This window comes from Eulemur rufifrons, chromosome 20 (genome assembly GCF_041146395.1).
Source record: "Eulemur rufifrons isolate Redbay chromosome 20, OSU_ERuf_1, whole genome shotgun sequence".
NCBI lineage: Eukaryota > Metazoa > Chordata > Mammalia > Primates > Lemuridae > Eulemur > Eulemur rufifrons.
In genome coordinates, this window is record NC_091002.1 from 24,662,312 (window position 1) to 24,727,443 (window position 65,132).

A 65,132-nucleotide genomic window follows, 5' to 3' on the forward strand; every position below is an offset into this window, starting at 1 on the left:
TTTCTCTGCATAATCTTTATGTAGCTGAGACCCATCTGTTTTAGCATTTATTTGAGATCTTATAGAAGTTCTGCAAACAGTATCTACTGCCACTATCTACTGTGACTCTGCCCACGAAGCTCTCAGCACAGAGCATCACGCACAGGAGGCGCTGGGTAAATGATCACCCAGCTAGCGCCAACCTCTGGCCCCAGGCAGGCGGTAGAAGGCCCAGTCCTCCGGGAGGGGGTGGCACTGCCTCTCAGCAGGCTGGCCCAGCGGGACCGGCAACAGGAACCAGAGCCTGCCGGGGAGGGAATGCCTAGCGGGCAGGGGCGGGGAGGTGGGGACGCTGGCAGAGGTCCAGTTGGCATTGAGAAGGGCGGATTGATCGGAAATACGCCTGTCTCCAGCCAGAGCACCCTGAACACGCTGCCCTGCTGCAGATCCACCCCTCTGGCCACCTGCCAGGCCTCCGTGCCAGCCCCAGGGCGCCCCCAGCACCTGGCCCCAGGGCCTGCTCTCTGGTGGTTCCCACCGTGGAACAGGCTTCGAGGGGTCATCTCACACTCCTGCCACTCCCCACCCCTCCCAGCAATCAGTGGACCTGAAGCCACACACATCCAGCCTGGCATCGTTTTGGTAGTTTTTAGGAGAACCATTCTTGTTATTTAAAAAGCCAAATCATACTAAGGTTTGGTAAAAGCGAGCCGTAGACACCCCACTTCCTCCCCGCTAACTTTAGAATCAGGTTGTCAAGTTGCATTTTTAGAAGGTGGTTGGGCTTGCACTGGTTTTACGTCTGAAGAATAAATCTCTTGGCCACGTCAGCTCTTCTCTCCGGAAACATGGCATTGTCTCTCTGTTTCTTCTGGTTTTCCCTCAACATCCTTCAGGAAAGTGTCATCACTTTCTTCGTGTGAATTCGGCACTTTTCCTGCCAGATTGGATCCTGGGTGTCCTGCCAGTTTTAGGACTGCGATCAATGGGATCTTTACCCTCAGGGATGTCCTCCGTGGTTGGGGCTGCTGTGGACGCTTATGAGGCCCTCGCCCTGCCCCGTGCCCATCCCCGAGGGCTCAAGTTAACTCTCCCAGGTTCCAGGGGGACAGTCGTATGGTTCGCAAACACGACGTCACCCCCAGTGTGTTCACACCCATCACCTCGTCTCCCCCTCTCTGTGGGGACGGGGCATCCGCATAGATGTGGGGAAACCAGCGCATTGAGAGATGCAGCAATTTCCCAAGGCCACGCAGCGACCCAGGGCGGAGCTGGACGCCCACCCAGACCTGCCAGGCCCCACACGCTTGCTCTCCCCTCCCGCCCTTCCACCGTCCTTCCAGAGCCCAGCAGAGCCGCGAGTGGAGAGCAGAGCGCTGGTTCTGGATGGCGGAGACAGTGGCACAATGGACAGGGCGGGGCAGGGCCCGGCAGGTGCTCAATAGCTGGGAGTCTCCTTAGCGTATGAAGAGCACCCACTGCTCAAGGCTCAGTCCCCTACTCACCACTGGTTCCCCCCTCACCTGCCCCACACCCCTGCCCCTCACCCCACACGCCGCCTGTCCTCCAGGTGCACGGTGCCAGGGCTGAGCACTGCAGCCCACAGTGCCCTCAAACAGCCCCTCTGCACAGACAAGGACACTGGCGCCCTGCGGGACACAGTCTCACCCAAGTGTCACCACAGAACCCTGATTCAGCCCAGCAGGGGCAGGGCCTGCTCCGGCCAACGGAGGGCTTGTTTCTGGGGCAGACCCTGCAGAGAACAAAGGTGGCCCCTCGGTCCCCCTCCTGCCCACTCCCACTCCAGGTGCGTAATGCACAAGGCCGGCCGCCGCCCTTCAGCCCACCCACTGCACTGGAGCAGAGCAGTGGGCCGCCAGCCAGGGTGGGAATCAGCTCTCTAAGGTGACCGAGACAGGACCGGAGGCACAGAGCGCCAGACCATCCCCCAAGGTCGCCAGAGTGGCGCCTCTGATAAGTCCAGCTCAAGCCCCAGGCTCGGAGCTAATCCCGCTAATCCCTGGACACCAGGCCCAGCACAGCTAAGGTCGGGGTGGGGGAGGCCTCTGCTTCTCTGAGACCCCTGGACAGACAGGGGCGAGTGCCCCAGCCACGAGACGGGGCCCTGGGCCCTGCCCCCACCCTGTGCACCTTTACTGTGTGGCCTTGAGGGAGGCGCCTGCTGAGCCCCAGTTTCCCCATCTATACCAGATGCTAGTCCCCACCTTCTCCATGCCAGAGGCAGACTGAGAGCCCAAGATCCCGGTGTGGAAGGCACTGTCGACTGTGCGATGAATGTGAACTGCTGCACGCCAGGGCGATGGACGTGCCACATTCCTTATTTCTCCAGAGCAAATCCAGCCCCAAGTCTTCATGCAGCCAGGCCAGCGGGAAGTCCCACAGTGGCCATTTTACAGGTCTCTGGCCCTCTCCCAGGGCTCTGGGGATGACTCGGCCTGGAGAGGAGGGGCTGAGCTGCTGGTCACCGTCTGCCATGGTCACAGCCAGGGAGCCGAGGCCAGAGGACCCCGTCCATCCCTCTCTTGACCATGGGGCCCAAGGGCTATGGGAAGCTCTAGGTGGGCTGGAAAGCTGTCCCAGACTCTGGGCACCCCACAGGACACCCCACATGCCACCCTTCTAGGAATGCCATGGCTACGCCAGTGAGTTGGGAATGACAAGAGGGGTGCAGGGTGAAAATTTCATGCAGAGACTTGGGGGCAGGGGAAGGTAAGGAGATTTACCTGTAAGTAGTTAAACAGTGTTTCCATATTAGAGGATTCGCAGCCGGGAGGAGGGAAGCCGAGGCAAACCGCAGCAGGTGGGCACAGCCTCAGAAGACCTCCTGGGGAAAGCACGCTTTGAGCTAAAGGCCATTACCATCTCCTTGACAGTCATCCAACACCTGCTATGTGCCCAGCACCGTGCCATGCATGGAAACCGGGAACAAGGCAGACCTGGTCCTGCCCCCAGGGAGCTGACGTGCTGTCCCCAGGGAGGGGACAAGTGATGAGTAGTACACAGGGAACAATGTGTAGAGGATGAAGCCAGGCAGATGTGACAGAGCACAGGGTGGCAAGGCATTTGAGGACATATCTGAGCAGAGCACGAGGGAGAGGCCATTCCATCTGGGGGAGACCTTCTCCGGCAGAGAACAGCAAACACAAAGGTCCTGGCTGGGCTCAGAGACCCCCTCCTCCAGGCAGCCATCTGAGATTGCTCTCCAGCATCTGCCCCTCTCCCGTGAGGTCCGCCTGCCTTACCTCCAGGTGCCCGACGCTTGGCACAGCGGAGGATGTGCTCAAGGCAGACAGATGGCCTTGCGATAAACTTCCGAGAAGATGCACTCACACTGCGAAGGAGCGATCTGTGTCCCCAGCAGAAAAGGCCAGGGTCTTCCTTACTCTGCCGTCCCCAGTGCCTGATACACAACAGATGCTCAACACGCGTTGGGCAAGTGTGAAACTTGGAAGTGGTGCCAGAAAACATGGTCCACGATGGCTTCTCTCTGAGGACAAAGCTGTCCCCACACTCCCCTGGGTGCCCTCATGCCCCTGTCCTGGTGGAGGGACACCCACCCTCAGCCCAGCCAGCCCGGGAACGGTTCTGCTCCCCCGGCGGTGAATGGCTGCTTGCTCCCTTGTCTGAGGGCCCGCGGTGCGTGGTCAGGGGCAAACAGGAGACGGGTCTCCCTGCTCCTCTCAAGGGCAGCGTGGCGGAGGCTCTGGACCCTGGAGAAGGTCCAGCCCTGGGTGGGGCTGTGTGCTGAGTGTGTGTGAGTGTGCGAGGGAGCGAACAAGTGAGTGTGGGCGTGTTGTGGGTATGTGCATGAGCTCGCAGAGGAACAGAAAAGTCTAGGAGAAAATGCACCAAAATGGTCTCTGGGTGATAGGATCCCAGTGGTTTTTATTGGCCTTTGTGCTTTTCTATTATTTTCCTAATTTTCTATTCTCAGCCTGTGCTACTTTCAGAATCAGAAAAGAGCTAAATCTCAGTAGGTTTTAAGGCCACTGGTGCAAAAGGCAGAGCCATGGCCCGGGAAGCAGGGGACAGGAGCTGGGAGGGGCGTGTGGGCACTGGGGAAGCATCGGCTGGGGCTGGTGACAGGCCCTCCAGTGCAGGGTCCTCACGTGCCAGCTCCGTGTGACGCTGGCCTTCATTTCCCCACCTGGGTTCTAAGCTCCTTCTGACCGCGGTGCTCTGGAACTCTCTGCCCGACACCCTAGGCGGGAGGCGCTGAGCATGGGCAGCAGGACAGACAGGGCCAGCGGAGCTCAGCCCTGTCCGCGTTCCGGGGCCTGTGAGGGCTGCGTCTTGGGCACCTCCTGCCTGGGGGGTCGCCTGCAGGCTCTGCCACCTGAGGCCAATCTCCACGGCTGGGTGTGGCCAGGGACAGGAGGTGGGACTCAGATCGTACAATTATTTCTTAAGTGCCTACAACATGCCAGAACTAAAACGTGTAGGGAAACGCAGTAAGAGGTTATTGTAACGGGGCTAGGTCCATCGAGGGAAGGGCTCAGTCTCAGGGCCAGGTGGAGGTTTGGGACAGGTTGACCTGTCCTTGCCACCAGTGTCCAGCCAGATGGCCACTAAGTCACGACCTTGGTCTCTAAAGGAAACCCTGATCACCCTCCAACTCAGGGCTGTCCAAAGGCCTTTAAGAAAACCTCCCAATTCCTGGTGACTGCCGCGGCCCACACTCTCCCACAGCCTCTGGGCAGAGGGGGGTGGCCCTGAGCCTGGCCTTGGCCCACTGCCACCTTCACCGAGTACCCCACACGCCTCCCACTTCCTGAGTTCTCCTCCTGAGGATGCTGCCCAGAGCAGGCCACAGCAGAAGGATCAGAGGGCTCTGGCTCAGAAAAACCTGGGTTCAAATGCCAGCTCCACCAGTTTCCAGCTGTGAACCCTTATCCCTCCCTGAGCGCCAGACTGCCACGCTGTGAAGTGGAGCAAATGCCTAGGAAGGCCATCGGCCTGTTCCAAGGAGCTCGTGGGCAAGAGTGGGCTTTGGAAATACACCCGGGGCTGGCAGGAAGCATGTGTCTAGCCCCTCTGAGCATGGCCACAGCCGCCCACGCCCTGCCCATCCTGGTGTCCTTTCCAATCCGAGTTGTGACCTCGCCCCAGTCCCAGGACTCACTTCCAAATCTGTGTGGTCGAGTCCCACCTCCTCTCCCTGGCCACACCCAACCATGGAGATTGGCCTCAGGTGCCAGCTCTAGAGACTGGAAACATCTCCGGTGTGGCCACACTGTCCTAGCTCCCCCCACCTAGAGGGCTACTACAGGTTGACCTGTGTCCTCCAAAAGGATATGCTGAAGTCCTAACCCTTGGTACCTCAGAAAGTGACCTGATTTGGAAATAGGGCCGTTGCCGATGATGTCACTAGTGAAGATGAGGTCATGCTGGAGTAGGACGGGCCCTTACTCTGATATGCCTAGTGTCCGTACCGAAGACATCAGGAAGACTCATGCAGAAGATGGCAAGTGACGACAGAGGCAGAGCCTGGGGACGCGTCCACAAGCCAAGGAACAGCAAGCAGGGATTGCGGGCAAACGCCAGCAGCTGGAGGAGGCAAGGACAGATCCTCCCTTACGGGTTTCAAGGTGGCCCTGCTGACACCCTGATTTTGGATGTGGCCTGGGAACTGTGAGGTAATAGATTTCTGTGTTTAAGGCCACCCAGGGTGTGGCACTTTGTTACCAGCATTTAGGGGCCATCTAGGAGCCTGGGACGCAAGGGCAGAAGTCCCAGCTGGGAAGGGGCTTTGTGTGGGCAGGTCAGGGGAGGCCTGCTGGGGGTCTGCTTGGCCCCCTCTCCCCTGTGCCCCCACCCTGACCACACTGTTCCTGGTTCCCAGCGCCTCTTCCTGGGGGCAGACGGAGGACCTGGGACCCGGGACACAAGCTGAGCCTCTCGGCCCAGCCCATCCTGGGCCCCAGATGGGCACCTGTTTCAGCTCCACTGTGAGGAATTACCAGAAGGCACTTACTGGATGTTTGCTGTGAAAGTGAAAAGCAACGAGGGCCGCCAGGCGGGATTTCCTGGGAAGCTAATGAGGCTTAAGCTTGGCGGCCCCTGATAAGGCCTGAGTCTGGGTTTTGTACCTGTTGCCACAGATTTGTTTTCTTAAGGGAATGTTGTATAAGCTTTAAGCCCCACAAACCCATGAGGTGCCGTGAGAGCCCCCAGACCCTGGGGCTGCTCAGAAGGAGGCCCAAGGACATTTTCGTGCATGGACGGGGGTGGTATCTGTGCACCAGAGTTAGTTTCCCAGCGCTTTGACCTCAGCGCCCTCTTCCCAGGCCGCCTTGCACAGACCCTCGGCACTAACCGCATGTAGGAGGCTCACATGTAGCGGCTGTTGTGAGGGGTAAGGGGACCCGGGACCTCCTGCCCCGTCTGCCTCCCCTTCCAGTGGCTCCTGGGGACTCAGGCAGACCCAGCTTGAAAACCCAAGGGCCAGAGTCCTCCCCAGCCTTCTCCAGCCCGTGCGGCAGCTGATCCCTGGAGCCCCCTGCCCCGACTGGCTCCACAGACAGGCCTCAGCTCTGCCGGCTTGGTGCGAGGTGACCTGGGCTGTCTGGGGGTGACGTGGGTGCCACCTCCCTGTAAGCGTGGCCCCAGGCTATGCCCCTGCCATGGACACTGAATCCGAAAGGGCATGAGGGGTTCAGGGTGGCGGGGCCAGGCTGGGGGGGCCTCAAGCTTCGCCACCTCTGCCCCCCAGGAAAGGTATCTTCGTCTATGAAGAACATCATGACCTGTGTTCTCTTTTAAGGTTCGTGATAAATTAGCCAGATGAATCGGACTGGAGAGAGCTGTGGTCTGCGGGGCCTCAGTTTACACAGGTCGTCGTTCCTCTCTGGGCCTGGTCTCCCCATCTGTAGAATGGGGGCAGTGACCACCTGCGCTGCTTGGCGGGGGCACAGTGAGGATGGCATGAGCATCTGCAAGGCCAACCAGGGACCAAAGAGGAAGCAAGGGCGAGAATCTTGCTGCACATCCCTTGATGTCCATGTCCTCATCTTGGAACATGTGACAGTCACCTCCCATGGCAAAAGGGACTTTGCAGATGTGATTAAGTTAAGGACCTCGAGATGGAGAGACTATCCTGGATTACCCGGCTGGGCCCAGTGTCATCACAGGGTCCTTAAAAGAGACAGACAGGTGGGACTTGCGTGTGTGTGAATTTGGGTGAGAAAATAAAGAAAAAAGAGAAAGAGACAGGAGGTCTGAGTGTGACTGCAGGAGCAGATGGCAGCCTGACGCCGGGCCAGAGAACGCCGCCGGCAGCTGGAAAAGGCAGGGGACGGACCCTCCCGTGGAGTCTGCGGCAGGGACGCGGCTCTGCCGACACCTTTACCTCCGTCCAGTGAACTGACTGCAGACTTCAGAGTCCAGAACTGTGAAGCAGCTCCTGTTGTTTTCAGCCACTACGTTCCTGGTAACGTGTTACAGCAGCGACAGGAAACTCACGCATGTCGCCTCCCCGCCCCGGCCCTCCCCTCCCGTGTGCCCCTGAGCACCCAGCTCCAGGCCACGCTGGCCTCCCGGAAACACCCAGTCCTGCAGCGGACTCAGGGTACCAGCCTTCCAGACACACACCTTTCAAGACACCTAGAATGTTCCAGTTTCCTTCTAGGACACTTTTCTTTCCAAATCCTACCTGTCCCTACTCTTGCCTTCGAGGAATCAACATGTGGTGCTAAAGAGCTAGGACCCTGAGCCCTGGCTGCCACCGAGTCACTATGTGACCTTCACAGGCCTGCACCTCAGTTTCCTCATCTATAAAATGGGGACACATGGTGGTTCTGTGAGGATATTAACACGTTGTGCAGCACAGGGCCCGTGCCTACTGATTATACTACTGAGCCGGGGGAGGGGAATCGTGCCTTGAGACTTCTAAGACTCGGGTTCAATTTTTATCTCCACCACTAACTTGCTTTGTGACCCTATGAAACCCCTTTCTGGGCCTCAGTTTCCCATTAAAAAATAAACACATCATGACAGGGTTAGACCAGCTGAGCCCTGGGGGGCCTTCAAGCACTCACACCCTGCGACTCCCTAATGTGGGTGGGCCTGGAGGCGGAGCGAGGTGGAACATCGGTGTAACTGCCCCAAATGGGTGTGACGGAACAATGGCCCTAGGGGAGCCGTGTGAGTCACAGCTCAGCCATTTCCTCCCCGCCTGCCAGGGCAGGGGCCATTGTTCCGAACCAGGCTCTGAGGGTTCTGCCAGGGAAGGGACCGCCCGGTTCACAGACCGCACCCTGCCGGCAGCTCATCTTATCACAGGGCCGGCCAGGCTGGGGCTCTGAGAGTCAGGCAGGGCTCCGGCAGCCCCCGGTCGCCCCACGCCAGCCCACGGACACCCTGGGGAGGGTTCTGTGCCCGAGGAGCTGTAGGAGTCCTCACAATCCACCCCTCTGGACTGCTGTGAGGCCCAGGGGCAGCAAGAAACCAAGAGGCCCCGAGAGAACCAAGCTCCAGACGGGACAGAGCAGCTTGTCAACGCAGGGTGCCTGGGGGTATCTGGTGGTGAGGAAGGACAGACAGACACCAGGAGCAGGAGACATCAGACGTGCTGAACAAACCCCCTGCCCCAGAAGTGTGACCCACCCACCACATCAGCACGGGGCTTGCAAAGCCCCCACCCCAGGCTTCAGCCAGCTGCACCCACGTGTCCTAGGAGAGGGGCCCTGCTCCCTGCCTCTGGCCAGGGTCTGCCCAGGGGATGTGACCGGCCCCAGACCTAAGGCAGCAAGGGACACTCAGCCCAATCTCATTGCCTGTAGGACTCCCACATCTGAGAAAATTTATTCTCCTCTCCAGGACTCTGGTGCGAAGCCAGAGAGAAGACAGGCAGGGACAGGTGGACTTCACCAGAGACGCAGACGGGGGTAGCGGGGGGAGGGCCACACCCTCTGGGCTTAGCAGGGCATAAGCCAGGGACATGCAGGACCCCAGGGGCCTGCGTGCCCCGCTGGAGGAGTAGAGAGAAGGCCAGGGCACCTCAGAACCTGATGTGGAGGCCCTTCTCCACGGAGGACATGAAGGTGGTCTTCGGAGGCCTTGGGAGCTGCTTGGGGGAGGCGGCAATGGGCATGGAGCTCACCGACCTCTGCAGGGTGGGCTTGGACACTGGGGATGGGACCAAGTGTGTGGACTGGGCTGTGGAGGCCAACCAGGGGTGCAGCAAGAAGCTGGAGGACTGGGGCCTCGGGAAGGCGGGCAAGGTGGAGTCTGGCAACCTGGAGGCTGAGGCTGTCGGGGACAGAAAGGAAGAGCGGGAGGAGGTGGTGGGGAAAGTGTTGGCTGTGGGCTCCATCACGGCCAGCTCCCGGCCAGGCTCCAGGTCCTTCTGGATGTCAGGGGGTGCCAGGAGGACATGCGGGCCCCTGCTGGTCGGGAAGCTGGGCTGCTGGATGGGCGTCAGTTCAGCGAAGTGCAGGCTGTGGTAGACCTGCGGCGAGATCTGCGGGAACAGAGCAGGGGGCGCGGGCACCTGCTGGAGCCGAGGGCACCCAGGACCAAGGGCAGGCTCACAGGAAGGAAGGGCCCAGAGGTCTGCCCGTGCAAAAGGAGAAGTCGCCAGAGTACTGTGGCTGTCACCAGTGACCACGGCCCATGGGTCCCCACCCACTCGACACCAGGCCCAGCACCCAGCCCTCCCTCCACACCATCATTTGGTGCTCGCAGCAACACTGTGAGGTCGGCACCCAGACTGCTCCCTTCTTCAAGCGAGGCCCCGGGCTGGACCCTGTGTGAGGCCCAGGTGCTAAGAGCTCCCCGGAGTGATCCCTCTCATACCAAGCTCTCCCCTGCCCAGGACAGCTCTCCCCCTGCAGGGACGTGGCCTTTGTCATCATCTCATTTGTTCCTAATCCCACCAGGGAGAGGAGGGGCGCCCACAATGCCCCTGTGGCAGACAGGAGGGAGAGGCTAGCACCTGCCCAGGCCAGACGCAGGATAGAGCTCAAATCTGGTCTCTCCAAGTCCCTTGCTCCCTCTATTTCTCCCCAAGCAGAGCCACTCCTTCCATCTACTTACTTTGTCCCTCACTGTGGCACCATGACACCTGTGTCTGCCCTTGGGCATCCACAAAGGTGGGGACACAGGCAGGAAATATACTAACAAGCAGATGAGCAGCCACAGGCCGTGGTTAACACCTTGAAGGCCGTAGCCAGGTGCTCGGACCAAGGAGAACCTCGTCCCACAGGCCCAATGAGGCTTGTCCTCAAGGACTAAGCTGTGCCAACAGCCTCTGCCAGGAGCCTGGCAAACAAACCAGCCCGACCAGCCTCACCCCAGAACCATCTGTGGCCCAGAGTCCTTTCAAAGGGCGAATGTCCCCATCACCCCCACTAAAGGGCCATGTGGGGCACAGGGTGGCTGCTGATGGGGTGGGATGCCTGGCCTCTGCCCCGGCCTCTCGGGGAGCAGCCTGTCCTGCCTCACCTGCTGCTTCATCCAGCCATACTGCACGTGGGTGGACAGGAACCCGGTGTTCCGCCACCGCTCCCTGGGCTTGTACGCTGTTCCCAAGACTTTGCTCACCTGCAGGAGTCATGCCCAGAGTGAAGCCGGGGGTTGGGGGGCAGGGGAGCCTCTCTGCCCGTCCCCACACTCCCCCAGCCTTACCTGTGACTCCCACTTGCTCCAGCTGTCCTCGATGTCTTCCGGGAAGTGCTCTCCAGCCCATGGGGCCAGTGGGGCCAGCTTCTGCAGCTTGGCCCAAGGCTCCGCCTCCGTATCTGCCTTCTCCTTCAGGAGGGCCAGCAGTGCCACCTGCTTCTGCCGTTGGTACACCAGGGCCTCAGCGAGATCCGGCTCCTCCCTAGTGTGAGGGGATTCCTTCACATGACGTCCCCCCACCCACCACCCTGCAAGGGCCTGATCCCCTCCAATCTCATCCCTCCCTGAGGCCAGACTCCCCAGGGCCCCTCACTGAGTGAGTGTGTAATTAATGGTAGCAAAGCCCAGATGTGGTTGGCCCAGCAAGCCCTGCCACTCTTCCACCACCTGTGCTTTCCTCCTTGGGGACCTGACACTCTGTTCTGGCCTTACTTTGACCCCTTGTGGAATATTTAAATATCCCCCACCCCCCTCCCTCAGAGAAATCCTACCTTTGCCTTGTTTGATATCCCCCCACAGGAATGTCAAGAACCACAAAGATTCTGTGAGTGCCTGGCAAACTCCTATTTACATGTCAAAACCCAATCTAAAAAATCTCCTCTCCTATGAAGCCTTCCTTACTTGACCCATTCAGTCAGGTAGATTGTCCTCTGAGCCATCCCTATTCTCCTAATACTCCCAACACTTATCACATAAAACTGTAGTCAGAAGTTTGCATGTCCATCTCCCCGAGTGAACTGTGAGTTCTGTGAGGCAGGACCTGTCTGGACTGTCTTGGATCTCTAGAACCTAGCACAAGGTCTAGCAGTCAGCAGGATCTCAATACATTTTTTCTTGAATGAACCAAAATTATTTGAAACTTGGTCAGGAATAAGGATGGAGTGGGTAGAGGAGAAACCTAGATGGGAAGGAACAAGTAGAGAGCCACCTGCTCTTCCGTGTGGATCAGGGAAGTAACACAAATGTCTGCTCAGGACCAGAGCCTTGGCCATGGGTCCCAGGCAATCCCCTGGACGTGTAGAAATGACCTCTGCAGGGAAGCTGGCCCTGGTGAATCTGAGCCTGGCTCGCAGGCAGGGCCCCATCTAAGCGCTTGGGTTTTTGTATTTTCCCCCTTTCACTGCTCAGTCTTTCAGCTGAGCTGGGCTGGAACCTGTGAAGTCAAGCTGTCTGCAGGTCCCAGGCCTCTGGCCTTCCGGGGGCCCTCCCCGACCATGGCCAGCTCTCCCCAACCCAGACAGAGGACTCCTAGAGCCTGGGGAGGCTTGTGGCATCTCCCTCCTCCAGCCAGAGAAGATCAAGTGTGCTGTGCTAACTCACTGCAGCTCCAGGTGGGAGGCTTTCCACGTGGTGCCTGTGGAGTTGGCCTTCTCTGTGCTTGCCTTTTGTTCTTGAAGACCACCAGGGGAATCATGGAGTATTTTCCACATACTCAGGCCAAACGTTCCTGTGATTGGACCAGACCCTGCTCAGAACAAGGACCGGCATAACCTTCTCCTCTGAACTCTCTGCCCCTTACCCTCCGCCCTCCAGTGTCAGCCAGCAACCCCCTACCTCCAGCCCACACACTCGCCCGAATACTGAGTGCCCACCGTCTCCCAGGCATTCCGCCGGGCACGCAACAAATATCTGCATGAAGCGGACACTAGCCCTAGGACACGCCTGGAGCTCAGGCCTAAGGCACCCTGCCCACCCGTGGGATGAGACGGAAGAGTACTGGGGCAGGGACCGAGTGATCCTCAGGTGGGCTTCAGGTAGCTCAGGTATAAAATAGCAACAGCATAAAATGACCAGACACTCATCAAAGGTGCATTTGGGGCGGGGGTGGAAAGGAATGGGGCTGGAGTAAAAAGCAGGTAGTGAACATAGCAAAGCTTGAGTCCTGCTTCTGAGTAGGGAATAGTGAGTCATAGGCTATTCTCCTGCTACAGAGTTTTAAAATTTAAGAAAAATAAAACAGGTAACAAACTCATTTTTAAAAAAAAAAATCATTGGACAGCTGTGGAAGCAAAGCGGACTGGATGGACTAATTACAGAAGAGGAAGAGCCTTTCCAAGAAGAACTGAGATTGGGAGCTGCTTTCTTGGCTGGGGGGTGTTCTGGAGTCTGGGCACAGGCTGAGTAAGAATCAGGCTTGGCTTAGACGGAAGAGAAACAAGCAGAGCTTCTGACAGCCACTGTGGCCGGCGTGATGCGTTAAGCCTAGTGGAACCCTAAACGCACAGCCACTCTTCCTATGGGGACATCTGCTGAGCACTGGGGAGGCTTGGGTTAGAGGGGCTGGGCTAGAAAAGCAGAACGAGCTCACGGGGAGGCAGAGTCCCACTGAGGACATCTTCTGCAGCAAACACAACAAACTTCACTCTGACACGACAGAGGCAAACTTAGTCTCCCTGACGCTGCAGCCCAGCCCCAACCCAGCTCAACGCCTGCTTGGACTGAGGTGATCAGCCCTAAACAGAGGAAAGAGCAAATGCTCTGGGAGGAAATAATACTAACTTCGGTCTCTACAGTTCTTTTATACAAAGTCCAGAAAAAGTTTTTTGTTGTTGTTGTTGTCTTACATATAAGACCTGTGAAAAGGCAGGCAAATATAACCGATGATCAAAAGAAAAAATAGGCATTAGAAGCAGACCCTTCAGATGATTCGGACATTGGAGTCTGCAGATTAAAAAAAACTTTAAAACTATTATAAATAATGTTAAATAAAATTAAGGAAAATATGAAGAAAATGGGGGGTGGAATGAGGATTTCAACAGAGAATTGCAATCTATAGGAAAGAATCAAATGGGCATTCTAATACTAAACAATACAGTACGTGAAATCAAGAACAAGGTAGAACTAAAATGTTAGACAATACAGATAATGAAGGCAGGAGGAGGGAGTTCAAAATACGACAAGTAGGAGAGGGGAGTTAAAAGAAGTTAAAGCTTGCTTATTCAGGTCCTTGTCTTGTTCAAGAGAAGGTAGAGGCATTAACTTTAGTCTTTCTTAGAAAATTAGATCAGAAAAATTCAAAATTACCCACTAAAAGCACAGGCAACAAACGCAAAAATAGACATTAAGCTTAAAAATTTCTGTGCATCAAAAAACCAACTGACAGTGTCCTGCCCAGGGGGCTTCAACTCCTCAGGTTTCGTCTTGCTCCTTCCCACACAGACATTTCCCAACTTCAGCCCGGCCTGCAGGAGCCACAGGGGTCCAGTGGGTCCCAGGTGGTCTGCGTGACTCCAGAGCCCGGTCATTCTGGGCGTACTGCCTCTGGGAGAGAGAGAGGTGGACAGGACCAGAATGCTGCTAGCTTTCCTCCATCCAGACTTTTTCTCCCCTTCCCTTCCCCGACTGGTGGCTGCCAAGAGAGACAATTGAGCTGCCACACTGAGGCTTCCACAGAGAGCAGGGCTCAGACCTTTGCTTTTGGAGTCCAGCAGTGGGCCGAGGGGTGCTCGAATTGTGAGCTCCCTGCCCGCCAGCCCTCCCTAGTGCTGCTTGCCCGGTGACCCCATCAGAACGGGGCACACCTCGAGGCGGACGGACGTGAAACCCTTGGTACTTGGGTACCCCGTGGGCAATTCGGGACCAGCACACTTCTCTCTGGCATGGTCAGGGATGATCTCCAGGGCCCCCGGGATGGGCACGCAGGCCAGGTCGGGTACCCCCAGGTCTTGTGTTGGCCGGGGGCATGGAGGGGATATTTGTGAATTAATCTCAGGAGGCGCGGGTGCCCACAGGGGCAGATCAGGGAGAGAGCGCAGTGTGGGTCCTAGCTGCAGCATGCTCATGGGGCACCCCCGCTCCCACAGGAGGACCACAGTCCCAGCTCAGGCAGGGATCCTGGGCAGGGAACCTCCCGGCCTGCATCACAGTCGTGGGGGAGCCCAGCTGCCTTGAGGTCCTGTCTGCCAGCAGACACCAGGGGAAACCACAGGATAGGGGAGGGTGGAGAGGAGCAAGGCCTGCTGCAGACTGCGGGTCTCAGACAGCCCTGCCTCCACATGCAGACTTTTTGGCTGAGTGGGGCCACTGCAGCCCCTCCCTGGTGGGCTTTGCCCAGAGGCGGGGAGCTTCCTTTCATTGTGGGGAAGCTCAATGAAATACAAGAGAAAATAGCAACCCAACACAAAGAAACCACAAAAACAATGCAGGAAATGAATGAAAATTTCACTAAAGAAATGGAATTATCAAAGAAAAATCAAACAGAACTTCTGGAAAACAAAAATTCCTTCAAGGAAATACAAAACACAGTGGAAAGCCTTAAGAATCGGTTGGATCAGGTAGAAGAAAGAATCTCAGAGCTAGAAGACAACACCTTTGAAATAAACAAGTCACTCGAGGAGACAGAGCAGAGAAACAAGAGGAAAAAACAAAGCCTATAAGAAATATGGGATGAAGTAAAGAGGCCTAACATAAAAATCCAAGGCATCCCTGAGGGAGAAGAAGGAAATACACACGGGTCAGAAAACCTATTTGAGGGAATAATGGGGGAAAATTTCCCCGGCCTTGCTAGAAATCTAGCCATGCAGGTACAAGAAGCTCAAAGGACTCCTGGGGGAAGTCCTTTGAGGGGGAAATAAAGACTTTCTCAGACACAATGGAATGAAACTAAAAATCAGTAGCAAAAAGAAAACTGGAAAATTCACAAATACATGGAAATTAAACAATGCACCCTTAAACAACCAATGAGTCAAAGAAATCAAAAGAGAAATTGGAAAATATCTTGAGACAAATGAAAATGAAAACATAGCAATCAAAACTTATGGGATACAGCAAAAAGCAATACCAAGAAATAAGTTTATTGTAGTAAATGCTGACATTTAAAAAGAAGAAGGCCGGGCGAGGTGGCTCACGCCTGTAATCCTAGCACTCTGGGAGGCCGAGGCGGGTGGATCGCTCAAGGTCAGGAGTTCGAGACCAGCCTGAGCAGGAGCGAGACCCCGTCTCTACTAAAAATAGAAAGAAATTATATGGACAACTAAAATATATATAGAAAAAATTAGCCGGGCATGGTGGCGTGTGCCTGTAGTCCCAGCTACTCGGGAGGCTGAGGCAGTAGGATCGCTTGAGCCCAGGAGTTTGAGGTTGCTGTGAGCTAGGCTGACGCCATGGCACTCACTCTAGCCCGGGCAACAAAGTGAGACTCTGTTTCAAAAAATAAATAAATAAATAAATAAATAAAATAAAAAGAAGAAAAATCTCAAATAAATAATCTAACTTTACGCCTCAAGAAACCAGAAGAACAAACTAAGCTCAAAGTTAATAGAAGGAAGGAAATAATAAAAGTTAAAGTATAAATAAACAAAATAGTGGCCAGGCGTGGTGGCTCAACCTGTAATCCTAGCACTCTAGGAGGCCGAGGCGGGAGGATCGCTGGGGGCACACGGGGGACCCCTAGAGTATTGGTTTTGGTTTTTTTAATTGACACATTGGGACTGCACACATTTATAGGGTACAATTTGATGTTTTGATACATATATATCATATAATGATCAAATCAAGGTATTTAGCGTACCCAATTACTCCTGCATTTATCATTTCTTTATGGTGAGAACATTCAAAAGCCTTTCTTCCAGCAATTTTGTTATATACCATACCTTCCTGTTAACCATCTTCACCGTTCTGTGCTATGAAACATCAGAACTCACTCCTCCTATCTATTAATAATTGTAACTTTGTACCAGTTGACCAAAATCTTCCCATCTGCTTCTCCTCCCTCCCCTCTCCAGTCTCTGGTAACCACTGTTCTACTCTCTACTTCTGTGATATCCACAATATCAACTCTTTTTTTTTTTTTTTTAGCTCCCATATACGACTGAGATCATGTATTTGTCTTTCTGTGCCTGGCTTATTTCACTTAACATGACGTCCTCCAGGTCCATTTATGTTGTCTCAGATGACACAATTTCATTCTTTTTTATAGCTGGGTAGTACTGCACTGTGTATAGAGACCACATTTTCTTTATCCATTCATACGTTGTTGGACAACTGGGTTGGTTCCATATCTTGGCTACTATAAATTGTGCTGCAATAAACATGAGAGTGCAGATATCTCTTTCCACATGTTGATTTCATTTCCTTTGGAAATATACCCAGCGGTGGGATTCCTGGATTGTGTGGTAGTTCTATTTTTAATTTTTTGAGGAACCTCCATACTGTTTTCCATGGTGGCTACACTAATTGCTCCTTGATATGGATGGATGGTGACTACATGGGTATAGTTTTACCTTCTGAAAATTCATCCATCTGAACTCTTTGGGTTTGTACATTTTTCTTTATGTATAACATAACAATTAAGTTTATTTTTTTAAAAAGAGGAATATACCTTATCAGATATATGATCTACAAAAATATACAAAGGCAAACAATGTTGGGTGGATGGGTGAATGGTTGAGCAGCTGATGGAGGAACAGACAGCTGGGCAGACTCACGTCCTGTAATACTATTTGAGCAAAGGCAGCTGCTGTGGCCTGACACCCCCTCCCCACAGCATGGAAGGTTCATGCCAGCTTACATTCTAACAGGGCCAGGGACAAGAAGGCCACAGGGCATAGCTGCGCTTCAGCAGGACACATACCAATGGCATCACCGGAGAGTTTCCAAGCCTTGACGTTCCGGTCCTGGCCAGCACTGATAACCAGCTGGAAACTGTCCACATACAGGATGTCCGTCACACTATCCACATGGCCCTTCCAGGCAATCAGGAGCTTGGGGGGAACCAGGGAAATGGTCTGGCCATCCACGACCTATAGAGGACAGTACAGGAGAACTACTTATACCATGACCACCATACAGGCTCATCAGAGGGCACACAGGACTGGAGGTGGCAGAGCCTGGTTGGAGGGGCCCTGGGACACAGGCTAGAGCTCTAGTTCTGGACAGATCCGACACTGACTTGTTCATGACCTTAGGGAAGCATCATTCTACTCTCTACTTCTCTGGGTTGACGTTTTAGATTCCATGCGTAAGTAAGATCATGCAGTATTTGTCTCTCTGTGCCTGGCTTATTTCACTTAGCAATATGTCTCCTAGGTTCATCCATGTTGTCCTAAATAACAGGAGTTTCTTCTTTTTTAAGGCCAAATAGTTTTCCACTGTGCATATATACCACATTTTCTTTACCCATTCATCCACTGATGGCCACTTAGGTTGATTCTGTATCTTAGCTATTGTGAGTAATGCTGCAATCAACACGGGAGTGTAGAAATCCCTTTGACGTATTGATTTTAGTTCCTTTGGATATATACCCAGAAGTGGGACTGCTGGATCATATGGTAGTTTTTTTTAAGTTTTCTGAGGAACGTTTATACTGTTTTTCATGGTGGTTGTACTAATTAACATTCTCACAACATGCACAAGGGTTTTCTTTTCTCCACATCCTTGCCAACACTTATCTGTCATCTTTGTGATAATATCTATTCTAATAGATGTGAGGTGATATCTCTTTGTGTTTTAAATTTGTATTTCCTAATGATTAATGATGCTAATAATTTTTTTTTATGAACCTGTTGGTCATTTGTATGTCTTCTTTTGGGAAACATCTATTCAGGTCCTTTGCCCAATTTTTGTTGGTTAATTTATATTCTTGCTATTAAGCTGTATTCCTTATATATTTTAGCTATTAATCCCTTATCAGATGTATCATTTGCAAATATTTTCTTTTCTTTTTTTTTTTTTTTGAGACAGAGTCTCACTCTGTTGCCTGGGCTAGAGTGCCGTGGCATCAGCCTAGCTCACAGCAACCTCAAACTCCTGGGCTCCAGTGATCCTCCTGCCTCAGCCTCCCAAGTAACTGGGACTATAGGCACATGCCACCATGCCCAGCTAATTTTTTGTTTCTATTTTTAGTTGGCTGGCTAACTTTTTCTATTTTTACTACAGACGGGATCTCACTCTTGCTGAGGCTGGTCTAAAACTCCTGCCCTCAAGCAATCCTCCCACCTCAGCCTCCCAGAGTGCTAGGATCACAGGGGTGAGCCACCGCGCCCATCTGCAAATACTTTCTCCTACTCTGTGAGTCGTCTCTCACCTTGGTAATTATTTCCTTTGCTGTGCAAAAGCTTTTTAGTTTGATGTGGTCCCATTTGTTTTTGCTTTGGTTGCCTGTGCTTTTGGGGTTATATCTAAATAATCATTGCCTAGGCCAATGTCATGGAGCTTTCTTCCTATGTATTCTTCCAGTAGTTTTACAGTCTCAGATCTTATATTTAAGTCTTTAATCCATCTTAGTTGATTTTTGCATATTGTGTGAGATAAGGATCCAATGTCACTCTTCTGTATATGAATCCCCAGTTTTCCCAGCACCATTTATTGAAGACACATTTTCCTGATAACTAAAGAAAAGGGGCTCGACTTTACTAGTCATCAAAGAAATATCAAGTGAGTTTTGATCCATGTAAATGTATCGTCTATTCAAGAAAACACATAAATAGTTTAAGTATTTTTAAAAAGAATTCACAACTTCAGAGTCGTTTTTGCAAAGATCAAAGCCCACGGAAGGAGGGGTGTGCTTGAGTGTGCGTGTACGTGTGCACGTATTTGGTGTGTGTATTCTTGTGTTTTGCTGGTTAGTGATGACTTCTGGTTAACGAAGCCTTTCCCACATCAGCCAGACAACCATGACCAGGAAACGTGAAAGCTCATCATCTCAGTAAGGGAGCCATGTCCTAGCTCATTAGCGGGGCTCACAGGCACTTTCCTGAGCAACCTTCCAGGAAGCTTCCTACCTCTTCCTCATCCGAGGGACTGTAGCGTGAGAGGCTGATCCCAAGCTGTTGAGGAATTAAGACCCGGAACTTGTTCTCTATTTCAGAGACTCCCTCACCCCCACCGGACTGGGATGGCCGTTGGTGAGTGACTATGCAGTAATCCTTGATGTCCCAGATCTAGGCACAAAATATGGGTTAGTGGCCTAGCACCCCTTGACCCAGGCCCCACCTCACTCTGTGAGCTCCTCCCAATTCCTCTTCACTCCGGGGGCAGTTCTTACCTACCCCCTGAGATACCTGGCCATGCAGGGCCAGAAGGGGCCTTAGGGATCGTCTAGGCCAGACTCCTTGGCTAGCAGGCAAAGAGGGTGAGACTGGCTCAAGGACAAGATAATCCTGCCTCATGTCTCACCACAAGGCACAAAATCAGTTCCTGAGACAGCTGGTGGCAGATTAGCCACACGACTGGGGATGAGGGAGTCATCAGAGGACAATGATGGAGCATAGGATTCCCTGGGGAAGGCTTCCAGGAGGGCCTTTTGCACCAAGCCCTCCCTCATTTCTCTGGGCGAACAGAGCAGGAGAGGCCTTCTAAGGCAATCCACCCTCTTCCCTCCATTGTGTCACAAATGAAACCAGTACCCGGAGACAGCAGGCACTAGACAAGGGCCACGTGCAACCAAGAGGGGGCCAAAACTTGGCTGGCACCAGCCCCTCAATCTTAATGCCAGCTTTTCCTCACCTTGATTTGTCCTTTGCAATCCCCCGTGATGAGGATCCAGTCATTTTTGTCAGTGGCCATGGCACCCACGACAACATCCCCACTGGCTTTAAGGTCCACAGGGAACTTCCCCAGCAGGCCTCCGTTCCCATGGATGGACCAGGCGTAGATGTAGCCGTTCCTGCAGCTGCTCAGCAGGGCAGCCGTGTGCAGCTGGCGAGGCCTGGTCTGCAGGAAGATGATCTGCGTGGGAGAGGAGGGCCTGGCTCAGCAGGGCTGAGGGAACCCGGAAAAGTCACTGCACCCACCTGGTCCCCCAAGTTCCTGGGCACCTAACAAGAACGGTGATGGTGATTCCACACTTCCTACCTAGCTGGTGACAAGGAACATCATACTGGACCATGAGCTACAGAGGACAGGGATTTGCGTGTTTTTTGTTCACTACTTTATCCTCAGTAACCGCAACGATGCCTGACACATGGGACATGACCAGTAAGTGTTTACTGAATGAAGACACACGAGTTTGACTTGACATAAGGCTCAAACAAGATGTTTCAAGACCTGTAACTCAACTCAAAATGATTTAGAGAAGGAAGTCATTCCTCTTCATCTGTATCTATCATGAAATACCCAGCATTTCTAGCTGATCATCAAGAAAGCATTTTAACCAAATTCTTGTTTAAGTCTCGCTTTGATCATACCCTTTGCTAAGTGCCCCCTCTGCTCGCTTCTGCCTTACATGCCACTCCCGTGGCCCACGTGGGGGCCACCATGGAAAGTTACCCAGCGCGGCAAGCACAGGAAGAGGGTTTCTTGCTGGCACCCTGTGGAGGCTGAGAGCACGGTCAGGTGGGGGGGCAGAGCAAGTCAGGCCGGGAAGGCAAGATCGGAGGCTTCCTCACTCCTGCTAACTCAGAACTTGATGTCGTGATGGCTAATGTGTCCCCAAAACATGTCACCAGCAACGTAAAAAACAATCTTGATTATTTTTATTTGCAAAGAAGTCCAAAACAAGATGCTCAACCTGCATCAACCTGCTCCCCATTGGCCCAGGTGCCAGTGATAAAAACCAGGACCTGATGGCTTCATTGGTAAAGTTATCACACATATAACGAAGAATAAACACTGATTCTTCTCAACCTTTTCCAAAATACTGAAGAGGAAGTAACACATCCTAATTCATTCTACAAGGCCAGCATTACCCTGATACCAAAGCCAGACAAAGACACTACAGAAAAAAAAAAACAAAAAAACTATAAACCAATATCCCTGATGAACACTGACGCAGAGCATCACACTTAGCAGGCAGGAGCCCCATGGCAGGGCAAACCGAAGCTGCAGCCTGGGACCAGACGAATCATCAGAGATGAGGTCTCGCTGTGTTGCCCAGGCTCGACTTGAACTCCTGAGCTCAAGGGATCCTCCTATCTCAGCCTCTTGAGTGAGTAGCTGGGACTACAGGCACACACCACCACATCCAGCTAATTTTTTTAAAATTATTTTTTGGTAGAGACCAGCCCTCGCTATGTTGCCCATGCTGGTCTTGAACTCTTGGCCTCAAGGGATCCTCCCATCTTTGCCTCTCAGTCAAGGTCATTTTTTTGAAGTTGAGTTAACTCTTCCTTGGCTAACATGCTCTACCTTCATTTTGAATGGATTAGTCACTCAATCTGGCCGTTATCACTCTCCATCAATGAGACAGACAAAGTTCAAAGGGATGGATTCCAGCTCAGTTCTGGAGGAAGATGAGTGACCTGATCCCAGGCAGAGCCGCGCACTTCTAGGGGACTAACAAAACCTTGATAACTGACATCTTGAACACAGCCTGTACCTGAAACAATTTTTCATCTTTCAAGCAACAACAGCTTTCACTGACCACAAAAGCCATGTTTATATTGTGTGAAACCCTATTTATTATTTTGTTATCCAAAGATAACCAATAACCACATCCCAAACTATCTGCTCATTTTATATCCATGAGTGAAAGAAGAAAAAAAAAATGCCAAACTAGTTCACATTTCCCCTTCCTCTAGCCAGCCCCACTTCGACTAAATGGTGGTGTTTGCCTGTCTGTATGGGTAACATATTTCTGATCAGCCAACTGGGAGGCAGGTTCCTCTCCCCTCACTGGAGCCCAGAGGCAGATCCCATTTTTTGAGAGGTCAGGGCAGCAGCCTAAGGAAGTGACTGTCCCACTGGAATGGTGTGAGCCCTGGCCTCTCGCCTCTCCACCTCTCTGCTACAGGAGAGCCGCGGTGCAAGACATGGGGAGACAGCAGAGGGTGTTCTTCCACTGAGCATCCAAGGCAGGGTCCTCTGGCTCTCAGAGAATCAATCATGAAGGAAGTCAAATAGGTGACCATAGTACAAAACCAGCTCCAATAAAGTCGATGGAAGTGCATTAGAAACTCAAGCTTCTCCTTACCAAATAGTTTCATAATAGAAGAATGCCCAGTAAAAGAGAACTGCAAATCACTTTATTTACAGAAGCCTGTGAAACTCAGTGGTGGTACACACCTGCAAAGCACAGATCCATTGGTCAAAAAGGTCCAGTAATTACCTACTAAGACTGTGTTATTTGGCCATGCCGTGATGGTCAGTAGCCTCATTGTCCTCCCCCTCTCTCCTTTTAAGGGGATGAGTGCTTTTTGCTTAACATCTTTTATACAATGTTTATGCAATTTATTTGTGGGGACAAAAGTGACTTTATTTTAAACACTAATCCACCTGACTAACACCAAGTCCAGGAATGCCTCCAAAGTGTCTAGCTGATGTATTACTCTTTATGTAGGAACACATATTCACTGCAAGTTTCACTTGCCTTCAAAACAACCCTTGATATTGCTGCATACATAATAGGCTATGACACTTTCAGCCACCTACACATTCCTCCCAGACCACGTATACTTCTTCCCTAAGATATAAGCCCTGGGTCTCAGGAGTTGCCGTGTGGAAGATCTACCTGTCTTGTGGCCACTGAAGACCATGCTTCTATCAGGAAGTTCCCCTAATAAATCATCCTAAACCAAAAACAAACAAACAAACAAACAAAAAAAACGAAAACACACTGATGCAAAAAATTCTCAAAAAAAATACTAGCAAAACCAAATTCAGTAGCATATTAAAAGCATTATATACCATGACCAAGTAGGATTTATTCCTGGAATGTAAGGATGGTTCAACATACAAAAATCAATAAATGTAATACATCACATTAACAGAAAGAAGTGCTCTGTTTTGAACTCCAAACAAGCTCTCCCCAGGAGGGTCTTTGTGCCTGCTATTTCCTCTGCCTGGGTCACCCTCCTTCCAGGTAACTGCAGACCATGTTTCCTTGCTTCCTTCAAGCTCTGTGCAAATGCCACCTCCTCTGTGAAGCTCTCCCCTGCCAGCCTATTAAACAGCAACACCATCACCACCTCCCATGCCTGTTCCTCCCACCCTCTTCCTAGCTTTCTTGTTCTCTACTCAACCTGCTCATTCTCTGACGTTCCCTTTATTTCACTTGCTGGTTAACTGTCTGTCTTGCCTCAACTGGAATGGCAGCTCCATAAAGGCAGGGGTTTGGTGTCTTTTGTTCACAGCTCCCTCCCAGTGCTTGGCATATAGGAAATGCCTGTGCCCTGACAGCACTAGGTCACCAACCCAAAAGGTCAGGTTTGGAGCCATCTGCCGTGGATTCACAGATTTGAAGAGAGAGCGTCTGTTGACAATTCTGCTTCCAAGAATCCGCCCTTTCAGTATACTCACACTAGTACACCGAACTGTATGCACAAGGATGCTCAATGCAGTGCTGCTCCTAAAAGCTAACACCTGGATCTAACTGCATGTCTATCAACAGAAGACCCGCTTAACAGTTCATGATACATCCAAATTATGGGGCACTATGAAATTATCAAAAAGAATAAGATAACAAAAGACTAAGATGAATCTAAATTATTGACATGAAGGCATATCCATGATATATACTTAAATAAAAAAGCAAATGGTAGGACACTGCTATCATTTTATGTCACTGGTCTAAAAAACGTACAAGGCTCAAACCAATCTGTTAACAGTGACTGCGAGTTGCGAGTGGCATGGGATGGGATGAGCAACACACAAGGGACCTTTATTTTCTCTTTACACACACTTCTGCTCTTTTTTTAAAATTAACTAGCATTATTACTTTTAAAAGTTTTTTAAGGTACTTTTTAAAAGGGAAGGAAGAACATTCACAGAAGAGAATGTGCAGCCACTCCCCGCTCTCCACCCAGCACAGTAGGACCCTACTCTGGGGGCACTGCCCCTGGTTCTCAAGTCCCTGGTCCCTGGAGCTGGGCGATGGGGCAGGCCTGCCACACCCTCACTCAACTACAATACGTGTTTTCAGGAGGGGGAGTGACTATCACAGTGAGGGGTGTCCAGGGTCAGAAAGGGTAAGGTATGGGAGGAACAGAGAATGGAGATGAACCAATCCCCCCACTTGAATGCCATACAAAACACCGTACCGGTAACAGGAGGGCATTCTAACAGTGGATTCCAGAAATGCCACTTCTCCTACCTCCCAGCCCAGCACTCCCAAGCATGAGGGTGACACTGCTCACTCCCCTAAGCACCCCCTTGCCCAAGCCCCCCAGCCCCATCTGACTGCCGGCCCCCTGGCTCACAGACAGACCCCTGGCAGAGCATGGCTGACCTTCTCCACGGAAGCGCTGGACTGCAGCAACATCTTCCGCAACTCCCCTCTCGCTTCCGCCTCTCGCATTGATGGCTGCCTGCTATGGGGCTTGCTTGGCCCCTTGGATCTGTCAGCGCTGGAATGTTTCTGGAAAGAAAAATGGGCCTCCTAGGTCACCATGAGCCTCTTTCCCTTCCCCAGGGGGACCAGATATCAGGGGCAGATGATGAATGAGCAGCCGCCTACGCTGCCCAGTGGAAAGCACAGCAGGGAGTCTGGTGGATCCTGAGCTTTAAGACACTCTGATGCTGGGAAATCTCCATTTTAAGTTACCAGCAATTCTGCTCTCGGAGGCAGAGGCCTGAGTTTCCCTTTGGGAAAGACCCTTCCTTTGTCCTGGAAGAGACCACCCTGGTTAAAAGTGAGGACAGAGGGGCATATGTACGCATCGCTCTAGAAGATCTGAAAGCAGGGGTGTGACTCTGACACTTCAAAGATGGCATGAGTGTTGTACGGTAAAGGGTACACACCTTAACGGCAGAACCATGTGAGATCCAGGTCTAGACTGCCTGTGCCTGGCAACTACTGTGTGCTTGGGCAAGGCCGTGTTGCTCACTCAAGCCTCGGCTCCAGGAACGGGAATCAGACTTTGGCTGGGAAACAGTCTGACGGGCTCCTCTGGTGCCACATGAGCCTCCTGCCCTCATCGCTGGAATGTTCTCGTGGCTGCAAGTCCAAGGCCTACCCATCCCCTGCGGGCAGGGAGAGTGGCTCCTCCTGCTCTTTCTCCCTGCTCCCCCAAAATAGAGCTGTCAGTCATTCTTGGAAGGGTTAGTCCTGGGGCAGACACGGGGCCCAGAGGAGGAGGAAAGTGGTTTGCCGGCATCTGGGCCTCAGACCTTCCCAGCCTGGTCTCCAAGGAGGTGAGGCCTCCATGGTTCCCCTCCACACCTGGGCCGAGGCCAGGAGATTTGAGCTTGAGGACCGAGAATGGACCACAGGATCTAACATCCAATTTTAGATTTGGGGGGTTGTGTTCCCTCTGGGTCCTGCCGCTAATCTTTCAGACTTTGGGGCCTGGTATTGCCACGCTCTGGGAATAGGCCACGCCTGGGCTTGAGGCAGCAAAGTGGGTTAGATGCGATGGGACTGAAAAACACTGGAAAAAGTGCCTTCGTATAAGAAAACAAACACACAATGAAGGAACGCAGGCGGCTGGAGAGTGAGGGTCGCCTCCTGCTGAGGCTCTGGCTCCCACCTGCTGGGGCACAGGCCTGTCTGGCTCCTTGTCTCCTTCATGTCCCATCACCGGGGGAGCCGATGTCAGGCTGCGCCTCAGGTTGGCATTGGCCACAGTCCTGTGGCTGGCGCTAGAGATCTTCCTGTGGGCCTTGCTCGCCCACTTCTCCTGCTCCACACAGGGCCTGCTGGGCCCGTGGCTCTCGGGCAGGTAGCCGTCCACGTCTTTCACCTGTGCCAGGGAGAGAGCAGCTCCTGGGGCATCACAATGTCGTGAAGGGAAATTCAGCCCTGTGCCAACACTGCGGGCCCTCCCAGCACCCAGGCCTTGCTTCCCAGAAACCCAACACCCTTAAAGGCATCGGATCAGAGCTTATGACCCCACTCCGGGCCAGCTGCGCATGCCCTGAGTACCCGCAGGCAGGACCTTGCTCCCATGAGGAACTCAGTCTCCCCATCTGTAAGATGGACAGTGGTTTCCAAATCTTTTTGAGGTTGTTTTTAATCTCAAAGGAAGCTCTAAAGTATAAAATGGATAAAAAGCTGAGCTATTCTGGGGAAGCCCCACCTACCAGAGCCCCCTCACCCCTGCAGTAACTTCCTAGCATCTCTCCCCAACACCTTTGGAAAACCACTGGATGAGGTGACCCCTAAGGTCCCTTCCAGCTTTAATCTGCTAAGATATGGCAATTCAGAGACTGTATGGGCTTCCTAAGTCCCTACTAGGAGCCTGGTGGGCCCAGAGCAATAATGTGTACCAGCAATGGGTAAGATGTGAGCCACCTTCAAGGAATAAGTAACCTATAATACTAACAAGGACAGGACTAGCACCATCAGCCCTGGAATCAGACTGCCTGAGTTTGGCTCTACCCCTCTTCGGCTGTGTGACCTTAGGCAAGGTGCTTAACCTCTCTGTGCCTCAGTTTTCCCATCTGTCCAATGAGGAAAACTAGGGAAACTACTACCTACCTGCCTAGTTCCCAACCCACTCCAGAACAAGTCACCACAGTCCCTTTTACTTCCCAGGGTGCTTCCTGTCCTCCACATCCTACAGGATCTGGCCCACAGCTGAGAGAAAGGTGAGAGGAGAGTGTACCCCTGTTGACCATACCCTCTTGGGCTGCGAGGGCAAGGGGCTCTCAGAGGCGTTGAAACTGAAGACGGGCTTGAAGATGTTGGTGCTCCAGAAGAGGATGTCCCCACTGTAGGAGGCGGTCCCGAGGAACTGGTTCCGGTACTTGGCCATGCTCAGGACATCCTCTGTGTGGAAGGTCTGCCAGTGGTGGCACAAGAGCACTGGACTGGTCTCGTGGAACCTGTTGTGCATGTGGCCAGAGGCAGGAGAGCTGAGAGCTCTGCCTTCAGTGCTCTGCTGGGGGACACTGAGGCCTTTAGGGTTCTGGAAGCCGACTCAGAGAAGGATAATCTCAGGTGTCAGAGCTGGGTTGAAGCCATTGGCCTCATTTACTGAACACTTACTATGTGCCAACTATAAAGACCCTGTCCTAGGTGCTTTACATAAACTAACCTTATGGATAATGGATCTTAATTCACCCCCAGACACCTAGGTAAGGATTAAGGCTTAAAGAAGGGGGAAAGCCCCCCTAAAAGGGAAGGAACCTAGCACGTGCCGTTCCCTCTGCCTGGAATGCACACCCTATCCCAAGGACCTCACCGAGACCTCTCCAGTTCACCCTTCAGCTCACACTCCACCCGCGACATCCTTAGCCGAGCCTTTTCTGACTGCCCCCCGAGAAGAACTCAGGTTTCCACCCCTCCCAGAAACCTCTACTTGTTTTTCATAGCATGCAATATACTTTATAATTATAAATGAAATTATCTGATTAGTGTCTGCCTCCTTGATACAGACTGAACATTTGTGTTCTCCCAAAATTCATCTGTTAAAACCTAATCCTCAATGTGAGGGTGTTGGGGCTGGGGCCTTTGGGAGGCGATTCCATTAGGAGGGCCAAGCTCTCACACACGGGATTGGTGCTCGTATAAAAAGAGGCCCCGGAGAGATCCCTTGTCTTCTCGGCCATGGGAGGGTCCAGTGAGAAGATGGCCATCTGTGAACCAGGAAGCAGGCCCCCACCAGACACCGCATCTGCCAGTGCCTTCATCTAGGACTTCCCAGCCTCCTGAACTGCAAGAAGTAAATCTCTGTTACAAGCCACCTACTCCACGGGATTCTGTGATAGCGGCCTGCGTGCACGGAGACAGAAACTGGTACCGGAAGGAGGGTGCTGTCGTAATGAACACCTGAAAATGTGCAGGCAGCTCTGGAACTGGGCAACAGGTAGAAGCTAGAGCAGTTCTGAGGTGCATGCTAGAAAAAGGCTGCAATGCTATGCATGGACCACTGAGGGTGACTCCTGGGAGGGCCCAGAAAGAAAATAAGAGAGCTGCGGAGATAAGCCTCAATCTTCTTAGATCCTGAGTAGAATGTTGGTAGAAATATGGATGGTAAAGACCATTCTGGTGAAGTCTTGGATGCAAATGAGGCACATATTACCGGAAACTGGAGGAAAGGCCATCCTTGTTAAAAAGTGGCAAAGAACTTGGCTGAATTATGTTCATGGTCTAGTGTTTTGTGGGAGGTAGAACTTGTGAGAGAAGAAATGAGAAATCTGGCTGAGGAAATTTCTAAGCTACATATTGAAGGAGTGGCCTGGCTTCTCCTGACTGCATATAGTAAAATACAAATCCCAGCACTTTTGGAGATAAGGTAGGAAGATTGCTTGAGGTCAGAAGTTCAAGACCAGCCTGAGCAAGAGTGAGACCCTGTCTTTACTAAACATAGAAAACTTAGCCGGGTGTCATGGCGTGTGCCTGTAGTTCCAGCTACTTGAGAGGCTGAGGCAGGAGGATCGCTTGAGCCCAAGAGTTAGAGGTTATAGTGAGCTATGATCACAGCACTGCACTCTAGCTGGGGCGACAGAGCCAGACCCTGTCTCAAAAAAAAATTGAAAAATTAAGACCAAATTGTTAATTAAAAAGGAAGCAGAACTTAAAAGATTCAGAAAATTCTCAGCCTATCCATGTAGAAAGGGATGAGAAAGCCTGTTTAGGAGATAACATTAGAGGTATAGCCAAGCGACTATCTGATGAGATTGGATCAACCATCTCACCAGAAGCCACGTGCTATTCTCCAAGACGATGGAAGAATGACCCCGATGGCAATTCAGAGATCATTAGGATGGCCCCTCCCATCTCAAGCCCAGAGTGCAAGGACTCTAGGGCCATAACAGTTTCAAGGGAGGGGCCACCGGTGCCTGTGGAACTGCAGCACTCCCTGCCCACCATCACTTCACATCACAGGCTCCACTCGCTTCGCTCCTCAACCACCCAGGGGCAGCTCCAGTGGGCTCTGGTACGGCATGAGCTCCACCTGGATCTCACAGGACAGGGCCTCCCGGCAGAGCCACGGGCTCAGGATCTCAGCCCCAGAGAGCCAGGGACCCATGCAGGGAACTGCAACAGGAGTGAGATCCAGACACAGAGCCACCGTGGGGGCAGAGCCACCCGAAGCAGTGGGGGTCGGGCTCTCCAGAGCCTTGGCATCCCAACCCTTGCCTGGCAAAGCCTCAGAGGCAGGGTTGCCACCCCAGTGAGTCTGGAAGGCAGGGCCTCCACCCCGTGTGCCTGAAGGGCAGGGCGACAAGCCAAAGAGGATTATCTTTGAGGCTTAAGGTCTACTGGAATCTGCCCTGATGGATTTTCAGCTTGCTTGGGACATGTCACTCCTTTCTTCTTTCCTATTTCTCCCTTTTGTCTATCCTATGCCTCTCCCACCATTGTATTTTGGAAGCACATAATACATTGGTATCACAGGTTCACAGCTAGAGGGGAATTTGCCTCACAATGAATCATACCTTGATTTGGATAATATAAACCATATCTGATTTAGATAATATGAGACTTTGGACTTAGAATTTACAGTTGATGTTGGAACAAGTTAAGACTTTGGAGGCTATTGGGATGGAATGAATGAACTTTGCATGAGAAAAGGACGTGAATTTGGGGAGCCAGGACCAGAATGCTATAGACTGAATTTTGTTCCCAAAATTCATCAATTGAACTCTAATCCTCAATGTGAGGGTATTTGGAGGTGGGGCCTTTGGGAGGCGATGAAGGTATTAGTGGCCTTATAAAAGACACTCCAGAGAGATCTCTTACCCCTCCACCATGTAAGGTTACAGCAAGAAGACAGCTGTCTATAAGCCAAGAAGTGGGCTCTCACCAGACACCACATCTGCCAGCACCCTTGACCTTAGACTTCCCAGTCTCCAGAACTGTGAGAAATAAATTTCTGTTGTTTATAAGCCACCCAGAATACCACCATAGCATTCTGCTATAGTAGCCCAAACAGACTGAGACGTTTCCCTGCTGAAATAGATGCTCCAGGAGGATGGAGACTCCATCATTCTTTTTTTTTTTTGAGACAGAGTCTCACTCTGTTGCCCAGGTTAGAGTGAGTGCCGTGGCATCAGCCTAGCTCACAGCAACCTGAAACTCCTGGGCTCAAGCAATCCTCCTGCCTCAACCTCCCGAGTAGCTGGGACTATAGACATGCGCCATCATGCCCGGCTAATTTTTTCTATATATATTTTTAGCTGTCCATATAATTTCTTTCTCTTTTTAGTAGAGATGGGGTCTCACTCTTGCTCAGGCTGGTCTCGAACTCCTGAGCTCAAACAATCCGCCTGCCTCGGCCTCCCAGAGTGTTAGGGTTACAGACGTGAGCCACCGCGCCTGGCCCCATCATTCTTGTTTATACCCATCCCCAGCACCTAGCAAAAAGTCAAGAATACATTAGCCCCAATGAATGATGGATGAATGAATGGATGAGCAGATGAAGCAATAGGCATTACCCACCACTAGTTTCCTGCTTGGTGTTCCAACCACCAGGTAAGCCAGGAACGGAGGAGCCCACCTGGAAACAGAACGCTCAGCTACCCTTACCAGCTCGCCATGCATGCTTCTACTCACATGAAACAGGTGATTCTCTTACTCCACCCTGTCACGTAGTACACTTTGTTCATATGGACAATCCCACTAATCTGTTGAAAGAAAACAGAACTCTATAACTCCTCAAAGAAAATGGCTCTGGGCCCTAAATGTCTTCCTAAAGATACCAAGCAAGAAGTCAAATGTCTCAAAGATGATGAGCATTCCCTAGAGTCGATACCACGCTGTATTTTTCAGAGTGCTCCCACATCCCATTATCTCATTTCACGGCCTTAGGGGAGGCAGATAGGGTAGGTATCCATGTCCATTTTATAGAGGGGATACCTGGAACTAGGCAAGTGACCTGGCTAAGATCAAATAACCACTGAGTGGTAGGACCTGGAGCAATACTGAACCCCCTCACTTCTTGGTCAAGTACTCTTTCTGAGTTGGTTAAAGGACTGTGTCTTGGGGCTAAGGTAGTGGGCTCAAGTCCCAAAGTGGGAGTGCTGGCTTTGCACTATGCCACACCCATGGACTGTCCCTAGAATCCTGCCAGGCACTTTCCAAATAGGGGTGAGCACGCATGGCTTGGAATCACCTGACCTCACTGTTGGAAATGCAGTCCAAAGCTCCAATATGTGGGATGAGAAGCGCTGACAAATTTAAAAAGCAAGAGTAGCTAACACTTGTGGAAACCTTAACAAGGCTGGGTACTGTTACCTGTCTTCGTTTCATGCACGAGGACACAAAGGCTCAGGGAGGTTTGAAGCAGGCAGCCTGACTATGCTACGCAGCCGTTCAGGGAGGCATAGAAAACAGCGCATCCCGGGGGCACGGGAGCTGGGCTCTGCGTCTCGAGAGGCCCTCCCAGGCTCCAGCTGCCAAGCCAGACTGACCTCCAGCTGGTCTGGGTTGGGAAAGTCCAAAAGGCATTCACCGATGTTGTAGTTCCACATCTTCATCGTGCCATCACCCAAACCTGTGAGCAGGCACCGCTCGGATTCATCCAGGGCCATGGCAGTCAGCTCCACGTTCTGGGCACTGGACACAGAGAACTCCATCACCTTCCTGCCCGTCACGACCTCCCACACACTCACTGAGCCTTGCAGGCTTCCAGTCACCACCTGTGGGGAGCACGAAGCTGGGGGCTGCTGGAGGGGCCAGGGCCTCCCCTCCCAGGAGCAACTCCAGCCTGCCATGGCCCCTCCCCTCCAGGCACAGAGAAATCGGACGTTCAGGGCCCTGCGGCAGCACAAGCCACTCTTGAAAATAGGCCTTCCCCTGCCCTGTATCATGGGGCAGAGCAAATGGCACTACTCTTTTGAAGGAACCAATCTGATGAAGTCCCACGAACTCAGAAATCCATCCGAAGAAATAGTTGTTAATTCAGAAAAGACATTTACTAAAGCACCATTAATTATGACCAAACAAAACAAAACAAAAAGCCAGGAAATTAACTGCCCCCTAAGTAAGGAAATGTGAAGAGCAAAGGACGGTAATGCCACTCAATGAAACATTTTGCTGCCATTACAAATGTTATAACACAACAGAAACAGGCAAGTCTATTTCAGACCAACCCTCCTAGTGAGAGCAGAAAAGCTGGGAAAATTTTAAAGACAATAGTAACAAAAAAACCCCCCAAAACCCAAATAAACAAACAACCAAAAAAAACCCGTTGAAAGGCACTGAAGAACCCTAGGCAGTCAGAGATGATGGTGCCAGCAGCCAGGATGGGAGGGCAGCCCAGAGATGGGCTCCAGCCTTGTCTGCAGCAGGTGCGGCCTGCCCTGCCCAGGGCCCAGGCCAGACAAGAGGTACAAATGGGAGTGAGCAGAGGCCCTGCCAGCCCTTTCTGTTCCCACACCCCAGAAACAATTCCATCTGCCCAGCTGCCCTGCCCAACCCAGAGATCTCTACTCAAGACCAGGGTGCTGTTGCTGCCTGGCCTCCCTCCCTCAGTGAACAAAGCCAAGCTAGGGCTTCCCTGCACAGTGGTGCTCAAGAATAGCACCCACGCTGGGAACCTCAGAGCACACCCCTTAACTAGTGTCCCATTTCACCCTCCGAGTAAAGAAGGCTCCTGTCCAGAACTGACCTTAAGGTGCTCAGCCAGGAGCAAGGAGGCTCAGACGATCGATGACCAGTTGGTGGAGCCTGGATCTGATTTCACGCCGACCTGCCTGTAGGGCTCCTTTTTGTCTATACCCCAGCACCACCACCAAAGCCATGAGTTCCCAACATGCCACAGGAGCTGACTGCAGACACCCAGGCACACGGGAGGTCCGGGTCCTGCGCCATGCTACCTGGTGCTCCTGCCTGCCGCGGAGGCAGGCCCTGGGCCACTCACCTGCTTAAAGATCTTGCTGTAGAGGACAGCGCACAGGGACGAGCCATGAGTTGAGATCTTCCCTGCTTTCATAGGGCCCTGGGACTCCAAGTACCCTTTTAGGATCCCAATCTGAAGGTGAAGAAAGGGACAGACAGCTGGGGGGGGGGGGGCGCAGTAAGGAGACTCTGCCCTTACTGACTGAGGTTCCAGGGAGGAACTTCCGATAAATCAAGACATCCTGACTGTGCACAGGTCTAAGCCCAGCGAGGCTCCTGGGGCTGGTCCCCTGCCCCCACTCCCTGGGATTGGCCTCCCAAACCCCCATATTCCTAGAACTCCAAAGTCCAAGTCCAAGGCCCCTCTCGCCTTATACCTTCTGAGAAGCCAAAGCCTCAGTCAGGTGTTCCCTCCAGGAAGCCTTCCCCGACTACCCCTTGCCTTGGGCTCGGCTAAGGATTCCTCTGTGCTCTGTGAAGCACTTAGCACAAACCTCTACCATAACACATAGCACTTTCTACCTAAATTATATGTTGTTCTTCTACCTTGTAGGTTCCTTGAGAGATGGGACACTGTCTTATTAAGATATTCTCAGCTCCCAACAAAGAGCAGGGGGTCAATAACATTCGATAACCTGAAATGAACTTCAAAAGTCTATTTAATTCAATAAATGCTGACAGCCTGTCTGCTACTCAGCAAAGAGATGAAGGCACCCACACGCCTCCTTCTCAAGAAACATGCCATCTGGGGGAAAGCCAGCCAAGTGCACAAGGATGACACGCGTGTCCCCTGCCAGGGTGGCCTGGCCAACAGGTGGCACAAGGCCTCAGTGGAGTCTAACCGCAAGCAGCACCCTCTTCTCCTTTCTAGGCAGAACCTCTCTGTGCACTGGCACTCATCAGCCTCACGGTCCCCTGGCCCCCATCCTGTCACAGGCCCATCACCTCCACCCCGACAGGCAGCAGCTCGTGCTCGCTAGCCGTCTCCCCTGTTCTCCAGGGTCAGGGCAGACCTCTCGTGGGCACCAGCTAAGTCCTAACTCACAGACGGCCTTCCTGCCAGTTTCCTCCAGGGTCTCTCCTCCAGAGAGGCTGCTCAGACGTGGCCTCTGCCTTCCTGGAGTTCATGACTTGGCAGGAAAGACAGTCACATAACAGGAGAGGACAGAGGTATGAGGGCCATGACCAAAGGCAGGCATGGGGCCAAGGCAGCATGGAGGAAGGCTCTACCCCAGCCTGGGGGTCAGGGTGGGCTTCTAGAGGGAGAGTCCAGAGGATATACAGGTGGGGAAAGCCAAAGAGAACGGGAGCAGCAGAGAGGATGACAGGCCAGGGACCTAGAAACAGTCTTTTGGGAAATCCCAAGATGTGGAGCCTCATGGGCCAGGCCACAGTCTAGCAGCTTCAGCAATCTCAGGAGGGACGGGACGTGACCACCCCTCGGGTTCCCTGGGGACATCAGACCCTGGCCCTCCACCTGCAGCCATGCCCCCGTGCCCTCCTGTGGTGGTGCTCACTGAATAGGTGCTGCAGATGAGGGTGTTGTCCCTGTGGAAGTAGGCGCTCGTGATGGGGCACTTTCCCAGGGCAAACAGCTTCCCGCAGAAAGACTGGAGGCATACATGGTCGTGCATGTCCCACACGCGGATGTTCTGGGGGGTGGGAGATAGGCAAGAGGCTGAGGGTGGGTGCTCGGGGATGCAGCTGGCACCTGCCTCGTGGGTGCCCCCTGCAAGCAAGGCCAGGGCAGGGCACATCACACCCTCCCACAGAGAAGCTATTATGCTCATATGACCTGGGTGCATGGTGGGGGGTAGGAAGAGGGACAGCTCTGTCCCCCAGCCTTCCCTCAAGCCTCAGTCCACTGGAGTCGCCAACTTCACGGCTCAGCATGGAGACCAAGGCAGCACGTGCAGCCAGGCCCTCCTGTGCTCCCACTCCAGCCTCGCTTAAGTAAAGCCAGCTTGGGACACAGTCTGAGAGTGGCCACCAACATAGTTGCCAAAATGGCCTGTCTGTCCCCAGAGTAGCCTCCCATTCACCCCAGGTTAAGGAGCTTTCCCCAGAGGGCCCTCCAGGCCCTCACTTCTTAGAGGCAGCCTCTGCCATGGCTGACTGTGACAATTTCAGCATCTCGTCCCTGTCCCCACTCCTCCAACCTCAGATCCTGTGTCGGAGATGATGATGCCAGCTCCCACAGCTGGGAAAATTCCAGACAGTAGTATGTGTGAGGAGGTATTAGGGAGGATGGCCTGGGTGACCCTAAGGACCCTGACAATTCTCTATCTACTGGGTCCCAGAAAACACAACTTGTCCCCTGAGAAAGGACACCCGTAGCTGGTGGCCCGGGACCCTGGACAGCCCAGCAGACGGGTGGCATCCTGAACTGTTAGCTGCAGAAGAGCAGTGATGAGCGTCTGAGCAAGGCCGAGGCAGCCCTGACAGCCAGGCAGCGGGGAGGCCGCTGGCGCAGCTGACATGCAGATGGGGCAGGGGGTGGCTCCCGCGTACTGTACAACTACTGCACGCCAGACACTGCGCTCTGTTTCACTGCCAGGTCTCCTCTACACCACCCAACAGTCCATTCTACAGGTGAGGAAACTGAGGCTCAGGAAAGGGAAGGGACTTGCACTCTGTGCACTCTGGGCACAGAGTGAGCAGCCAGGCTGGGCTGTGCGGGAACCCAGCTCTGGAGGACTGCTCAGGACCCAGGGCCGCCTTCTCCTTCATTCCGCCCGGGGCCCCTCCCTCTAGGCCTTTGGCCAGGACCACGGGCAAGGAGGTGACACTGTTCCTCCCAGCATTGCTCCCCTGGGCTGGCTGAACCAGCTCACCATCCCCAGGGCCAGGGTCCCGCCTAGAATGACAGAACTCATGGGGGATGGGGGTCCGTGGGGCAGCACCTTGTCCTTGGAGATGCTGATGAGGATGCTGCTGTCCCTGCTGTTCACAATGACGTGTATCACTGAGGTCTGATGTCCCTTCATCAGCCACATAGGCTTTTTTGAGACAAACGGGTTCCAGAGGTGGATGATGGGGTTGTAACCACCAGTCACTGAGGTCAGGAAATGGGTATCAGCCACCCAGGCCCCCACTGGGACCCTTCCTCCAGGGCCAGGCCTCAGCCCCAGCTGGGCTTGCCAGGTGGGGGTGTCACCAGGCTCCATCGCTCTGCCCTCTCCTCCACCCCCATCCCGTGCAGAGCCTGCATCATCACGCTGGTGCCCACAAGCAGGGCTGAGAGCGGCAGGAGAAGAGGCCAGACAGAGGCCATGGCCACAGGGCCTTCTCCTCAGCCCTAGTGGTGCCCACACCCCCAGCAGCCCTCACCCCAGCTCTGTCTGGCCAGCAGCTCTGGGCGACATGGAGATTACTTACTCACCCAGGAAGTTCTTGTCTGGGCAGTAATCAAAGCAAAGAATCCCTTTTCTTAGATTCAGCGCTAACAACCTACAGTGGCAGAGAGATAAGGGCTGCAGGACTTGGCGCAGCAGCTTCAGGGAGCCTCTGAGACCGAGCAGGTGGGTGGCAGGAGCTGGGGCAAGGCCACCAGCAAAGTGGCAGCTCACGGGAGAGGTGCCCACTCTCAGGTGGAAACAGCCCCGAAGCAGGAGCAACTCCTGACATTAGTAAAGCATCCGGCCTCATTCCAAGGGGAACCTAACTGGACTTTCACATCAACCATCCCAAGACAGGTGTCCTCCCTATGACACACATCAAGAAAAAGGGGGGCTCCAAGGGCAGGGGGAAGGGAAGAGAGCATCTGGGTGCCACACCCTTGCTCTGCACTGGTCCCCGCGCTGGAGACTGTCTCCTGGGTCACTTGGACCCCTCACACAACACTGAAGAGTGGCGTCGGCCCCGTGCCAGGGATGAAGACACCAGAAGGAGAAGTGAAGGAGCTCACCCAAGGCCACACAGCTAGCAAACGATCGGTTTATGGGGTTCAGGCCACGCTGCCCCAAAATATGGCACCTTGGCATTTGAGACAACAGCAGAAGCAAGATGCCACCTCGCCTCCCCCTTGCCCTTTCCCCCCTGAAGCAGGTCATAAATCCTTCATCCCATAGGTGCCCACCCTATACCTGGAGGAACGAAATGTCCTTATCTCTGAAGACACAGGGACAAAGAGAAGAATCTGAACAAACAGGGCTTGCTAAGTCCCCCGCCCCAGTTTATTAACATTGGATCACAGCCCTGCGTCCAACCGTACTCCTGCAGAACTGCCCACGCGTTGTCAAACTTAGCATCAAAATACACAGGTTGCCCTGTTTCCTTGGGTCCTCTGTTCTGAAGGCTCTCATGTCACATAAAACTTATATTAAATAAGTGTGTGTGCTTTTCTCTTGTTAATCTATCTTCTGTTATGAGGGTCTCAGCCATAAGCCTTGCAATGGGTGAAGAAAAAATATTACTTCTCCCCTACAGGGGTCAGGATTGAGACTGAAGGGCCAGGGTGACTGAGACAGGGGCGCCAGGAAGGCCAGGGCCCAGCAGCGCTCCCAGACCCCAGAACCCGGGGCACCCTGTGCCTTTGCCCACTCTTTCCTCTCATCCACATGTCCTGCCCTGCCAGCGCCTTCTAACTTGCCCTTCCAAGGCCCCTGCTGTGGGGCACCCAGCCCTCATCCACCGCCCCAGAGGCCTCAGCCAGCAGCCTGGGCGGTGTCCTGGGCGGCGTGGGGGCCCTGTCCATTATCCAGCCAGGCCCCGAGTCCATACTGCTGAGCCCAGGCCCCCTTCCTTTCTGCATCAGCCCCCCAGCTAGTTTCCCAACCTCCAGTTTTGTTCCCCCTCGAATCTTCCCTTCACTCTGCAACCACAGGGATTCCCCTAAAAATCGAAGCTTCAAGAAGAACATATAGATGTATACACATTTCATTTATTGTCAAACCAGATACACCTCCTTCTGCAAGCATATGTGTGGAAAAATATTCTGGAAGAACAGTCATAAACATGTTAGTGGAAATTATTTCAGGTTGATTCACTTATTTGCTCGACAAAGATTCTCTGGCACCTACTCCCTGCCAGGGTTGCCAGCAGCGCAGCTCTGGAGCCCTGTCCTACGGCACTTTCCTTCCAGAGGGAGACGGCACGAGCGGGTAAGTGGGCAGAGAGACAGGGAGATGGACGTTGACAGAGCACGGCAAGGCCTGCCAGGGAAACAAACAGGTGGCTTCAACAGAAGAAAACTGAGGGAGACTCACTCTTTTGAGCCTCCCCGAGGAGGGTGCAGGGAAGCTGAGCCCTGAAGGACGAGAAGGACCCGGCTGTGGGAAGAGCCGGGGCAGGGACTGGGGAGCAGCTTCAGACTGAGGAAGCAGCATGTGCAAGGCCAGCGTGGCTGGGGCTCGGTGGGCCAGGAGGGGCCGCTCCACGCAGTGCCCCAGCTCGATCAGATCTGTAGATGGCTGCTGTGCCGGGAAGGCGGCCAGGGGGGACGTGGGGAGGCTGCTAAGATCTGCAAGCAGTTCAAGTGGGAGACGAGGTGGCTTCAACCAGGTGGTGGTGACAGAAGGGAAAGAAGAGGGGCAGTAGGGGAAAATGACGTGGGTCAGCCTACTCACTCCACACCGGCTTCTCCACCAGGTTCACTCCTGGCTCCAGCCACCTGGCCGGCTGCAGGGAGGCCAGACCTTTGGGCACACAAGGATTGTGTCTTGGAGGCTGAGACCTGGAGGCGGTACCAGGCCCCACTTGCAGCTCCAAAAACAGATCAGCAAGCGGTCAATGGTGCCACCTGTCGACCAGTGTGCTATACTACATTCAGACAAGAAGGTAGGGTGTGTGTGTGTGTGTGTGTGTGTGTGTGCGCACGTGTGCATAAATATATTCTCCAATCTACCTTCATAATACAAGTTAATCTCCAGTCCCTCCATCTCCACTGGCTGGTCAACTCCAGGCCACTATCCTATGTAGCCTAAATTATTGCAATGTCCCTACCACCACTCCTGCCCACACAGACTCTACTTGCAACACAAAGGTCAGACCACACCAGTCCTCTGCTCAAAACCATCCCAGAACATCGCTTATATCTGATTCTAAATAATTGTAAGAAGATATTCTGAGATCAGTTGTAGTAGCTCACGCCTGTAATCCTAGCACTTTGGGAAGCCAAGACAGGAGGATCACTTGAAGCAGAAGTTTGAGACCAGCCTGAGCAATATAACAAGACCCCATCTGTACACAAAAGTACAAAAATTAGCCAGGTGTGGTCATATGGGCCTATAGTCCCAGCTACTCAGGAGGCTGAGGCAGGAGGATCACTTGACCCCAGGAGTTCAAGGCTGCAGTGAGCTATGACTAGGCCACTGCACTCCAACATGGGAACACGGCGAGATCCTGTCTCCGATACAAAAAGGAAAAAAGAGAACATATTCTGAGACACTTGGGGAAATATTAACTTGGACTAAGAACTAGATGATATGAAAGAATTATACTATTTTCTCTATTTTTGTGTGTATTTAAAAGTTTTCATAATAAAAATGTTAAGACAAGCAAGAGCACACAGGTGGAGAGGACTGGGGCAGGAGCAGGCCCGAACCTCAAGGAGGCCAGTGGTGCTAGAGGGGGGAGGAGGAGGAGGTGGGAGCAGGAAGGCAGCAGGGTCCACAGAGGTCCTCATGGCCCTGGTGAGGTGACCCCTGATATCCTCTTGCCATCAGGACTCAATAAAACAAGAAGCTGAATGAAGCCCATAGCACATACGTGGGGTAATACTACCACCAAAGCAGAGTGAGGACCTCAACAAACCAGCTCCAGGCAACATCCTGCCACACAGCTCCACTCAGAGCACTGAAGCCAAGACTGAAACTTCCCGCCGAAACAGACCCTCTGGGAGGCCCCTGCTCCAGCCTGCAGCCAGCGCCAGGACTCGGCTGGGAATGTGCACAGAACGCTTTTTGTTTAAAAAGGTACTGGACTTATAATGAGGCCTGAGATAAAACCCCAGCTCAAATGTCTGCTCTAAGACAGTTTTTACTTCCCTCCCTGAGCCTCTGGTTTCCCATCTGTAGAATGACCAGCTGGACTAAATTAGCCTTCTCATCTCAGGATTGAATTTTCCTCCAGACAACAATCAGGACAGAAAGGGACAGACAGAGACAAGGCCTGAGTGGCCTCCGGCCTCCCCCATGCCTCACCCGGCTGCTCCCCAACGTAGGCCTCAAATCTGGGTTCCCCCAAGAAGACTCACCTGGGGCTCACTATTCAGCCTGCGGGGACCCAACTGCCACAGGCCAAAGGCTGGACACCTGGGTCAGCAAGAGAAGGCCACCGAGAGACTCCTCAGGGGAAAGTGCCTACCGTCAAACGCACAGGGACTAAATAACACTAAAACTACACAAGTGGGGCCTTTGACAATAGGGTGAGGGAATGGGGATTGGCGATGGGGAGGGGGACCCCATAGGACTCCAACCTTATTTTTATTGTTTTAATTTTTATACATGGACAATGCATTTAACATATACTTGTGTGACTAATAACTGATTTTTTAAAAGGAAAGGAAAGGAAAAAATTCTCTCTGGGGTAGAGGAATAGATTGGAACCATCTCCAAAGAATTAATGCTACCAGTGATTGAACACATACATGCAGAGCATTCACTCAAGCAGTCCTTGAGGTAAGTGGGGTACGTGCTGGCATCACCCCCTTTTATAGATGAGGAAACTGAGGCTTGCAGAGGACAAGAAACTTGCTTTCATTCCTTCACTGAGAAAATATCCTGTTGGCTGCCTAACTACCCCGCGCCGGCTCCTATGCTGAGTTTTGCATATAAACTGGTGGACAAAGGAGCCACTGGTGGCAACGCCTGAATGATGGTTAAAACCAGACCACCGTGCTCTAACCACCACACCCCACTGCCAGCTGCTTCCCTGGACCGGCGTTACCTGCAGGACACTGCACTGCCCACCGGAGATGCCACTAACCCAGAGGTGGGTCCCCTCTCTGCAGGGATGTCCACACAACACTGAAGTGAAGCCAGACCCACCTCAGGTACACTCACCACCCACCTCCCCCAACCCCATGGCCTCAGCCTGGAGAAGGGTTTCCTTACGTGGGCTTCTCAGAGGCATTGGGTGGCAATATTGTCAGAACCAGGGAGGACTTCTCGATGGCAGAACAGGAAGCCACCAGATTCAGCTGGTGGATGAACTTGACCTTCTGACACCAGTTGGGATGCAGAGCCTGGGGAAGACAGTGGCAGTGGTGGGGGACCCAACCCAAGGACAGCATTCCAGGCCTGGCCCCCAGAACGTGGGCAGGTGCTGGGGCTGGCAGGGCCGAGATCATGGAGTCTAACTCCCTTCTCCTAGGGAATCACAGACAAAGCATTAATATTAATTACAGGGCCCACAGTGCTGGCCCAGGCCCCATGACCAGGAGTGGTGGCCATCACTTCCACTGAAAAAGCTTAAAGGCACGTGAGCCTGCTTTCATTTGAACTCTTGTTTTATAAGTTAGAGGATGGGCAAGGTAGGACCCCTACTAATATCAGTCCCCCAACGGGGGAGAAAGGACGGACTCAAGCCTGGCCAGGCCATGGTCCTGTCACCCACAGGGAGCCCCACTGTGGATGAGCCTGTGCTCCCGGCCCACTGCTGCCCTCTACGCGTGTCTGGATACTGTGTGCTCACGGGACTCAACAGCTGCCTCGACCTGTCCCCAGAGACCAAGCTCTGGGCGCTAAGACTGAACCCAGGGGGTAAATCCACGTTTTGCATTTATTTTTGAGTGATGCATGTGTACAGAGAATTATCATGGGAACAGGCCAAGGAAAAAACTTACCTTCATTCGGTAACTTCTATGAAAGGTGGACTTCTCATTTAAGAGTTTCTGCGTGGAAACTTTGATCCAGTGATCTGATAGGGGAAGAAACCAAGGTCCAAGTCACCAGCTTCCCCCCTCTGCCAGACAAGCAAAGCCTCAAAGGACATCTTGAGGACTCCTACGCTTCTCCAGGCTTTCCCACCTAAACACTGATCCGCACCTCGCTGTGTCCTCGTGAGTTCAGTGGGTGCTCCACCCCAGGAAGATTAACACTGCTGCCCAGAGTGCTCCCCGCCAGCTCATGGCAGGACCGGAACCAGACTTCAGGGCCCCTCAGGCCCCAGATGCCACACTCTAAACAAGCTGCTGCTCCACTAGGAGCGCCACTTTGCTGGCGTGGAGAGCGAACTGAGACTCTGGGTTCCGCTCATTCTGAAAAGTAGTCCAGGGGGAGTTTGCCTTCGTGCCTCAAAGTACACGTGCGCCTTGTCCAGACAGACAAGTTCCAAGAAGTGGAAGGTGCAGGCACACATCACAAAGCAAGCACCTCTAGAGCAATTACAGCGGGCCAGGTGCGGCCCTCGCTGGGCTGAGTCTCCTGGGCCGCTGAAACCACCCAGGCCAGCAGCTGATGAATACCCCGGGAAGCAAGCTGGATACGGACGGGTGGAGTCGGAGGACAAACATGGGTCCACCCTCGGAGCAGTTGCAGGAGGTAGGTCAGGAATGCAGAGCAGTCTGGGCTCAGGCTCCCTCCCAGGGATTAAGGAGGCAAAGGCAGTGGGGTGGATCTGGGGGCTCATGCCAAGCATTTTACTGTTGCAAAGGCACCAGCCCCATCTTGCAAGGGCAGGAAGAAGCTTGCAAAGGATGTCCCCGGGGGGTGGAATGCCATGCAAGGCTGCTACAGTGGGGCTGGCTGTGCACGGGCACAGGCAGGAGGCAGCCTGGTGAAGAGCTGCGGTATGATCACGCTTACCTGTCCATCTCTCCCACTAGGCTATGAGGTCCCACGGAAGGCAGGGAAGAAGATATAATCCCTGAGCACTTACTATGTGCCTAACTCTGTGCCCTGGTTCCATGTATCTTATAGCAAAGCCATTAATTATGTATGGTGGCCCCCATTTGAATAAGAGAACGGAGGCACAGAAAGGTCAAGTGACTGGCTCCAGGTCACAGAGCTGGGGTGCACACCTGGGTCTGTCCATTTCCTCCAAGTCAAGGCCCACCTTGTCTTCATGTTTGTTCCCAGTCTTCAATCAGTAGGTGGCGTGGAAGGAATCCTGCCCAATACTCCAGCTTCATCTGCCTCCCTCAATTTCCCATCCACCACTCAGCCCAAAGACCACCACAACCTCCGTGCCAATTCCTAGGGTGGTACAGAGTGGCCAGGGCCAGATAGCTGAGTGGCTGGGGCAGAGCAGAGCAGGCACCAGAGGCCGATGAGGAAGGGACAAAGCAGGTGAGACCCACTGCTGCGTCCAGGACAGGATCTATTTCTGCCAACGAGGCCTGGGCAGCCCTGGAGGGTGTCCTGCTCGGAAACTCTGGCTGGAAGCCAAGGGGCAGCCCAGTGTCCTAAATGGAGGAAGGGTCAGTGTCCCTGTGGCTGGGGCTCCTGGTGGCCTGGGCCTCATCTGGGTGGATGTGGAGTAGCCTGAAGACCCAACACTGTGCATCCAAGGCTCGATCCTGGACAGGATCCATTTCAGATGAGTCCCCTAGCCAGCCCCAGGCCCTGTGGCCTCTGGGGACCTAATGCCACTTGGCAGAGCATCTCCAAACAACTTCCTTCAGCATTTAGTCAATTTGGGAAGCAGCCCAGCAAGTGGGTAAGAGCGCAGACTCTGAGCACACAGCCTGACCTCAGACCTTCGTGACCACGTGACTCAGCTCCTAAGCCCCTCTCCTTAATAGGCTGTAACAGCAGCCCCTCCCCCCGACAGCGGGGAGGGATTATGGGAGGTGTCGCAGCCAAAGCACCCAGCACATGGGTGCTCAGTGACGTCGGCGGTGGTTACTCACACCCATGTCAGCCAGGTGCCCACCAGGCCCCACAGAGCCGCCTTCAGGGCAGCTTCTCCTCCCTACTCCCTGCCCCCCCAAAGACAGCTCCAGAGCCAAAGAGAGCAGAAGCCTCCTCACCACCATCCAAGGAAGTCAGTGTCCTCATCCCGAGGCTCAGAGGGGGTGAGTGACTTCCCCAGGGTCACACAGCTAGAACACTTCCTTTTACCTGGGATGAGGAGGGTCCTGCAACCCCTGGCCCTCACCTGCACTAGCCCCCACCTTCAGAGACACTGCCCCTTCTCAGCCCCTCTGGTCTCCTGCTCTCACCCCACCACCACTCTCTCCCACGGGGTGCTGAGCTCTGAGGAGCCACCTTCCCGGAGGCTCCAGAGCAGGGAGAGGGAGGAGCCCCAGGGCCAGGGCCACCTCAGCACCCGCTCTCAGTCCACTGCCAGCCTCCACTCTGCCCTGAGCATCTTAGCTACCCCGTTTGGAGGCCTTGGGGAGGATGTTGGGGTTGAACAGCCCATCGGCCACGTTGTCGGAGGTGAAGATGATGACGTTGCCTTTGGTGTCCCCATAGCAGAACACACCTCTGTGATAGTCAGACCTGGGGAAGGATGGAGACAGATGAGGCTATGGAGCCCCCGCCCCTCCTCGGCCCTCCAAGGGCCTCCCTCCACCTGGGAGCGAGTGCAGTTCCAACAAGACCTGCCGGCCTTGGCGGGGCATCTGCCAAGCTGACAGACACCGGCCCAGCAGCCCGGATCCAGACTCAGTATTTTTTTTCAACCAAAATAAATTAATCCGTAGTCCTCTAATGGCCCTTTGTCAGGTCACCCTCCCTATAGCCTATAACGTTCCCGAGTCCTCGGCCACAGCAGGACAAGCCTCTGCCAGGGCTTGACGGCTGATTTGGGCGGGGAGGGAGAAGCAGAGGAGCGACGACGACTCCAAGGTCTGAGCGGCCGTGAGAGGTGACCCCGAGAGAGAAGCAGGCTCAGGGGAAGAGGACCCAGGGGCCTCAGAACCAGCAGGGGGATCTTCCCAGGGCTGTTTGCAAGGATGCTTTCTGGGGGTCCCAATCCTACCAAGTGGTGTGGCTGCCACCAAGACCCTGCCCAGCTCTCCCGTGAGACTCACCAGTAGTCCATGACCAGGACACAGCTGTCCAGCTCAGTGAAGGTGAAGTCCCGGACACATTTACCGTTACTAATATTAAAGAACTCTGGGGAGAGACAGAAGAGAAGGTGCATATGGAACCCAAACCCCTGCCCCGGGCCTGGGAGGTCTCCAGTGGTGGGGAGCAGCCTCTCAGCTCTCCCTGAGGCCTCTCTGGCCCCTTCCGCCCTTTCCCCAAAGCAACCAGGGGCAACTGGTCACAGGGTAAACCCACCAAGCCAGGTCCCTGCTGAAATGCCCCCCATGGCTTCCTACAGACCCTAGAATAAAATCCCAAGTGCCTAGCTGCAGCCAGCAAGGGCTATGTGGCCAGCCACTGGGGACTTCTGCACCCCCATCTCACCCACTGTACCCCACTCCCCACCCCCGCCTGCACACTAGGCTCCAGCCTTTCAGCGCCATGTACACAGCAGGCCTGTCCCATTTACGGGCCTCTCCACTGCCGTTCTCTCCACCCGGAGCACTCCTGGGAGTCCTTCAAGACCCAGCTCAAATGTCACCTCCTCAGAATGGCCTAAATGAGGACCCCACTGTTGTTCTCCTCCTCAAGTCCTTGTTGATTTCCTTCCTGGCACTTCTCTTGGCCTCTAACCACTTCTTTGTTCTGTTTGGCATTTAGGGTCTGTCTCTCCTTCTTGAATATGGGCTCCAGGAGGGCAGGAAGCCTGTCTGTGTGGCGCCCTGCAGTGTCCTCAGTGACTGGCACGGCACTGAGGGCTCTGCGGAGATTCATTGAGTGACTGTGGGTGTGACAGGCAAATGCTGACCCTGGGCACTGCGGGCAGCTGGAAGCCTCGTCCCCTCTGGCCCTGAGCTAGCCCATTCGTGCTCTCTGAGCCTCCCTCCAGGTGCTGGGAGCAGACAGAAGCAGAGAACCCACACCAGGGCCCTGGCCGATCACTCACCCACCTCCTTATCAGGGCAGGGCTCAGGCCAGACCCATCACCCCCACTGCTAGAAGCCCCAGACCAGGCAGGGACCTGCCTGATTATGCACAGGTGCATTGTGAGGAAGGGCTCACAGAGAAGACTTCCTGCAGCCTCGGCCCCTTCCCCCATTCAGTCCTGCACCAGCCCCTGCCAGGCTAATCTTTTGAAAACTGCTTTCATCCTGTTCAAAAGCCTTCAACGATGCCCTTGTGCCCGGCTGCCTCAGAGCTGAACTCCGCTCAAAAGCTTGGCTCCTTTCAACCCATCCAGCCCCAGTCCCAGCCTCTGTCTAACTAGCAGCAGCCTCACCGCTGCGCTGTCGTCCTTGCCTGAGCGGCTGGCTCGGGCCCCCTCTGCTCTGCGCATGGCCAGCCACTGAGAAGGGTGGGGCACAAGACGAGGGCTGGCTGGGCTGAGGCCACAAAAGCTGAGGGTCACACAGGTGCCACTTCCACCCCTGCTTCTGTCCTTGACTGAGTGACTCCGAGCAGGTGACAGCTGCTCCTTCAGGACAGCAATGATGAAATGGGGTTCTAATGCCAAACTCCTGGTGCTGTCTGAGGATGGGGAGAGACCACCGACAGCACCTGGTCTTCAGGGAATGGGCACTACAACTGAAGCCCCACGCGGGCCACAGAGATATTGCTCCAGCTGGCGCTGATGACAGACCACTTTCCCCTTCTGCATCACAATTCACCCTCACAATGATGTTAATGGGGACTGAGCACCCGCCGTGTGTCTGGTGCTATGACAGGAGCATCATACACCTAACCCCTAAGCCCCACTCACCCTGGAGACATGTATTGTTGGCCCCATTTTACCTCTGGGTAAACTGAGGTGCCAAGAGGTAAAGTCATTGCCCAAAGTTGTACATCTACAGAGTGGTGAGACCAGGGTCTGAACCCAGGTCCTTGTGATTCCAAAGTCCCTGCTTGTTCCAGACAGCTGCTCTCTGCTCTCCCACGTAGCCTTGTGTCGTCAGCCGTAGTTTCACTTGCCCATTTCCTCTCCCTGCCCACCTCACAAGTCTGCTCAGTCAGACGCTTCATCCACTCGCTCATCCATCCACCCCCCCATGCAACAGTCATCGAGCATCTAAGAGGGGCCAGGCACTGAGATACAGAGTTGAGCAAAACAGATGCATGGAGCTGCCTGGCCTCATGGAGCTTCTGGTCTGGAGGAGACAGACACTAAATTAAGAATCACACTAATAAATGATGATTACACTGAAAAGGGGACTTTGAAGGGAAGAGGAACAATCTCACAAGGGTCTTTTTAACAAAGGAACCTGACTCGGACAAGGTGGTCATGGAAGGCTTCCTGGAGGAAGTGACATCTGAGATGAGAGCCAAAGAAAGAGCAGAACCTGTAGAAGTGGGGAGAGGTGCAGGTGGTATGGCAGAGCACATGACAAGAGTCCACCAGAGGAGGTAAGAGAAGGCCATGGTGGCCTCGGTGCCACAGGGAGAGGGGCAGGTGAGGAGGAGACTGCTGGGGGAAGCACACGTCAGACATTTTAGGGCCTCGTAGACCACGCTGAGGGTCCCATCTCACCCTAAGAGCAGTGGGGGTGAGTTGAAGGCTTTCTGCAGAGAGGCATTTTAAAAGTGCACCCTGGAGGGAAGTGTGGCAAGCAGGAGGGGGCTTCGGTGCTATTTAAGTGAGAGATGAAGGTGGACTTGGCAAGAGATGGCAGGTAGAATCAGGACCGGAGATAAACTGGTTATGGCCTCTGGCTTATAAACTTGGACGTGTTCAACATCCGTGTATTCATTCGAGTGTTTACTGACCGCGCCTGCCTGCTTGGCATCGGCGCACGAAGTGGGAGTCACGAAGTCAACAGCACGAGTGACTGGCCCTCCCCGTACCTCTGTGGCACCCAGCACTCAGCAGGCCCTCACTAAGCACACTCTGATTATTAAGGCCTCACCACCGGGCAGCATTCTAATCCATCGTCACAGTTGCTCGGCCAACAGACCTCACCCAAGTGCAAATGCATGGTTCCCAGTGGCCGAGAGCTGGCCTGGGGAGCCCCAGGGGACTCACCTATCTTCTGTTCAGTAGTTGCAACTGCGACGAGGTTCACGTTGGGCAGACACACCATGTCAGTGACCCACATCTGCTGGCTGTGGAGCTGCTGGTTAAGCTGGCCAGAGGAAGAGCAGAAACGGGCTGGGGAAGCTCACCCAGGAAGCACAGGCTCCCTGCACACCCTCTGCTGCCACACGAGGTCCTGGAGCCAGGCACAGACTTGGCATGGAGCCCAGTGCTACCCTGACTGCTAATGATGGGGGCCTTGGAAAAACTCCCTGAGTTTCAGTTTCCACATCTGTAAAATGGGCTTAAAGAACATGTACCTTCAAGACCCCTTTTAGAGCAGTTTCACTGTTCTGTCAAAGTCCTGAATGTACATAGCTTTTGATGGAGGAAGCTGTCTCCAAGACATATGTATGGGTGTGTTTGCACGTACTCAAGGGCACTGCAGCACTGCTGTGACAGCAACAGGCCAGGGGCCACCTGGAAAGCACTGCTTGTATCGGCCACAGCATGGGACATCACCCAGACACTAGGAACAGGGAGCTGTGCACATGCCCAGAAAGAAGAGTTGCCAAGATATATTATTAATGTCAAACGAGAAAGCAAGGTGGAAAGCAGCATTATAACGTGCTACCACTTGTAGATTTAATATGAAAAGAGGAGGGTACGAGAAGAGGCTAGCCATGGAAGAACACTCCAAAACTGGTCACAGAAGTTGCCTCCAGGGAGAAGAGTTAGGGTCTTGGGGAAGGGAGACTGACTTTCTATCATCTGCCCTAATCCAAACGCCCCCAGTATGTCTGAACCTTGTTTACCATCTGCAGGTGTCACCTGTCGGTGTGGCTCACTCATGAGCAGTCGTTCTGCAAGGCTGCGAGGAACACATGGAATAACGAACGCCAGCAGCCGGCAGCTCAGCGCCAGCGCCCTTCCGCACTCTGGTGCCAGGCTCACCTAACACGCAGGCAGACGGAACTGGGGTCAGCACCCCAGGTGGGGGGAGCCACGGCAAAGCCGTTTCAGCAGAAATGAGCTGCTATGTCCTGGGGCAGGCCAGCCCGACAGGCTTGGGATTGGAGAGAAAGGGGAGAGGAGTTAGGTGTGGTCACCTGAGGAATCTGCTATTTGCTCCCTGAATACCCACAGGTTCTGATCTGAAGAAAGCAGAAAGTATGATCTGGAAGGGGTTGGGGGTGTTTTAAAGCAATTCCTCTAGATGGATATTCAGAAGGAACGGTGAAGGCAGGAGGCAGGGAGCAGACTGTTTCATCTGAACTCAGACAGCACCAAGAGCAGAGAGGCCTGTGCTCCCCCAGGTACCTCAGGCAGTGAGGACACAGACCCCCTGAGGCCCTCTCCCATGCCCGGGCTGGGGTCTAACCCATACATCCGTAGCTGGGTAACTCCCACCACCCACACTGTTCAGATGAGACACTGAGCGCCCCAGGGAGCTTCAGTGACTTCCCCAAGGTCGCACCGCTCGTGACTGAGGCCCAGGCCCCACCTCAAACTCCAGGCCTTTCCCCCTGCGTGACAGCGAGCACGTGGTTAGTGTTCACGACGGTCCTCGGAGGCCCAGTCTTGCCAAAATCTACCTGCCAAAGCAGCCCCTCCAGGAAGAATCTCAGGTCTGCTGGGCCTTCCCAGGGAGCCTTCCTCTGTCCTCTTTAGCCCTCCCAGGCTATGGCTTCTGAGGGGCACTGAGGTGACCAAGGAGCAGCCACAACCAGGAGCTCAGGCTGCAATGTGCCCTCCATCAATACACACACAGAAAAGGAGGACGGAGGGTGCCAGAAGCCACAGCCTCAGGAAGGCAGACATGACTCCCCCTGGGTGCACCCAGGAGAGCTCCACAGACCCCAATTCCGTCCCAGCCCCTCTTCCCTCAAAGCATGGCCCCTGATGCAACTGTGACACTCTGCAGTTACACAGGCTTAGAAAACCCTTCGTGCTGCAGGCAGCATTCTCAAAAAGCCTTTCTGTAGAGCCCTGGAGAGCAGTGCTTTCCTCGTTTGCTGGAGGATTCTGGACGGGACTGGCAACACCAAGTACACGGTGGGTATTCCTGAGTGTCTTGTCACTTACTACTCTTGGTCAGCTGAGGGCACAAGGCCAATGATGATGTCGGCTGATAGGAACCGGGTGCTTGCTGGGTGCCTTGCCCTGCACACAGTATTCTGTCATGGGGTACTATTACTAGCCGTGTTTGACAGATGAGGAAACTGAGGCACAGAGAGCTACACGGTACCTTGTCCAGGGTCACAGAGCTGGCAGGTGGTACAGTCAGGTTCTAACCCTGGGGTCAGGCTGCAGAGCCCATGCTCACAGCCACTGGGATTTCCTGCCTGACCCAGGCAAATGGTTTAAATAAGCAGGACTTGGGGACAGCGTGGGTGTGACTGACTTCTAGCACATGAGCCTTGCTGGATGATGATGCCATTCACTGAGATGGGGACACAGAGAAATAAGCCTGGTGGGCTAGGAGAGCTAAGGCACATGCTGTTTGGGCAGACTGGGTCTGAGGTGTCTGTGAGACACCCACGTGGAAGGGGCACCCAGGCGGGGTCCTGCTTCACAGAAAAGAAATGTGAGGCTCCAACATGAAGCCAGCATCCCCCAGGTGCTGTGACCGCAAGACCAGGATGCTTAGACCACGAATCCCAAGAACAAGCCCACTCCGGGTCCGGGCCACCTTTCCTGTTGGGGTGCTAAGGCAGAGGCTCTCCAACACCCCCACATGTACAGGCCCCACTCACCCAAAAGGACTTGATCAGCAAGAAGGACTCAGACCAGAACTGCAGGATCCCATCTTTGGTGACAGTCAGGAAACACCCCATCTTCTTGAGCCAGTGGATTAAAAACTCCACTTTCACAATCTCACAGCCATGATTCCTGTGCAAGGTGAAGAGAGAGAGGAGTGTCCAGGCAAACACAACTCAGAAAGCAGGAACACCTGCACGAGAATGCACAGCCACAGAGGAAGACATGCAGATGCAAGCGCAAGGAGCGTGGCTCACACACAGGCATGCACACGTGCCCGCAGGAAACCGCCACTGGCGACAGGAGGTGTGGGGCTCTGCCCCCTCCTCCAGGCAGATCTCTCCTAGATCAGGGACAGTGGCCTAAAGAGAAAGAGCCCCATGTGTGATGCTGGTATGAGGTGGGCAACAAAAGCAGCAAGCTGACCTTGAGAATTGGCCAGTCAGCCAGGCCTGCCCCCGTGCGACGGGACAGAGGAGATAGAGAACAGATGGGGCAGGGTCTTCTGCAATGCTTCTTTTATGGGAAAAACAACAGCCCACAGAGGGCAAGCAGAGTGGGGCTTATAATGGAAAACTGAGAACTAATCCTTTCTAGCAACGGCTCTACTGCTCCAGGGTGGAGTGGGGAACAGAGTCCAAGAAGGAGATAACAGTGGACAAGGGGACAGGGAGGCACGGGGGCCCCAGTGCCCAACTCTTCACAGCAAACAGCTCCTGGGGCAGGTCTGGCCTTGCAGGATGCCCCCTCCCACCTTCCCAGCAAGCCTCGGTGCTGCCTTCCAGTGGCTGCCTTCCTGCCCAAAGTGGGCTAAGCCAGCTCTCTGTGAAGGGCCACGGCACACACTCTCCCACTTAGGCTGCCCAACTTGGAGGGCCCGGCAGGGCAGGTGTTGTTGCCTGGCCTTCCAGGGACCTAAGGGATAGCCATTTGCTTGGAGCTATGTCCTAGTTACCAGCAGGGCTGAAACTGGAACCCAGCTGCCTCGACCCCTTCTCCAGAGCCCTTTCCAAATGTCACCGTGGGCACGGTCTGACCTGACCCGGGGCTTCAGGAAAAGCCACGACTGCCATTGCTACCTCTGCAGAGGACAGAGGGAAGCACATATCTGGACACGGTTCTCTCTCTGCCGCCCTCAGGCCACAGCCCTGTGGGGATCGTGATGAATATTCCCAGTGGCCTCTAGTCATCACGCCCCATCCCACCACCTCTGTCAGGGCCAAAGACCGTGCACAACGGGCACGACAGGTGAGAGCTGCGGAAGGGAAGCCAGCCTTGGGGAAAGGACGTCGCAGAGAGGTCTGGGCTTCCTCACCTGCACGACGCCGGCACCGCCACCGCCCACTGCGGCGGGATCCGATGAGATGGTGCGTTTGGCGCGCCCAGCCCAGGCTCAGTCAAGGTGAGCCAACTTTTAAAAGTTACCCTTTCATGAAGATAATTCTACGTGATTTGGTTATTTTCTCCACCAAGCTGGAAATGCTCTCTGGGTTTATAAATTGAGCAAACAAATAAGAGAAAATTGGGGCAAGCTACAGGCCTTGCTAAGTTTCTCCCAGTTTATTAACTCAGCTCATACCCCCTTTGTCCCATCCTATTTCTCCACGACTTTCCACTCTTTATCAAACACAGCACAAAAACATCAGGTTTAACTGCTTCTTGAGGTCTTCATTTCCTCATGAAGGCTCCGTGTCATGTAAAACTTACATTAAATAAGCCGTATGCTCTGCCCTTGTAAATCTGTCTTCTACTACAGGGGCCCCCGCCAATGAACCTAAGATGGCTAAAAGGAAAAGACATTTTCCCTCGCCCTGAGAGCCCAGGTCCAGTGGGCACAGAGAGTAGCAGAGGCGCAGGGAGGAGTGAGCACACGTGGGCAGGCAGACATCGAGGCACAGACGGAGCCACCAAGCTCCAAGAGTCACAGAGGCACCTGCTCCCGAGGGCCAGCCCTGTTGAAGCCTCCACGGCATGGCTGGGGGCTCGAGGAGCAATTTCCTCCGTCACCTCTGGGGAAAGCCCCACGCGAGCTTATGCCAGCCGTCTGTGGCCCGTGGATAAGACTACCAGCCTGGCCATCGGAGGATGCTGGAGAAGCCATGTAGTACACTGCGGGGACAGGGCACCGAGAGTGGGACAGAGCAGCCCCACCACTTTCTACCTCTCGGCCCGGGGCAAGCCACTTGAGCTCTCTGAACCTGTTTCCTCATCTATGAAATGGGGACAAATCACCTAGCCTAGCCCCTCACAAACACCTACAGGGTTGTGAGGCTGAAATGAGCCAAAGGACATCTAGCAGCAGGCCCGAAGCTAGCCCGTGGGTCAGCACCAAGGAGCGGCTCGTGGGCTTAGGAAGGGGTCTCACTGCAGGGCGGCACTGGCCCTTGTCCAGTCACCACCCCCTCCCACCCCCCCCCCCCCCCCCGGTCCAGGGCAGAGGCTCCTTACAGGGGGATGATCGTCATGGGAAGGAAGAAGTGCAGGCGGTACTGGTTCTTCCTCATCTCCTCTTTTCCCTGGAACTCACGCATCATGTAATCCATATACTTTTCCTGCCTCAGAAAGAAAACGCAAGGGAGGAAGGGTGTTGGCAAACAGTTTCAGCATCTGCTTCGGGAGCCCAAGCCTGGCTTCCGGGGGTCCTTCCCCATCTCTCCCAGCCCCTTCCAAGGAGCCCTGGCGGCTGCTTCCTGAGCATTGGCCAAGGGACTGAGCAAGCAACCAACCTGTTCTGGAACCTTGAATGTGTGAAGGGCCTGTGTGCCAGCCCCTGTGAAAACAGCACAGGAGCCCCTTCCTCCTGAACTCCTCGGTGACGCTAAATACCCCTTCAGAGAACTGCCACACCCGGAGTCTCAGGTGAGGCTCTTTATCCACCTCCACTTTATGCATAATAGGACTGAGGCCCAGATAAGTATGTAGGAGCTGCCCAAGCTCATGTATCAAGTTAACAGTAGGCGAGGACCCAAAACCAGGGCCACCAGGGCAACTCTAAACAACAAGGACCAGCTCCTTGCAACGATGGCCAAGGCCAAAACGAGACACCGTACGAACCTATAACACGAAACAGGGAGTTATTAAGAAGGATTACTGTGTAAAGGGCAGACAATGCAGGACACATGTTTATTACAGAATGTTAAGAGAAATAAAAGCAAAAAAATTTAAAAAATAAACCCCAGAAGGTATACCTAAGCCAAGGGGGAATTAACATATGAATTCTTGAGGCAGGCTCCCAGGGCTTGAACACTGGCTCTACTGCTAACTAGCTCGGCAGCCCTGGGCAAAGTTTCCTAACTTCTCTGTGCCTCAGTTCCCCAACCTGTCAAATGGAGGTGAACAATAGCCCGTACCCCACAGGACTCCTGTGAGGTTTTAGTGAAAATAATACATGAAGTATTAGCACAGTGCCTGGTGTAAATGCTATTAATACTTATTGCCATCATAATACATCAATATGTCAGTCTATGTTGTACTTTTCTGTATGCTTAAATGCTACATATGCTCATTGCAGAACATTTAGAATCAGAAAAAAAAAAAAAAAGCATTATTATAACAATGCTGTAAAACCCTGGTGTTTTCGGATTTAACAGCCACGGGTTTGCCTGTTCCTGGGTGAACATAAAGGACCCGGAGAGGGTCGTGACACCAGCTTGAGTCCAGAGCTGGGCAGGAGGTTGGTGGGCAGGAGAGCCACGGGGCAGGGGGGGAGGCCCTTGCTGCCCACCGCTGCACATTCCACAGGTCTCATGCAGGGCCCAGTGACACGTATCACACACTCTCCCGTACCCCAGGAGAGGAACGAGCTGCCATGAGCCCAGCTCACAGAAGTCTCAGGAGGGACCTCTCAAAGACACCCCGGCTGGTGCCAGCATCCACAGGGAGGCTTTCTGATGTGACTGCCCTCCCGTCTTCAACCCTGCCTTTGCTCCACTGATGGGTCAAGGACTGTACCTTCCAGCATCCCTCAAGCTACCTGAGGCAGCCGGGGCACCCTCCTCACCCAGGTGACGAAGCCATTACAGTCCGAGTCCACCTTCAAAAACAGTGCCTCTAGCATCTCATCCGACACACCACTCAGAACCTTCTTCGTGGCCTTGATGAAAGCTTCCATGTCCAGGGCTTCAAAGAGAGAAGTGAGAACAGCATCCCTTCAATCACAAGACACTCAGCCTGTCACCGGCCACGGTGTTCTCAGGTGTCTGGGTGCTGCGAGAACATGCGAGGACCACGTTCACCAGGTGCGTTGCTGCCTGCCCCGCAATCGTGAGCTGCCCACCACAGGGGAGAAGAAGACAGGAGACAGCTCCAGCCAGAGACAGAGAGGCTTAGGAGGCTGCCTTGTCCCCAGCCCCTCGGACACTGCATCTCTCTTGGCCCTGTCCCCCTTCCTCACGTCTCAGCACCCACCTTATCCACCCTAGCCTGGGCCCAGTTCCTGAAGCTTCTGTTCTCACTCAGTTATCTTTTGCATCTTATCTGTTCAACAGTTGATCACCCCACAAACACTGACTGAACTCCTACCCATGGGGAGCACTGTGCTGGCCCCCCGGCAAGTGGACAGGGCAGCTACTAAAAAGACCAACTGCTATTTCTGAACATTTAAGGCAGACTAGGCATTGAGACGAAGAACACTCTCCCAAGAAAAAAGGAGAAGCAAAACAGTATATAATGGCAACAAACATTAATAAATTCAAACAGAGAGAGGAAAAGTGCATCTTTTAAAAGTGATTACCGGGCCAGGCGCAGTGGCTCATGCCTGTAGTACCGGCCAAAGTTAGTCCTGCCGGGGTCCCCCTAGACAGTGGTGGCTGCAAACACCCACACTGAAGAACTCCAACGAGGAACCGCCTCATCTTTAGGTAAGACACAGATCGTACCTCCTAGCTCATGTTGCACATTCATAAACTGAGGATTTGTTAGCCTTTCCTGCCCACATCACAGTGGCTGTAAACTCAAACACAATTAATGGGGCAAGTAAGCGGGGCCTCAGCGCTCAGAGTCTAGTGGATATAAAGAAAGGTGCCTTTAAGTATTCCCGTTATTTGATTTTTGGGAGTATCATCCCAAGGAAGAAAAAAAATCAAGCTCTAAAGAGAAAAAAAAGTGTGATGTACAAATGATATATCACATCATTTAAACTCAATAAAACTGAAATGTCCAAAAATAGAGGAATAGCTTAGTATACCAGGGGAACGCCTGCACCCATTAGTAAGGACTGGACGATTATATAGCAATATGGAAAAGTCCTTAAGATATTAACATTAAGTGAAAAAGAATGGTCTGAAATTACATCTATAGTACGATTACAGACATTTGAAAACACACATGGCCATCTGTGGTGGAGAAACTTAAGGAGATCCCCATAACATCCACCTCCTGGTATCCACGCCCTCCTGTGATCCCCTTCCCTTGAGCATGGCGGGACCTGTAACCAATAGAATATGGCCCAGGTGGCAAGTTGTATGGACTATGTGCATATGATTACATGACGGTGTTACGTAAGATTGCAACACCCATCTTGCTGGAGTTTCTCTCTCCTTTGCTGGCTTGAGCCTTGCAAGCAGCCATGTTGGTGAATCAAACATGGCCAGGAACTGTGGAAAGCATCTAGGATTTGAGAGCGGCCTCCCACCAACACCAGGAAGACACAGAAGCCCTCAGTCCAACAGCTGCAAGGACCTGAATTCCGCCAACAACCTAAGTGAGCTTGGAAATGGGTCCTTCCCCAGTCAAGCCCCAGCTGACAACTTGATTACAGCCTTGGGAGACCTTAAGCAGAGGAGCCAGCTAAGCCATGCACAGACTCCTAACTCCCCGGAACTGTGAGATAATAAATGTGTGTGGGTTTAAGCCACTAAGGTTGTGGGAATATTATTACATAGCAGTAGATAATAAACCATACATATGAAACTGTTTGGGAGAAAATATACCAAAATGCTACCAGTGGTTGCATTTGGGTGTTTGGACTAGGGGTATTTTTTTTTTTTTAATTTTCTAGATCCCAGATGGCCTCCAATATGTTTATAACACATAATGATTAAGTTTTAAAGAAGATACTGGATACAAAAATGCTTGTCAGGTTCGAAGCCTCCACACATCCCAGGTACTGGGCCCCACCCTGTATAGAAGTCACAGAGATGGGACATACAGGGCAGCTTTACCTCCAGTTGAGTCAACGTCCTCCTCAAACATTTTCTCTATATCGGACAGGTACAGCTCAGCAAACAGCCGAGACCCGTGATGGATGTCAGACCCCTGGCTAAGGGTGATGGACGATGTCTGCGAGCCAAGAGGCTCCTTGTTCTTCTGGAATCCACCTGGGGTGGGTGGCTAGAACAAATATGACAAGAACCAGGGACTGAGAGGGTTAATTTCCTGAGCCTTTTTTAGCATATCTTATTTAAAGAGAGAGTCTTTGGGGAAGAACAGGGTGAGGAGCATTATAATGTTATTAACTGATGGAAGCTATTAAGTCCTCACCACTGTTAGACCAAGGAAAATCAACAAAGATCTAGGCTGCTTCTCCCAACTCTGGGGAGTTAACTATTGTTCCCCTTTTACAGATGCCATGACTGAGGCTCAACGAGGTTAGAGGACAAAGCCAAGGTCCTGCCTTCCACATAATGCAACTTTAATTTATTAGGTGCTTCAGTTCTGCAACTGTATCATTTCAAATTTTTTCAGTGGTCAGAATTCAAGACCCCGAGGAACACAGCTCCATCTTCCCCATCTTCCCCAGACAATTCAATCTGGCTGCAACCAGCCCAGATGTCCCACCTGGGTCAGATCAGCCCGTGTGCCCCATGCCTGGCCTCTGTACCAACACACACCAATGCTCATGCTGACCCCAAACCAGGGCCTCCCCCACCTCCTCCAATTCATCCTTCCCAGACTCCTCAAAAAGCCTTCCCCACCCCTCCAGCCCTCAACAATGCTTCTCCTCCTCAGCCTATGCATCTGACTCATTTGAACACTTAACACGGTGCTTCAGGTCACTAAAGGCTCAGGTCATGGAAGGCTGCTTCCCCCCAAAGACTCCAGGTGTGCATAGCTGATGACCACTGAGTGGCAACCAGGCAGTTCTGCTCCTGAGACACATTACTTTGGGCCTCGAGCAATCAGGAAGACTTTAGTCAAGACAAGGGATTGAATTGCCCACTCTCCCCACCCCAGCCCCACGTAAAAAGCAAACGTGCTCATCTTCCTGTGAACTTTCATTCGATCACTTGTGGTCTGTACACATTTGCTGAGTGTCAGGCACTGTGAATACAGCAGTGATCACAGTGAGGGTCTTTGCCTCCATGGAAACCAACAGAGAAGTGAGGCCCTAAATTAGAAATCTCTGTACCACCTTGTCTTCCCTCTTTCTCCTGTGCACATTTACTGTCCTCCCAGCTGATTTTCACTGGGATCCATCTCCCACCTAGAGACCTTCCTCTCCCACACCCCTGCCCACCCTGAACTCTGGTCGTTTGCTGGGACAAGCACAATGACCTTTTCTAACTGAGACCAGAGTTTGGCCTTCCCCTCCAATCCACCTCCCAACAGTCGTCTTTCCAGGAGGCAAACCTGATCAATGACCTTATCCTGGCTCTGACACTCCGCAGCCGTGCCCTCAATCCCCAACTCCCTAGTGCGATGTTCAGAGTCCTCATAACCAGCTCTCACCCACCTTTCTAGTTTCAATGGCTGTACCATGTTCCAGGAACACCAACTGCTCCCCACCATCCCCAAACCCAGCGAGCGTTCCACATTTGCTCACCTTGTCCCCTATACACAAACACAGCCCGTCTCCCCCAGAAGGGAACTCCCACCCGCTCTTCAAAGTCTGGTCAAATGGCGCCTCCCCAAGGGAAAGTTAAGCTTTTCCATAACTTTCACATGGGAGGCATCACTGCCACCCCCAGGCTTTGTTCCTGTCTTCCTCTCGTGGCATGGTCCTTGTGCACATCTGCCCTTACACGTAAAGAGCAAGGCATGAGGGGAAGCCCATGACTGCAGAGTCCCAGAGCTCTGGGTTGGAATTCCGCCTGGCTCCCTCGCTTACAAGCTATTTTATTGTGGGTCTATCACATCACTTCTCTGAGTCACAGGGTTCTTCACTGTACCTTCCGCATAGAGATCCACAGTACCCACTGTGCAGGCTTGCGGTTGAGACCTAAGTGACACCTGAATACACGTGAAGCCCCAGCAAACTATAGTTACACAGTAAATGACAGCTCTTGTTATTACACCTCATCTTGCAGTGAGTTCTTCAAAGGCATATTTATCTTAATTTAATCTTGTTTGTATTAATTATCTCTATATTCTCCAGCCCCGAGAACACAAGAAACATTCAATATTGGCTTGATAATACATGCAACCCATCCCACCACTAACACAATTTTGCTGGATAAAACTAAGTGTAGTCTGTGTATAGACTGAAAATTGGTAGCCTCAGGTGTGTTGCCTCTGGCCCATGCAGCCTTCTGCAGCATACACTCAAGATACCTACCTGGCCCAGTAGGTATCTGAGTTTGCAACCCCCGTTGCAGAGACCACTGCACTTTTTTTTTCCTTTTTTTTCTTTTGAGACAGGGTCTCGCTCTGTTGCCCAAGTTGGAGTGCAGTGGTGCTACCATAGCTCACTGCAACCTCAAACTCCTGGATCAAGTGATCCTCCAGCCTCAGCCTCCTGAGTAGCTGGGACTACAGGCCCACATGGCCACACTCGGCTAATTTTTGTATTTTTTGTAGAGACAGAGTTTCTTTATGCTGCTCAGACTGGTCTTGAACTCCTGGCCTCAAGTGATCCTCCTGCCTCAGTCTCCCAAAGTGCTGAGATTACAGGAGTGAGCTACTGTGCCTGGCCAAGACCACTGCACTTCTATGCTGATGAGTGATGTTTTCGGTGGCTCTGAGATGCCCCCTCCCTTTATTAACTCTGATGGTTTTCTTACCTTTTGAAGTTGAGGGCTCTCCATTAAGTCCTCAGAAGACATTAGACTTGATCTAGAATAGGGAATCATAGTTGCTTTAATGCCAGTCTTTGTAAGGACCGTGTGGGAGGCTGACCTAGCCAGGTCACAGAACAGTGGAAAAGAAGTCAGGGTCAAGGGAGAGGGTGGCTGCCCTGGCCCACAGCCCCTCCCAGCAAGCATCTGATGAGCATCCCTTTCCCCGGAGAGACTTCTCCAGCAGGGAGCTTTTTCCAAGCTTGCACCTGAGCCTTCCTTCCCCTGATGGAAAGGAATTCTCCTACTGAAGCCATGGGGGTTTCGTAAGTTTTTTTACTCCTGACTTAATGCCAGCTTTCTAGAGGGGTTCCCACTTTCTACAGAATTAGAAGGAGCTTAGGAAGCCATGCACTGGTCCAAGTGCAATTCACAGATGATGAAAATGAGGTCCAGAGGCAGGCACACATCCAAAGGGTCAAAGACATGCACAGCGTAGGGGCAGGATGGGCCCCTGACCTTCCCCTGCACACCCCTCCCCACCTGCCTTCCAGTGCCCTTGGGGTCAGGACGTCACAGTAGTACGAGGATCGGGCAGTATGGGGGTGAGATCCATTCCACAGAGCTCTGCCCTGTGACCACAAAGGGCACATTGCTACTGGGTCAGCAGAAACTCCACGAGATGGATTGTCAGAGCCCACCTCATCAGCAAGTTCTACCAGGCAAGAGTCTGTGGCACTCCAGGATGGCAGGGGGAGAGCCAAGCCCAAGAAATACACAGGGGACAGACCAATGAGCCACCCTGGCTTGACCTAAGGGTTCCCAGGAGGCAGAGGGGAAGGAGGAATGGTGGGAGGAAAGAGTAAAAAGAAAACTTGGAAGAAGAATGTAGAATCTTAACTATCCGCCCAGGGAGTCTGACCAAGATGAAGGGCAAGTGTGAAAATTCATCAGTGCAAGATGGAAGGAAAAAGGAAGAGAAGGAGGACTGTAGACTGGCCAAGAGTGCCCTAACCTAGTGTCTCGGCGACAGCTCAGACTGAAGCACCAAAGGAGAGAGAAGAGCCAAGGGAAGGAGATTTGGAAGCGAAGAACCAGGGTGATTGAGAGAAATGCCAGGACCCCATTTCCAGAAAAAGGAGCAAAGAGGGGAAGTGGTTTAATGCATGTGATACTGGGCTGCCGGCCAGAAATAAAAAACAAATACCTGGAAATTTGGGGACTGAAACTTAAGGAGTGGCTACATTTAGGGGATAAAAAGAGAGAGAAACACACAAAAGACAGCTAAGGAGGATGGGATGCTTCAGTGAGCCAAGATGAGAAGGGGAAAAAAAGGACCACTGAAAACGGCAGTTGGAGGTTACCAGTGAAGAAAGCTGTGCAAGTGTATTTAACATGTGAGTCCATTTCTGCTAAGAATATACGCGTGTACACGTGGACACATGCATGAAAAAGAGCCTGGGAAAATATACTCCAAAGTTAATCGCAGTTACCTCTGGCAGGTGAGATTATGGAGGATTTTTATAGTCTAAATCATACATTTCTCTAATTTTTATTTTAATTCAAAGCGATTCATAGCAATCTTTAAGATTTTTTTCAGTGGAGTGGGTAGGGTGGTGGGTAGTGATTTAACTTGCTCGTCTGCGAAAGACCACTGTACAAGAGTGGTTGCTGTAGCATTGTTTGTAGCAGCAAAAACAAAAGAAGTGAATGGTTATCAGAGAAATGGCTGGGTAGACCAGTACACCTGCACTCAGAACATTACTCAAACATGCGGATGGATGTCTGAGTAATCCCTAGGAAGGATTTCCTAGGGTACTAATAAGTAAGAAAAGCAAGATGCAGAGAACACTGCACCGTGAAACCCCAATTTTTATAAAAGAATGACAAATAGGTATGTGTTTATACATGAAAATACGTACGTGTACATACATACACACACACACAAACAGGACTACCCCTAGTTTTTATGGGGCCTATGGTAAGAGTCCAAATACAGACCCACATAGCAAGTCATTTAAAGTGTTTGTAAATCAACTGTTCTCTAACTCATACTGTTAAATATATTTTATTATCCTACCTTGACAAATACACTTTCAAAACAACCTGGAAGGCCAGGCTCAAATTTCAAATTCTTGAACTCCGCTCAGTACCACCATTTGGAACTGTGGGGAGAGCCAGCCTCCAAGCCCTCTGCCCACCCCCTGCCCGCTCCATGTGTTTTGCGAGCCTGTGGCATGGCGGCAGTACATGGGCACCCTGCCCACACATCCAAGCTGCACCTCCTAGGCTGCAGGTCACCTCGAGCCTAGCAAGGGATGCCCTCAAAAAATGATGGGACTGGGGAACATGCCCACAAAGACCCTGGAATCAGGTTCAAGCAAGTTGGGCAAGAAATTCCAGTACTCGGAGAATAGGGGAAAAGGGGGAGAGCTCTGGGTGGCCACGTGCCCTTAGCTCCTCAGACTCCTCACCTAGTAGAGTGGGATGTAGCTAAAGGAGGGACAAAGTGGGATCCCCGAAAGCTCAGGGCAGGGGCCCTTCTTACCCGGATCTAAGGAGATACCGATACTGTACCATATGTACAAAATTATGAGTACAAAATATGCAAGGTTACATACGGTGTTGATTTGGGTTAGGGGCTAATGTGGCCCAAAAAAAGTGGGCCAAGAGAAAAGCGAATACAAAAAAGTCTGCACAAAGGCATATATATCATTACATTTATATAAAGCAGGTTAAGCATGGGTGTGTATAAAGAAAATGAGTAAGTTTTGTTTTGCTTTAAAGTCTTAGCTAACAAGCGATAAAAGCTAACATCACCAATGATGGAGCAAAATGACATCATGCACCTCCTGATGTGATACACTCAAAGGACATATCACTTTGCTGGTATTACTGCCCCAAAATGCATAACTTGAATCTAATCATGAGGAAACAGACAAACCCAAATTGTAGGACATTCTACAAAATAACTGGGTTTTACTCTTTAAAAATGTCAGCTGGGCGTGGTGGCTCACACCTGTAATCCCAATGCTTGGGAGGCCAAGGCAGGAGGATCATTTGAGGCCAGGAGTTCGAGACCAACCTGTGCAACATAGTGAGACCTTGTCTCTACTAAAAAGAAAAACTCGCCATGCATGTTTGTGCACACCTGTAGTCTCAGCTACTCGGGAGGCTGAGGTGGGAGAATTGCTTAAGCCCACGAGATGGAAGCTACAGTGAGCTATGGTGGCACCACTGCACTCTCGCCTGGGCAACAGAGCAAGATCCTGTCTCAAAAAACAAACAAAATAAAAAAACAAAACAAAAAAAAACCACCAAAGTTTTGTAAAAGAAATGTCTCTAACCAGGAGAAAGAGCAGTTCTGTGTGTGTTCATGAACTGGGGCAAAGCACAAAGTGGGAAAAAATATTGGTTGCTGGCAACAGAGACCACCCAAAAGAAAAAGGCAAGAGTAAGAGGAGAGAAGCTGAGAGAAGCACCATTCCTCCCACCCTGGAGGAAGGAATAGGAGGCTGAGATTTAACAATAGAATTCAACTGATATTTAGGACCAAGAGAACAGATAAGATCAGAAGTCACACCGAATGGCCTCCACATACTCCCTAAAGTTGACCTGTCTGGAACAGACTGAAGAGGAGAGGGCAGGCAGAAGGTACCAAATGGGTGATGATTCCACAAAAAAGCCCAGACATCACCACACGCAATATATCCATGTAACAAATCTGCACATGTACCCCATAAATCCATTAAAAAAACAAACAAACAAAACAGGGGTGAACACTTGGAACAGCCACTAGGGGACCATGCTAAGGATGGAAGGCAAATAATTGGTTTGTTGCATAATTTGTCTGGAGGAATTTGTACAGATAACTTAAGGCTACATTCATTTAAAACTGTCCTAGAAATGGGTAAGAGACGTTCTCATGGTCCATTCAGCATTTGATCTCAGGCAAGTGAATCTCAAGGCAGAAGTGTCCGATCTTTTGGAGGGTAACTTTAACCCAAACTCTCACTTACCCTGACTCAACTGGATCTCCCCAGTTAATCTTGTGGGCTAAATCTAACAAACTATTATCGGTTTCCAATTCCTATCTCAACTCAGACTTCTTGGCAGCTGTCCAAGTCCAAGACAACTCCTCTATGAAGTCACTGTGGAACTCTGAGGACCTCCACCTGATCATAGAGTCAGCTGGTCACATTTGGAACCAGGGAAACGAGACAGAGTTCCACATGAAGAACATAAATGGAGCATCAGAATCCATCCCACAAACCATAACAACACAGCTCTTTTTCATCCGAGACATTCTTTTTATTGATGAAGTTGAACTTACAGCAGACAGTGACAGGAGCTATAGCACAAATAGCCAGGACAAATACAAATACAAATACAAAACAATCCATGGAAACTGTGGACATGGCCAGGAAGCCCTCTGAAAAAGAAGGGTGCACCCAAACCAAAAGGCCACTGGCTCCCACGGTAGGGACAGTGAAAGGCACAGTGGCTTCTCCCACCCTCTGCACGAGCTCCAATTCTTTGAAAAGAGGAAGGTTATAAGAGCATGACGTGTGAGATGGGGAATTATAAATCCAGACTTCTGGGCAGGCATGGACTTTTGATGGAACCACTGAGCAATCTTGTGGCACAATAGAGCAGGACAAGGTGGTGAAAGGTAAGCCTCTCAGGAGAGACTTCAACCAAGGACATGGATTCCAGATTTTAAAAGATACCCACCTAAATCACATTTCATGAGGAACTAGATATTACCAAAGTGTTAAGTGACCACAAACAAAACATTCTCCCCAGGGCCTACACCACTGAAAAAACCCCCAACATATAAAAAAAGTCTGCTTCCATTTCATCGATAATGGAGACAAAGGATTTTGTAGAACACTAAAAGTAGAGTAGTTGAAAGAAAAATCAAAAAAGGTGTAGAAGTCTTTATTTTTTATTTTTTGCAATGCTACTTTTCAGGAATGACAGAAATCCTCTAAATTAGGGTTTTATTAGACTAGGTATTAATAAACTGGAAGGTTTTTTTTTTTTTTTTTTAAAGGCTAATGGCCCTAAATATGACTGTTTCCCATTGTTTTGGGTTCAGTACATTTTCCAATACAATGTCATCAACTCTTACAGCAGTTCCTGCATTTTTCCAATGACACACACCTATTAATCAAATGGTATGTATATTTTCACTAAAACCTATCTCCACCAATAACTTTATCAGTATTTTTATATGGCCTAAAATATGCTAAGTTTTGTCACAATAAATATATTTTCCCCTACATGGGAAG

General features: G+C 52.4%; 1 protein-coding gene across 1 annotated transcript; it reads right to left on the reverse strand.

Moving 5' to 3' along the window:
- Window positions 1-8,998: 8,998 nt before the first annotated feature.
- On the reverse strand, window positions 8,999-59,886 carry EFCAB8 (EF-hand calcium binding domain 8). The gene is made up of 26 exons (XM_069496557.1): window positions 59,845-59,886; window positions 57,067-57,235; window positions 54,906-55,024; window positions 53,354-53,457; window positions 50,902-51,037; window positions 48,155-48,254; window positions 45,141-45,225; window positions 44,483-44,607; window positions 42,006-42,079; window positions 41,275-41,405; window positions 36,603-36,670; window positions 36,124-36,275; window positions 34,738-34,872; window positions 33,243-33,353; window positions 31,792-32,019; window positions 30,935-31,005; window positions 27,054-27,258; window positions 25,962-26,174; window positions 24,722-24,850; window positions 20,065-20,286; window positions 19,341-19,499; window positions 17,192-17,360; window positions 11,941-12,067; window positions 10,627-10,822; window positions 10,444-10,542; window positions 8,999-9,460 (listed from the first exon to the last, which is right to left on the reverse strand). The coding sequence occupies exons 1-26, from the start codon at window positions 59,884-59,886 to the stop codon at window positions 8,999-9,001; spliced, it is 3,831 nt and encodes a 1,276-aa protein (XP_069352658.1).
- Between the last annotated feature and the right edge of the window lie 5,246 nt (window positions 59,887-65,132).

Coding starts and splice junctions, on each gene's coding strand:
- EFCAB8 (XM_069496557.1), bottom strand. CDS start 59,886: ATGTCTTCTGAGGACTTAATGGAGAGCCCTCAACTTCAAAAG. Junction 53,458..54,905: donor GTAATGGCTTCGTCACCTGG/GTGAGGAGGGTG, acceptor TTTCTGAGGCAG/GAAAAGTATATGGATTACAT. Junction 36,276..36,602: donor CCCAGACAAGAACTTCCTGG/GTGAGTAAGTAA, acceptor TCCTGACCTCAG/TGACTGGTGGTTACAACCCC.